This window comes from Ptychodera flava, chromosome 21 (genome assembly GCF_041260155.1).
Source record: "Ptychodera flava strain L36383 chromosome 21, AS_Pfla_20210202, whole genome shotgun sequence".
Taxonomy (NCBI): domain Eukaryota; kingdom Metazoa; phylum Hemichordata; class Enteropneusta; family Ptychoderidae; genus Ptychodera; species Ptychodera flava.
In genome coordinates this window covers 2,239,146-2,311,234 of record NC_091948.1, presented here as the reverse complement: position 1 = coordinate 2,311,234, position 72,089 = coordinate 2,239,146, and the positions used below count along the sequence as shown (strand labels likewise).

The 72,089-nt window shown below is 36.9% G+C and overlaps 4 protein-coding genes across 4 annotated transcripts in view; all 4 read right to left on the bottom strand.

Moving 5' to 3' along the window:
* Window positions 1-1,338, bottom strand: part of LOC139121083 (neuronal membrane glycoprotein M6-b-like) — an 8,753-nt gene extending 7,415 nt beyond the window's left edge. The window contains exon 1 of the mRNA XM_070685706.1: window positions 1,062-1,338. Within this exon, the coding sequence (XP_070541807.1) occupies window positions 1,062-1,098 (37 nt within the window). The 5' untranslated portion in view covers window positions 1,099-1,338. The remainder of the gene's footprint in view (window positions 1-1,061) is intronic.
* Window positions 1,339-2,550: 1,212 nt separating this feature from the next.
* On the bottom strand, window positions 2,551-9,263 carry LOC139121081 (alpha-N-acetylgalactosaminidase-like). The gene is made up of 6 exons (XM_070685705.1): window positions 8,993-9,263; window positions 7,674-7,848; window positions 6,367-6,636; window positions 6,093-6,254; window positions 3,726-3,923; window positions 2,551-3,344 (listed from the first exon to the last, which is right to left on the bottom strand). Exons 1-6 carry the CDS (start codon window positions 9,145-9,147, stop codon window positions 3,072-3,074), a joined length of 1,233 nt encoding a protein of 410 aa, XP_070541806.1. The 5' UTR covers window positions 9,148-9,263; the 3' UTR covers window positions 2,551-3,071.
* A 519-nt stretch (window positions 9,264-9,782) lies between these two features.
* Window positions 9,783-14,888, bottom strand: LOC139121080 (alpha-N-acetylgalactosaminidase-like). The gene is made up of 6 exons (XM_070685704.1): window positions 14,665-14,888; window positions 13,715-13,889; window positions 13,132-13,401; window positions 12,365-12,526; window positions 11,225-11,422; window positions 9,783-10,400 (listed from the first exon to the last, which is right to left on the bottom strand). Exons 1-6 carry the CDS (start codon window positions 14,838-14,840, stop codon window positions 10,128-10,130), a joined length of 1,254 nt encoding a protein of 417 aa, XP_070541805.1. The 5' UTR covers window positions 14,841-14,888; the 3' UTR covers window positions 9,783-10,127.
* Window positions 14,889-20,082: 5,194 nt separating this feature from the next.
* On the bottom strand, window positions 20,083-71,773 carry LOC139121079 (OTU domain-containing protein 7B-like). Its single transcript, XM_070685703.1, has 9 exons — window positions 71,618-71,773; window positions 52,265-52,435; window positions 35,262-35,546; window positions 33,838-34,056; window positions 32,971-33,069; window positions 30,771-30,898; window positions 30,074-30,183; window positions 28,567-28,907; window positions 20,083-27,394 (listed from the first exon to the last, which is right to left on the bottom strand). Exons 2-9 carry the CDS (start codon window positions 52,353-52,355, stop codon window positions 26,037-26,039), a joined length of 2,631 nt encoding a protein of 876 aa, XP_070541804.1. The 5' UTR covers window positions 52,356-52,435; window positions 71,618-71,773; the 3' UTR covers window positions 20,083-26,036.
* Window positions 71,774-72,089: the final 316 nt, after the last annotated feature.

The following is a 72,089-nucleotide window of genomic DNA, read 5'->3' as shown; positions in this document are numbered from 1 at the left end:
ACGGCTTAAATTGACAAGAGCTGCCTGACCCTTCGGTGACCTGTTACGAAGCGTCGTGCTTTTTGAATCGATGTACATGTGGACATATTGAAATAAGTCATTTTTGTCGTTATAGCAACCGACGATTTAAAATGTTGAAGTTTCGGTGTTTTCATCTGGTATTGGTGCACCAAAAATATCATTAAGGGAGCGAATTATTGAAAGATCGATACTAATGTGGGAAATATTCCCCAACAGAAAACTAAGAAAGCGGATATATTTCTCAGTTAACGCCATCATACTTCTTTGCTTATTTAAATTAAGGCTTCATGTATGTTGTTCCTTTTCTTTATCTCAAAGGCCGTATAAAGGTGTTCAACTTATTACAAATAGAAAAGTAAACGTGTCAAGGAAGTGCTTCCTGTATGGAGCTGTTCGCATTCTAAATTACCACGAATGAACGGGATGTGACGTCATGATAATGATGACTGCCATGGTCAAGAATTCTCCGTGTCATCAATTTAGCTGAATATGATTATTCAAGATTTTGTGTTTCTTGATAAAAGAAATGAAAATTCTTCCGTGTTCAAAGTATCAACAGGTGAACTGAGCTCAGAGTTGACTCGTTTGTGACCGATGACATGTTTACAACTCTCATAGTTTGCTGTCGTAAATTAAAGCCATCTCGATCGTTATAAGAGCGACCCTTGTGAAACACCAACTGAACGTTAAGGCTTTAGGTTCGTTTTTCCTAACGATAGAATTAACAAAAGCGTCAAAAGTACGAGCGCTGTGTCTCCGAAGACTTGTTTTGTTGACCTCAAATAAGCCGAATAATGGCTTATCATAAGCATATCCTTGTAATTTAAGTCTCCGGGCTTATGATTATCATGAAGGGTTCGTGTGAAATAGTATAACGTCATATACTGTTCATAATTCCATATTCTTAGGCATTAACTGTTGACATCTCTATCGAAAGCATTGATGGTTATGGATCTATGTGGTATGCCTAAAATTATTCCTGATACACAGCACCAGTACTATGTACAATCTTGCGTAAATATCACAGTATTCAGACTTACTTCTCCTCTGGTCGTAGTAGGAATGCGGCGACGACATCTTCTCTTTTTCCCTTTCGCTAAAAGTGTTTTCCTCGTGTCTGTCCTGTATCCAAAATGTGAAAAAGCACTGAGTCTGAGAGTGACTCTGATATTCAGTGTGTATTTACCAACGGACTGGTTCAAAAATAATCATAGGTGGACGCTGATTTTTCCCCGGTGAGTGAGTCACGGAGATCATATGGCAAAACGATAATAATGGCCGTGTCGACATATATATAGTCAACATGCGAATTGTTTTCTATGTACACAATGAAGTGTTGGTTAATATATAACTAGCCAGTGCGGGAGGAAGGGGCGTGTCGCTCTTTACACTAAATAGCAGTGAAGTCTTACCTTTGGTAGGGCACACAGAGGAGGAAAGCGTCATTTGGCTTTTCAAACAATATACTTTCCCCCTAACGATTGCACGAGAACGACAAAAATGGATATTGTATATATATATATATATATATATATATATATATATATATATATATATATATATATATATATATATATATGTATATATATATATATATATATATATATATATATATATATATATATATATATATATATATATATATATATAAGTATACAGATGTCCTCGTGGGAAATAACAGTGATCCATGCTAAGCAGAGCGTTATAAATAAACAAATTATTTCAAGTACAAAGTAATGAAATAAATCTATTAAGTTTCATGCATCCTGCAATCCTCAGATAGAAGTAATAGATTTCATTTCATTACTATGTACTTGAAGTAATTTGTTTATATATATATATATATATATATATATATATATATATATATATATATATATATATATATATATATATATATATATATATATATCGAAGTATATTGATGTTCTCGTGGGAAAAGCAAAGCGTTATAATTAATATATTAATATGTTATATCATACCAGTATATTGATGGCGAAAATGCAGCGACCTACCTGATTGGTCGAGACGCGAAAAGAACCGTGGTTTATTCGCAATATACCACGGCTGGCACACCCTCGAGCTCTTAGCAAGAGCAAAAAATCCTTTCCTGACCTTCCATGCCAGAATTTCAATATACTGTTTTGATATAATAGCAATAAATCACAACCGGCGACGGCATACCACTCGATTTTGACTAGTTCACTTCATATATACACTCGCTATCGCTCGTGCATATATGTCGTGAACTGGTCAAAATCTCGTGGTATAACGTCGTTGGGTGTGTTTTATTGCGTAAATATATAATAATATATATAACAATATATATATATATATATATATATATATATATATATATATATATATATATATTAATACACTATTTAATACACTGTTGTACTATACACTATGTAGAAAGTATTATTCCCTATTACTTGAAGAAGTTTTATTACACACGCGCGCACACACTTGTACGTGTGTTAAATATTTTACACATTCAGTCGCAAACACATCCACGAGTCACACTAATTGCATTGTGAGTTTCTTTATTGCACATTTCGTAGACACTCAAGATTTTCGCCCTGTTCCCATGAAATGTTCTTGTTCTGAGCTTCTGTGATGATTCCTCTGTCGATTTACTCGAAAATAGCCTGCCTTAATCACTTTGAGGTACTTGTTAACTTTTCATATATCGTAGCGCTGTCCTCTTGGTTCTTGACAAAGTTTGGGTTACATACAATTGTTTCACGTTTACTATCTAAAACTTAAGCCTTACTTGTCTGTGAACATGTTATTTTGGCACAGTTGTTAAATAGTTTTGTCGCTCTGCACTTATATTTTTCGATATATATCAACATATATATGAGCCCAGCAATTTTCTTTTAAAAGTTTCATGCAATTTACAGTATATCAAACGTTGTCAAGTTCATAGATTTTGTCTTTTAGATGTTTAATCCCTCCTTCAATTATAAAACATACTGTTCATTACATTTAGCAATAGACGAACGCTTTCCATAAACTCCACTCTGCGGGTCGTAACACCAGGGGTTTCATTTACGTATTCCCGGTGCCGGCGAGGCTCTGACCATCACAACACCTGTGGGATTCACCAGGAAGTGAAGAGCTTCATCCAACAAAAACACGCCGACGTCTTGGTGCAGGAACACGTCCCTGAGGAAGTAGGTCTTGAAGGTGTCGCCAACTCCCATGGCTCGTAGAGTCGTTGTAAAGTTATATGGCATCCCGTCTGTCCGCCTGTTCAACACGACACTGGCGTAGTTGTTGTCACTGAGCGGCCTGGTCCACACTTCTATTGAATCTCTCTGTGGAATGATGACGGTTGTAAAATACAGGGATTTTAATATAGAAAGGGGTTGCACTCCATGCCTTAACTCTGCAGTAGCTGTACAATAATTGAGCCACACAGAAATACAATGCTACTGATCAAAAAATACGGACATACACGATACATACAGTTGATTTCTTTTAAGTGGGTGATTGAATTAAGTGAGGGCGATGAAAACACTGCCGACCGACAGATGACTACTAAAGAACTGATATTATCCCTTCCCAATCAAACAGACAATCAAACGGGAAAATAGAAATTCAAGAAATACTCAAGAAACCTGATATGTATATATTCTTTTGTCATTTTTCTTAACGACGCATATTTTGCGTGAATATTTTACGACCATATGACTCACCTTTATCACCTGCCTTCCCATCTTACCAAGAGGATCTTGGTCTATGGCGATGACTTCCTTATTGAGGAGAATGTCCCTAGCCTGCGGACTGATAGTCCTCAGATCGTTTGACATCATCAAGGGAGCAGCGAATATGGACCACATGGCCATCTGTACTTTGGACTGGTCATAGCTGAGACCGAAATCGCCGACCAGAAGCTGAAGTTTGATGGAGGAAAATAGTGCATTATTTCAGTTATCGACAAGTGAAATACACGGCACATAGCAATAACACTGCAGAGATATCAGCTTTCAGTTCAAAGAGGTAAACTGCATCTCAGTTTCGTAATACTCGATTCTGATGAGTCACTTTGACTGATGGATTGCAAGCCAGTCTATTTTCTGTCAACTATTCATTCACCAGTCGGAGGACAATGGTGTGCCAGTGACTGTGTATCAGTATAAGATGAGATATTGGGACCATGTAGTTGCTCCTATTTTTTGTCTCAAAGTACAAAGTTGGGGGGATATATTACAACTTCAAAAGTAGAAAGGGCTTTACATTTAATAATTTGAAACGATATACTTTACACTTTAACACGATTGGAACTAATTTGGCACAATTGGACGGTGAAGTAATGTCGATTTAATCTACAAATGTAATCTCATCTGCTGTTCTTTTCACATTACACACTTGTTTTTATGAGTAATTTGCTATATTGCAACATTCAGCCATACGGCACCTAACACTTTTAGAAATTTGAAAACTATGAAAATCCAATTATCCCAAATTAGTTCCAATCATGTTCTTTTTACTTTTATTTTCTGATAGTTAAAAAATGCAAGTGAAGACAGATAGACTAGGGTGGCTACAAGTGCATGTGTGCGTGATTTTGGAATTTCACCGAAATGTTGATTCACTATATCTATGAGGAAACTTGAATTATTTTTGTCCAATGCAAACGAGCTAAATCCATGCTTTAATAAGCTCAAATGTTTGACAATTGATATCAATGAATGTGATGAGAATGGGAATGGTGTTTGTGATGAGAATTGGGTTTTGAAAGAGCAGATGTGAACAACAAATATGATATTGGAATTTCAACCAAGTGATTATTTGTGAAGGTTAAAAAGTATTCTCTGAGAGTTCAAAGGTTTAAATGTGAAATCATAAGTAAATTAAGGAATTATTGATATGGACTGTGACACGCAGGGGAAGGGCCACAGTTTTTTGCGCCTGAAAATTGGGAGGGTCACTCTTTTTCTTGCCAACAGTTTTTGAAGTCATTTTTTTCACCCCAGGGCCTTAGGGTGCAAACGGTTAATCAATCAAATCAGATGAAAAGGGGGGGGGGTCACATTTTACAACTGATGAATTGGGGGGGGGGTCAAATTTTAGAAATTTAACTTGGAGGGGGAGTCGCTTTTTACAATTAATTTCTAGCTTAAGTTCCAACGACCCCCTCCCTCCCCGTAAAAGACAAATGCTCCCTTAGAAATGAAGTCTAGTCAAGATTTAAATATTCAGCTGGCAACAATAACCTGGGACACAGCGTTTCAAGTTCATCACTGGAGATTTTGACATGATTTTAGGAGTAGAAGCAGTATTTTATGTATGGAACAAAATACTGGACAGTACACGTAAATAAAAGTATACTTTGATTTACAGCGCTTACAGGCAAGCCTTGCCACTTCGATGCCTGGTATGCATGTTTTTTACACACACTAAATGTTTTCATATCATTAACAGGAAGGAACCTAATGACTGGATTGTTTGTACAGGATAAACAACAGAAAACCGACACCGAAATATATCTGACCTGTAAGCCTTGAGACAGATTACTATCACCAGTCTGGGGTGCAAATTAATGTCTTTACGACCAGATGGCTATTGACTAACACAAATTAAAGTCACCCACACTATTACAAACAATCCAGTCATTAGCTTCCTTCCTGTTAATGATATGAAATGTTTAGTATGTGTAAAAAAAACATGCTTACCAGGCATCGAAGTGGCAAGGCTTGCCTGTAAGCGCTGTATATAAGTCATTGTGATTCGTTGCATTTACGAATCCTGACATTCAAATAATATAATGTTGCAAGTGCAAGATTTTAGTGTCGAATTTAAACTGGCTCTGATACCCATTACACACCGTATTTGATCATTTAGAGAGAAGACAGTTTATCGTTTTCATGTGTTCTATCTGTAGGCCTATAGGTGAGTGGAAACTTTCCTTTGTCTGCAAAGCTTTTAAAATCGTGTGTCAAGGTTCTGTTCATGAATAGTTGACTTTTGATATAATTGCAATCTCGACAAAACTATAGACACCAGAAGACAGTTATTTTTACAAAATTTGACAACTGACTACAGAATCAACTTTATTTTACCATATCTGGGTCATTCCATCTGCCTGGCCCCGATGCAGCAATGAGAGTGTCTTGTTCTCTAGCATAGTAATCAATGACGCTGAGCACACTTTCCCATGAATCTTGAATATCGTTGAAATTTCGCCATAAATTACAATCTTCGCCGATCAGGGTATAATTTGGCTAGAAGATAAGAGAATAATTAAATCTTAGAGATCTGCGTTTCAAACCGGTCTGTATGCTGACGCTTTTGGAAAAAAAATGTCTGAGGCATTATACGGCAAATGTTGCAAACCTTGATGAGTACTTCACTCTGATACCACGGCCATTCACACGAAAACACGATGGGTCTTCCGGTTTTGTTCAGCGCCCTCGTCATCTCTGGATAATCATGATCCATTCTCCATGGCAACGAGAAACAGCCATCGAATTTGAGGTAGTCGATACCCCAGTCGGCAAATGTCTGAGCGTCCGTCTGCATGTGGCCAAGGCTCCCGGGGTAGCCGGCACACGTCAGAGCACCAACGTCTTCATAGATGCCGAGTTTGACTCCTTTGGAATTAGCCTGCAAATTTAGCAGCACAGATATTTGGTTATTCTAAATGCCAGTATGGCTCACTAGAAAACACAATATATAGCTATACATAGTTCAATATCGAACACCAAACGAGGCGTATGCTGATTTTGGACAGACGAAATGTATCGAAAGGACAGATTTAGATGATAAATTATGGGAGTTCATCTAACAAATGTTCGCCAACCCTGGATATAACAGCGAAGCAATGCCTTTGTTTTTGTATAGGTAAAACTATGAATGGAGGGCGTATTTATACATATTAACAAAAACGAAGCACGACAAACGGCCCATTTAAGCTCAAAACAACAGTGTCGAGAGTATGCAAATAAATTTAGGTTAAACCTGCAGGACCACAGATGTCAAGAGTCTAATGATGTTACGAAAGAGGAAGAATTATAATGCATCGTTTGAACTTCTCTTTTTTTTGCCGATGTGTATCGCATCAAGAATTATTGCACTTTCAAAGCGTCACGTTCACACCACTCCACTTTTAAAGGAATCACACTGGTTACCTATACGTCAATAATTTATACGATTTTAATCATCACATTGAAATGCCTTCATGGTTCAGATCCTCCCTATCTCTATGCAACCAGTAAATTGGCCAGTCTCCACGTACGTCCCGAGGCGTAGTCTACGGCCAGTTGACCATAGATGTAACGCCTCCATCGCAAGGACCAAATAGCATATAGGGAGGGCTTGTTGTGCAGCTGCTTCCTTGGTTTAGTGGAATGCCTTCCTATTGCGATAATTTCATTATTTCTAAACGTTTGCTGAAAACACATGCTTTAAACATTGCTTGTAGATCTGTAATTTGCTTGCTGTAATCACCTCGTTTCAGCATTGTCTTTTTAAAGTCTTAGATCAGACTGGACTTTGTTTTCTACTTTTATGCTTGTATTGTATTTTCAGCGGCTTTGATCACTGTCTCTGTGGAATTTAGTATCTATATTAAAAAGTAGTCGTAGTAGTAGTTTTACTATTGTTATTGTACAATCGGCACAAGAACATTTACGATATCTTACATGTTGGACCAAAGCTTTGATGCCATTAGGGAACCTCGTCTCATTTGCATACAGCCGACCAGACGCATCTCTTTCGTGTGACATCCAACAGTCGTCCAAGTTTACGTACTGGTAGCCTGCATCTCTGTACCCGTCACTCGCTATCCGGTCGATGGTGTCTTTGAACAGTCTTTCGCTATGTTAAAGTATGGTAATGAAAATCACGGAATAAAGAAACTGGAAAATCGTGTGATTCGCAGGTGGATTTTTTTCTACAAACGAACATTCAACTGGTCGAGAGAAGTTTAACCGTATTTGTTGTCACATAATTATTGTAAGAGTATGTTTTGTGCTCTAACACAAAACCAGAGACTCAAGGAAGCTTAATTCTGTTCTATCTTCATTACGTCACTGTCCCTCCACAAAAACGTTTGTGGAGGGACCGTGATTTAGTTATGTAAACGGCATTTAAAAGCAAATTGTCGTCGGAACTGCGGCTGTGCGAGTTTCTTGTTTACAAACAATGTATTTCGTGCACGATATCTAGATGCACCTCATCATCATAGCTGCAACATTGAAAATATACGATGTAGATTATGACAGACATGTTTTAACTTTCATCAATCACCATCGTACCTTGGATATAGTGTTAGCATTGATCGTATGGGTCCCATACGACTTTGAGCGCAGTTCCGACGACTGTATCCCTTTAACTGTGTTTTCAACCATCAGTGAACATCTACACTGTGTGTTCACGATGAACATGCTGGAGTTGAGCGGTCGTAGCTCTTTCCATACCAACCACCTGTTGAAGTGCATGGTGCATATTCGAGGGAAAAATCAATGTTGGTCATCAAGTTTACCTTTGAAACCAATATCCTATATTGAAAGTAATATTAAAACTTATGAACAGGTTTAAAATGACCTTTAACCTGGCCTGGCTAGGATCGGTATGTCGTCGGTATGGCACTGATCAAAGTGCCAGTACTCATTCTTCTGTGCACATCAAACTGATCCAATGTGATAACCTACTAGCGTGTACTCTGATCTCTGAACCTATGGGGATTTTGTCAAGACATCGATACATACTTCAGAAACACTTTGGCGAGTCGACAAAATGGAGACAAAAGAACGGCAAATCAATATAATGTATCTGCTGAGAGAGGGGCAGAGAGATAGGCAGACACAAACCTTTCAAATAGAAAATGTAAGTATAACAAGCTCACTGTTGGTCATCAAACTTTATCTCCACAAGTAGTTTTCTGCGTGAGTTCATGGCGTGAAATACAGATACACAGAGTTTCAATATACAGCTACGTACATTACTATTCTACACCGACCTTATGCAATTGTCAGGGTCCTCCACACAGTCGACGTTGCACCGAAACCTCTCCCAAACAATCCAACCCATAGGTGGGGTCAGCGCAACACCATTGTCTAAACTTTGAACTTCAACAAAAGAATACGCAATCAGGAAGAGTACTGCCGATTTCATGACGCAGAATTTGCCCAGTGCTGCTCTACAAACCTCTCAAAAGTACTTACTGGACAGTGTAGGCTAGGCTGCAGCGCAGCGGGGCAGTGGTCAGCTGAACCCTGTACTCGATTGCTAACTCTGACCCAAGCGAGCAAGGCTCATTTAAGGGATGGACCATTAAATTTTAGGAGGGTGGGCGGGACGATGCCACGTATTTTTTCGTCCAAAATTTTGAAAAATTACCCTTTTAGATTTTGCTCGGCACACATACTATTGTGTCCAAAAATGGACAATTTTTGGACCGGCCTTCATGTAAATATTTCTTTTCAAAAATATTGCTCTGCAAATTATTTATTTCCTCTTTGACAATCCTCTCTAAAAGTCTAATGGTACATCCATAACAAACAAGATAGTTTTGAAAGTTTTGCAGACAGTTTTTAATACTTAGTTATACATTGGTTTCTTCGTTGTCCAAAACCAAGATGTTTACGAACAAGCCTGCCGCACACGAGAGAAATGCCGTCAAAATAAATGACAAAAAAGAGGAAAATGACTTTCTCCGGCGCACACGGTGAGGAATTTGCCTCGCGAGGCACACGATATCAAACAGGTTGGATATTTTGCTCAACGCCTCGCGAGGACAAAAACTCACGAAAAATCGACCGCACACGAGAGTAAACTAGCTGAGCAAACAGCCTCGAATGAAATTTTGCTCAGCTAATTTCTCTCGTGTGCGGCAGGCTTTTAATTATGGAGGAAAGTTGAATCGCCTTATCGCTCTCTACTTGTTTATTTCGATACTTAATCAATACATATGAGTCCAGCAATTTTCTTTGAAACGTGTCATGCAATTAACATAATATTAAAGTCAAGTTCGAAGACTTTTGTCTTTTAAATGTCTGATCATCCTCTTGGCCCACAACTCTTCATTAAATTTTGCCATCTGGCTATGATACTGAATTCCATAAATTCCAACATGAGGACCCGTAACCAAAGTGTTATCCATGTGCTTTCGGTGCCGGCGAGGCTCTGACCATCACAACACCTGTGGGATTCACCAGGAAGTGAAGAGCTTCATCCAACAAAAACACGCCGACGTCTTGGTGCAGGAACAAGTCCCTGAGGGCGTACGCCTTGAACTTGTCGCCCACTCCCATGGCTCGTAGAGTTGTTCTCAAGCTATAGGGCCTCCCATCTGTCCGCCTGCTGAGCATTACGCTTGCGTAGTTGTTATCCGTCAGCGGTCTGGTCCACACTTCTATTCCGTATCTCTATGGGATAAATGATAGTGGTAGTAAAATCACTGGAATTAAGGGACCGTCATAGATTGTCGCATCGGTTCAAAAGGCTAAATTCATTCGTTTACGGGGGGAGGGGGTTTGACCTCCATTCAATTAGTGAACTTCACTTTCGTACTTTGATTTCGTGATTACAAGTTCTCTTCACATTGTGTGTAAAAATAAACAAAAACTGCTCACTCTTACCAACAAATTTTGCTGTAACTGTTTCCAACTCGTATGTGTCATGTTATGGTTAGTACTCAAATTTGATCGATTACTTGACCATATAACGTGGTTAGGGGATACATATTCTTCAGAAGTGATATCAAAATGCTACATTATACTCTAAGGCAGACATCAACATTTCGCACTTTTGAATTTTAGTTTAGGGGAAGGGGAGGGGGTTTTGATGTAAACGAAGGATTTCGTTTCTTGAACTTATGCGGCAATCTGAGACGGTCCCTAAGTAAAGCAAGGTGTGAAAGTGACGCCCGAACTCTGCATTAATTATTCTATGTATGAGTCACATAAAGTTATGTTGAGTTTATAAATGAAAAAACCAGGAACAGCAAAAAAAACCAGGAAGTATACTTGATTAATTGAGACGGGTTGCTTGCAGATGAATTATTGAATAAACACGTGGTGATGCAACCAAACGTTGCCGGAAGAGGTGGCTATCATAAAACCGACAACTTCCAAACCAAACAGAAACACAAGAACCGAAAAAAATATACGACAAATAGTATAGGCCCCTAAAACGTTCACATATATTGTTTCTTTTCCGTGTCATTAGAGTTTTCAGTCGCACTGCTCACCGTAATAACTTGCCGTCCCATCTTACCAAGAGGATCTTGGTCTATGGCGATGACTTCCTTATTGAGGAGAATGTCCCTAGCCTGCGGACTGATAGTCCTCAGATCGTTTGACATCATCAAGGGAGCAGCGAATATTGACCACATGGCCATCTGTGCTTTGGACTGGTCATAGCTGAGACCGAAATCGCCGACTAGAAGCTGAAGTTTGATGGAGGAAAATTGCATTATTTCAGTTATCGACGAGTGAAATACACGGCGCAGAAATGTCGTAGCAATTGTCAAAAATTTGATAATGGTTTCACTGTTTTCGAGAAGACAAGTACATCTCTTCTTCTCAAGTATGTCAAATTACAAATATCAGTCTTGGCAACACAACGAAGTGTACATCGTATGCAAAATGATTCTTGGGTCAGATTGAAATTGGGTCAGCTAGCAGTAATAACCTTGGACAGCGGATTGACATGCTCATCACTGGAGTTTTTGGCATGATTTCGGGAGAAGAAAAAGAAACTATATTCTGTGGACGGGAAAAACAATACTAAAGCTGAACGTTGGGATACTATATCGTAAAAGAAGTCTTTGTCTTCTGACATTTATTCTAATCATAAAACTTTGGATATTAGGTGCTATATAAATATGATAGATAGATAGATAGATAGATAGATAGATAGATAGATAGATAGATAGATAGATAGATAGATAGATAGATAGATAGATAGATAGATAGATAGATAGATAGATAGATAGATTGGGATAATATAGCTTGATCGATTGTTCTTGTTGATGCAACAAATATTTAGGTTTCGAATGAAACCTCGCTACACACTACATAACATATGCTTTAATCTGATCTTGTATTTCCTGGTAAACGCGGTTAACTTTATTACGGCATAAAATTTCTTATTTCTATCAGGAAAAACATAATCGTAAAATTACAGCATATTGTTTCCATCTTTTCTATCTGTAGACGGGAAGTTTCTTCTGACGACAATCTTGAACTATCTTTCAACTTTCTGAGCATGCATATGTGCATGCATATCTATGATTACTGTCTAGAAGTAAACCTCTAGACAGTTATTTGTACCAAATTGAAAAAAAGTGCAAAAAGACATAAAACGACTCGACTCAACATCATTTTACCATATCAGGGTCATTCCATCTGCCTGGCCCCGATGCAGCAATGAGAGTGTCTTGTTCTTTAGCATAGTAATCAATGACGCTAAGCACACTCTCCCATGAATCTTGAATATCGTCGAAATTTCGCCATAAATTACAACTTTCACCGATCAGTGTATAATTTGGCTGAAAGGTAAGAGAATAATCATTTTAATAATGAAATACGTGTGAGAGCAGTGGGTGGGCTGGCGCTGTGTGGTTAGTATCTGGCAGGAATATGTGGTTAGTGTCTGGCAGGAATATATGGTTAGTATCTGGCAGGAATATATGGTTAGTATCTGGCAGGAATATGTGGTTAGTATCTGGCAGGAATATGTGGTTAGTGTCTGGCAGGAATATATGGTTAGTATCTGGCAGGAATATGTGGTTAGTATCTGGCAGGAATATGTGGTTAGTGTCTGGCAGGAATATGAGCAGTTTGTTCATTGTATTAGCCTAGCAGCATAGGTGTGTGAAGTTAGTTCCAAGCTCCTAGTTCCTTGTTCCTTATTCCATCGAATGTGAATAAGGAACTAGGAGCTAGTTCCCAGTTCCTTATTTGAACTCGTCACTCTGTTCATAAAAACATAGTGCCGAGCCCATCTCCCGACTCAACGTGAGTTGAGTACAAGAAAGCAATACTTTTATTTGTGTTGCTCCACACTTTTGATATTTTCATTCTTCTGACCTGCCGACGATAACAAAATGATCAACAGGGAAAAGGTCACAGGTACGGGACAATTGTTGCAAACCTTGATGAGTACTTCACTCTGATACAACGGCCATTCACAAGAAAACACTATCGGTCTTCCAGTTTTGTTAAGCGCCCTCGTCATCTCTGGATAATCATGATCCATTCTCCATGGCAACGAGAAACAGCCATCGAATTTTAGGTAGTCGATACCCCAGTCGGCAAATGTCTGAGCGTCCGTCTCAATATGGCCTAAGCTCCCGGGGTAAAAAGCACACGTGAGAGGACCGACGTCTTCATAGATGCCGAGTTTGACTCCTTTGGAATTAGCCTGCAAATTTAGCAGCACAGATATTTGGTTATCAGAAAGCCCGTGAGGCTTGATAGGACATGCAATACATATACATCCCTATCCTTTTCCGCGCACACTCGGCATGCATGCAGATTTTTCACTAATGAAAATTAATGAAAAATATATTGTATCAAGACACGATAAACCATTGCAATTCATTTTACAAACTATCGGCAACTTCAGGTTGATCTGTCAAGCAATAAATATGTATTAACGTCTCTGTAAACCAATGGCACAAATTCATTTGCCCATTTTATATATCAAACGGCACATAAAATTTACGATATCTTACATATTCGACCAAAGCTTTGATGCCATTTGGGAACCTCGTCTCATTTGCATACAGCCGACCAGCCACATCTCTTTCATGTGACATCCAACAGTCGTCCAAGTTTACGTACTGGTAGCCTGCATCCCTGTATCCGTCACTAGCTATTCGATCGATGGTGTCTTTGAACAGTTTTTCGCTATGTTTGGAATTTAATGAAGGAAACAAGAGTGAAACTAGGAATGGGGAAACCATGCGCTTTGCGAGGTTTCAGAACAGTTCAGCTATTAATCGAGATACGTTTTACCGTACTTGTTGTTCCGTAATTTTGTGAGTGATTTTTTTACCGTACGACAAATTCATAGATCTCTGGGAGCAACAGAAATAGGATTCTAAGGTCTGTGATATTAAGTTACGAATGAAAGATTTAATAGCATTAGCGTATTAACTCTAAAACCAACAGCTAAAAACACTGTGATGTAATGATAGTGATTGAATTTAATTGAGGAAGAACTGTTGCCACTGTGTCGTAACATTCTGCAGGAATGTAGGAGGCATATTTTAGAAAATCAAACATTTTGAGTCGATAGTCAGGTTTACCTTTGAAAAAATAATTTCAAAATTATTTATTGGCAGGTTAAAACGTTAATCGCCTGTCTTCGCTTTGCTGAAACCTGGCCGAGAGAACCTGGCGATGTATACCATGACCTCTGAACGAATGGGGACTTAGACGGAAAAACATCGACACAAAATTCAGAAACATTTTGACAAGCGCGACAACCATGTATATAATGTCCAATCCATGCCAAAATTATTACTTTATATTTTACTGTTCTGAATTCAATTTTACAGCTCAACATTCTATTTTTAATTCACTATACATCTCAACATTTTATTTTGAATTTTACAACTCCACATTCTCTTCTGAATTCAATTTTACATCATGTACATCTACTTGACTATTCGATACTAACCTTATGCAATTGTCAGGGTCCTCCACACAGTCCACGTTGCACCGAAACCTCTCCCACACAATCCACCCCATGGGAGGGGTCAGCGCAACTCCATTGTCTAAACTTTGAACTTCCACAAAAAACCACGCAGTTGAGAAAACAAGTGCTAATCTCATGTCGTAGAATTTACCAAACATGGGTAAAGAGGACTAAATACTGAACCTGTGATCCTACTTAAAGGTGAAGGTATAGTGCTGTTATGAGAGCAGAAGTATTAAAGTCAATCGTTATGTATTCCGCTGCCTTATCGATGAGGAGTCATGGTTTTTTTTATTAATCGAAACTAAAATATTTGATGATGATATCTTACGTGTTGGACTGAAGCACAGCACTGGAAATATCCCATAATTCATTATGATTTGTGCCCTCAGAGATTATCCAGAGAAGACTTGCATGTCTCCAATATGTAGACATTTTTAGAATAGTTTTATAAATCATAGACCCTAGGGTTTATGTATAAATTTACGTTAGAATGATGTGAAAAAATATATTTGATTGAGAGAAGATAACATTTTGTGTACTTTTCCGACCATCTTTCCATCAGCCATACAAAATAGTGTACTGAAAAATCGGGAGACTACGGTAGTTGCACCTGTCTTGTCAAACAAAATTTAATTCTTCCTCAATGGATATGACAAAAGAAATTTACATCTTAGCTTTTTCTTAGAAAATGACCACTTCGGTCGCTCATAATTTTGTAGTATTTGTAGCATTTGTAGGTACAATGTCTACCATCATTTGTGGTTGTTTGATTTTGAAACTTTCGTGTAGATATCTAAACGTGCTTATGTTAGAAATCATTAATTATTGAGATGTTACACATATGCTGAACAGAAAACGTTATTACACAGGCAACTTTCATGGGTAGAAATTAATGAGAGTTATGGATAATTTTACTGGTAACCATTTTGTCAACTGGTGTTTCGCTATGTTTAAAGCAAAGTAAGGAAAAACGAATATTGAAAGACCACGCCAGGAAAATTGTCTGAATTTTTATATTTGAATCGCCGGCTTTACGGTTTGTTTGCTTTTGATTTTGGGTTTTTTCGTGAAAGAACAGCCAGCTGGTCGAGAAAATTTCTATTTTCATATAATAAGTTCTTGGAGTAAGTTTCATGCTTTACCACAAGGCAGCAACGAGACAAAAGGAATCGGATTCTAATTATTGTGTAAAGTTTTTCCCATTCGGCAATATTTCAATGTAGTTACGAATAAACTATTATAAAGCGTATTAACCCATTTCATCGACAGGGATAAAGAAATGTGATCGGTGGAAAGAGCAAAATTGACGCTGCTTTCATAACAGCTTGTTGCATTGCGTGATGCATGTTTGAGAAAATCAAACATTTTTCGGGTCGTCAAGTTTATCTTTGAATCGAAGAAAACCATCCTATTGTGTTGAAGTAATATAATAACACTAACATGTTAGAGAGCCGGCACAATAGAAATACGGTGTTTCTTGTATTATATGATCATAAGGTTATTTTCCGCGACCCCAAACATCACAGTGGCTCTATTTGATTATTTCCAGTATGTAACGACGCTTCAAGCGTGGATTGTTTTCTCTGAAAAAGCAAATTGTTGGTCTGATTCTAAAATAGGATACCAAATACATTCCAAGCGACATAATATAAAAAATCATGGTTATGAATTTTTAATATTATTATTAATAAAATCATTTTGATATTTCCCGGGGTTATTTCATGGACTAACTTTCTGCGCTGCAATGCTTGGAAAACCACTGAAAGGGGACGGACTGCTCTTGACACAGCCGTCGACGGCGTGCCGGAAATAGTGTACGTCACAGTCCCTCTGCGGACTGTGTTTATGCGTACTTAGGGAGCCGTCATTATTTACAGCCCGGGGGGGAGGGTCCGGAGGAATGTGGGCGGGAGGGGGGCACTAAAAAATTTAAAAGCTACAAGAGGGTTGCTCAAAACGTGGAGAGAAAAATGGGGGTTACTCAATTTTTGGTGCGAAATAATTATTGAAACACTTCTCTGATTGCACCATTGCACACATCAATTTTTCAAAATTTTCGGGAATAACTCCTCTCGCGCTCTCCCATTAATTGTTAGAACAGTTTTACTAGTAAAAAAACAAATAAAAAAGGTCTCAGATTGCTCCAGACTGCACCATTGCACACATCAATTTCTCAAAATTTCCCATGAAAGAAAGGACACACTCCCCTCTGACACTTTCCCCTCAGCCTCTCGCGTGTTCTCCCCCTGTACTTTCAAATTCTGCCCAGTCAGATATCCTATTGAAATCCCTGTCATGATACCCATCCAAATTAAACAATAATATAGCAGGATACAGCAGGATTTGAAAGGTCTTTACTATTGCTGTATTTTTTGTAAATTTCACAAGTAACTGTATTGATATTTAACTTTTCTAGGTGGGAGGGGAGGTTACTCGAAATTTTGGAGTTTTCCGATGAAATTACTCCGACCCCCAGGTCGTAAATAATGACGGCTCCCTTATTACATACGCCCTAAACGACTGCCAAGTGTGATCCATACCCACACAGTGATTTTCCAACTATTGCAGAACCCCTGATGAAATATGCTTTTAGTACATTTTTTCATAATTACGATAATAATATAATTTGTTGCAGACCAGGTTTCTTAAAGTGTATGTCCCGCATAAATTCAAAGTTAATTTTGCTTAAAATGAGCCATGCTATATGATTTTGCCATTCCCACTTTATCAAATAAATGCATCACCCCAAGGAAACGACGCGGTGAAATATTATTAAAATGCAATATGTTGTGCGACTTTGAAGTTAGCTGCCATTCGGGTCGTTTCGGAATTCGCGGGCATTGCCACCGGAAATGACGTAACTAATAGAATGTACGAGTGAGTGTGTTCACCTCGGCCATAGCGAATGCTTACCGCTGTGGCTTCAACATGGTGAGAAGTTACGCCTTTGATGGCTGAAGTAACTGCAGCCATTGTCAGTTTATTGCAATTTAGGATGATGTATTAGCCGCATTTGACAAAATTACAAGAAAGGGTCGGAAAAGAGGCATTCAGACAAGCGTTTTCTGCGGTGCACATTTTCGAGTGCCGTGACTTCGAATAAACACGGTTCGGAAGCCAGATGTACGGTAAGATAGACTTTACAATTCCTGGAGTTACTACATCGATTATGTAATCGCAATGCCATACCAGTACGACCATTGTCACCAGAAAGCTTCGCGTGTATCATCATCAACTGTGGACAAGAGCGAGAACAGCAGCAAGACTGCGACAGGTTGCCCAAAAACATGTCAAGGATGCGGGGGCCGCGGAGAAGTATGGCCGTGTTACATCCCCCAAGATTGATCGCCGATTCAGATGCTCTACGAAAGTGATTGTAAATAAATAAATGAATACAAGTACTAGATCTCAAGCATGTGTGACTCTATAATTAGTAACGTTAGGAGATATCTAATTTTATATTCCTAAAAAGTTTACGTAGTGATTGACTGACTCTTTGCGATACTGAACGATAGGTTCTGTATAATAAAGCACGGCGCTGCCAGTAACAGTGACACAACGTGTAGCAAAGAAGCTTATACTGTTGACGAAGCAGTCGCGTTGTCGTCATCTGTTCCCTTCTGCTCGACTAAGTCTCCCCTAAAATATTTTAGCTTCTTTGAGAATTTCGCAGTCATGAAACAATGAACACTGTGCTTTATATCGCTGACACTTAATCAAGAAAAAAAACTGCGGAAGCGTAGCTGATCACTCCGTCACAGAAATGGCCGGCTGAGCCGCCCGGCCTCGGGTGCCAGTGTGCCCGATATTTACATCATGTCAATTTTAATGTATCTCTTCCCGAGAATTTGGCTAGATGTCTTTACGGTCACATATTTTTAAAAGTGCCAATGTTCATGTGAGGTTTTATAACGCCAAACTGAAGATTTTGCGGCGAGAATACTACCTTCAGTGTTTATGCTAACATGACCCTCAGCCTGTTCCACTTCCAGCTGTTGAATGATAGGAAAGATGTGTGTTTAAACGGTGGACAATTTTCAACTTGATCTCTACTACGTTTATCTACAAGCGTCATGGTGTCATTCAAATTTTTATATACAGATTTTGAACGAGGCAATTTGTGTTGAGAAGTAATAATAAGGTTGGATGGCAACTCCAGACATATTTATATTTTGTTAGCTTGCGGTTTTGTGTACGGTGTAGTGCACTGGTGTGTTTGACTGTGGTCACGGTGGGCTTGTCACTGACGCGACGGTCAACAAGAGTTCCGCTTTTGTTCTCGTTTAAGTTAAGGTTCCGACTGTTAAAAATTTGCAGGCCTGTAAATTCTGAACAGCTTTGTCATATCTTCTGTGACGATGATATTCTCAGTTGCACTGCTTTCACTCATGAAATTATCACTATCTCCATAGTCAATGCACGAAGTCACCATCACCCATTCTATTAGTGACGTCACAGCTACTTACGCCAAAACGGGGCGAGCTCGGCAATTTCCGGAAAATGTCGCCATGATGGAAATCGAAAAGTGCAACTTTTCCCGTGTTTTCGTCGAAATAACATAATACAACCGTCTAAAAATCGCTCAAATAAGCTTCAGTTTGTGTGTAAATGTTTGTTTTATTAATACCAATTTCATTGACAACCAGAACTATAGTATATGCCCCAAGTCAAACGAAAAAGTCTCAAAATGTGGCAGGACTCGCCCTTTAAGATAGTAATTTGACTTTGACTGTATAGGTTTTACATTTTGACGAACCACACATGCATTTCATATAGGCCTACTGAGTTGTAAGTCCACCACCATGAGAGCCCATGATGTCAATTTCTTTATCGGAAAACTAAAAACCGAAAAATATGTTTTGTCAGCGAATTGTTGTACACTCTGTCAGGCAATGCTATTCCATGTTCCCATCACACAAGTGAAAAACAGTGGTGTTTCTGAGATGTGAGGGCTCACGATTGATAGCGATATTAGAGTGCAGCGTCCGCTGATGAAGACTGCGCCCTCTGTGTCAGTGCATCGAAAGTCAGGCAGGTAGGGACTGTGGTCGCCTTCGCAGTCGTGTTAGTTTACAAACTGTTGAGTTTTCCTGATTCTGAGAGTTAATTCAGTACACTCTCGAAATTTCCCTGAATCGGTCAGTTATCAATACATGTACTGTGTAAAATATTTCTATGGTATGTAAGTCAACAAGTCATAGAGAAAACTACAGTGGAACATAAAACAGAGAGAGAGAGAGAGAGAGAGAGAGAGAGGAGAGAGAGAGAGAGGAGCTATGATTAAGGCAAAGAGAAAACTCGTTGAGTGTCACACTGTTATATGGGAGAGGGAGAGGGGCTTGTTGTACAATTGCGTGAACAGTCAAGCCGGATATTAACACCTATAACACCATATCATAATTTGCATACCAATTTTAATAAGTCCCCAGTTTAATAAATAGTGTACATCTCACTCCACACTACAGTGTATTGTTGGAGTGGAACGTTTCCATGGCAAACACAACAGCTTTCAGAAACCTACACCTAGAGTATGGTGTAATACCTCTCTGTACAATGCTAGTATTTACATGTTTTTAAAAAACCCAAGATACTAACTTTTCTCTACATAAATTTAAAAGTGTTGTGTTAAAGCATGTGACAAATGGAACGAGTTGTTGACTTTTACTGGTCATGCTATGGATACAGTTACTTGACTCTATTTACAAATAATCAAAATCAGTACAGTGAGGTGGGTTTCATTCTGGGTATCGTTCTTCATTTGCATGTGAAAAAAGGAGCATTCTGATTGGTTGAATGTGATCATAGTCCGAGGGAAGCTTAGCATGCATGTCAAGAGAGAAAAATTAGTTGGCAGGACAAAAATGTATGAGAACAACATTTACCAGTTGACCTGATGTAGCTAAGAGTCAATGTCTTTCTGAAGGGATGAAAGGCAAGTTCATGAGCGAATCACATGCTCATCCCGCTTCAAAGTACATCAAACACAGATAAGAGAGAAATCACAGCAGCTGAAGTTACACTTTAGAACATCCAATGCCATTCAGAATATTTACATTGGGCTGAGTCAGCACCTCTCATCCACATTTGTGTTGTTCTTGTTATGCTAGGTTAAACAAAGCTATGTTATTTTGCTTTGCTGAGCAGCCACTTGATGTAGCTGGCAATACATGTAGTAGTAAAAACTGCTCATTCACATGAGGAAGGTGGTGGGTTTACAAGGAATGCTATCACCCCTACTTTCATATATTATGTCCCACAACATCAATGAAAAATAATGGGTCCTACTAAAACTTGACGGAAAACAGGGTGAATTGAGGTATACTTTATGGTTAAAAAAATTTTTTGTACCCATATCCAAGATGTAACGTGACACTTTCACTACAATGGGTTTGTCTGATCCTATTGTTTTCAATAGTAAAACTGGACCTCTATACTGCAACATGGGGGTGAAAGGGTTGATCAGTGTCAAGAATCATTATACATATGATGAAAGGTAATGTAAATGTCAATATAATAGACTTTGTATTATCACCCTGCACAATCAATGCATTTGGATAAACCCCATTTTTCTCTGGTCTGGTTTGACTGTTATCAAGGAAAATTTTACAGAATTGAAAAGGTTTGTAACAACTGCAATAATCGGATTCAAGTCATGAAAAGATGAAAATGTTATTTGATAAACAGGTAGCCCATGGAAAGTGGTAAAATTATCCACATATGACTCATTTCAATGACAGTGTGTTTGATACGACATACATGGCTATCTTATCAACACTGACCAGAACTCCATGCAAACCAACGGTTATTTCACCAAACCGTATATTTTCATATGACATATATGCACAAAATGCCTCATTATTAACTTTGTCCATGTGGAGTCTGAGGAGTAACAGACATAGATACTGCACTGTCACAATCTAATTTAGTTTACCTTTCTAAATTTCTTTTGAGCAAGGTGAACCTATACTGTCCAAACTTTCTTTGCCCTACTACTCGGATAAGACTGACTAGACAGCTTTTCCATGAGTTGCATGCTTGTCCTGTTCAATGCTACTGTATGTCAACTTTACCTCAAATAAATCACTTACAAAATTCTTGTTTCTGTCTTCTTTCCTCCTTACACTTACAAATATCTTGTCCATTGGTGACTCTGCCCATGCTGACAAAACAACATAATCTTTTGCATCATGGCAGGGAAACAGGACTAGAGTTTGTAAGATTGACAGGACAGTAACTTGACACTGAATGTACACATAACACTGAAAAGACACAGCAAAAGATGTAAAAAGGTGAGCCCTATTGTACAGATGTTTTTTTTTGTAAAAAAAGGTTAACAATGCTTCAAGGAATATTGGCAATGTTGAACAGTGGCACAAATCTGTTGTTTATCATCACTGTGGAAATGTGTCTATGAAAACACTTAAACTGAACATCATCATCAAATGAAATTTTCTGTTTCATCAGTAATTTTACAGTGGATACAACAATAAAACAAAAAGCCTTTAGAAATATTACAAAATGCTCGTTTGGCTTTCAAAAAATTACAAGACTAACACTTTCACCATTGTTATGAACAGAAGAGGTAACAACACACATTAAGTTTTCTGCTTTGGTGGGAAATGATTTCCTGTGCACAGATTCCATAATTTGAGAAATGGATATGGTACGCAAAACGGTGAGTTGTTGTGGTTTTTGTTATGAGTATGAGTTGGTGGATTAAAGAACCACATACAGATTCAAACCTCATAGATTTTGATCCAGTGGGAATAACCAACAGTAGGAGAATACATCATGAACCTACAATAAAATAGCCGGTGAAGGGACCAAATGGAAATTTAAAAATCTTTTCATGATGTCAGCTATCTGCTGCCATTTGTTAGTTACATTTTCTAGTTTTAGTGTGTTATGCACTGATCCAAATTATTTACAGATAACAATTACCATTTGCAAAATAAAAAAACACAAAAGGTTTACAAACAACAATTAATTTGTATTGTAAAAAGCAAACCATTGTGAGACAAAATACTGATGGAATGATAGCCTTGATTACAATGACGTTTTCTCATTAATATGCAAAAATAAAATATTTGATCACCGTTTGTTATACAAGACTTGAAAATCTGACATATAGGAATAGTGTGCCACACTGAAGCTGTAGACATGGAAGCCGAGCAGTAAAATGTCCTGGTTTCTGTTGCCCGGAGCGTATGTTGTATCTGTGATGCTATATTTAGCATTGATGTTAGATTCATCACCAGGGCTTTTCTACAAATCAAACCTACAAAGTCTCCATTCACACACTCTGCCCACATCTCATAAATGTCAATGCCACTTTAGAAGTGACAGGTGTACCGGTACACACACACATTGAGTACTGATATTTTAGAAACCAAATAAGGTTTTGACATTCAGATGAACAGTTTTGTATGGTAATACATGACAGTTTATCCTCATGTAAATTCTAAAAAAATCATTAACCCCCTTGACTACCTTGGATGCGGAAATCTCTGGCACCATAATAAATTACTGTATATTATTTCAAGTGCTGGAAAATTGCAGTGAGATGTTGTATGCTCAGTGTGTGTGGTACAGTAATTTTATAACATTTTAGGAAGGGGCCAAGTCCACGCTTTTGAGTGCTGCAAAGCAATGGCTGTTAAGATATTTAACCAAAATAGTCCCTAGCTATCAACAAACAATATAGAGACAGAAAATGATTTCAGTGTCCAAATTTTCCCCACTGTGTGAATTTTTAGCAAAGCAAGAAAAAGCACTGCAAAATATATGCTCTGTGTGATAGCATCACACTTCAAGAAAGTCTTTTCAGAAAATTTAACATTCCAAATAGTTCACTATTGATACAGTAAATGCATTTTACAAACTCTTTTACAGCTATCAGCACTATAATGTACGCACTGTGTAAGATGCAAAATTTTGTAAAAACAAAGCAACTTTTAAACAAATGATGAAAAGCATAACCTGCAGTTATGTTGATAGCTATGATCTCTTTTTTGACTTTTTAAAATCGTGTTCATTTTGCCGGAATAGAATTTGTAGCGAATAAAGTACTAATTGACATTCATATGAGTAGGATTGTTTGTTTCATTCTGATATAATACTTCTGTATGATTTATTTGTTGAGTTTCACAATGCATGTACCCGTACACATACCTCAAAGAATATTTTGTAGACTGTTGATGAAGTGTCGTGTTCCCCGGCTCCCTGGTGTAACTGGCAACAGACCTGTTGCTTTACAGGTGACAGATTATATCAATAATGCACTGGACCATGTGCAATTTTGTAAAATGGCAACTGATTGGTTGACCTTAGATGTGTTCATGGATGTTTTGTTCTGTTATTGTCAGGCCAAGCTAAATGCACACATGAAACCTGGGTGTGACACAAGGGGAGTTGTTGAAACACATGAAATCATACGCAGTAAAGCGATGTAAGCGATGTTGTTTTCCATTTTAGCACCAGACCCATACAAATCTAAATATGAAACCATGGCATGTGTGTAGAGAGTTGTTGTAATACAATCAAACCACAGGAAATAAAGTAATATCATACGTCAGACAAAGGTTCATTGAGTAGTAGTAAAACAGATAAATTAACAAAAAATTCTTAAATAAACCCTTGCCAAAACTTATCACATACAGGTGTTTCCCTTCCTTACTTTCCAAAAATAATTTAACCACACTGTACATAAAACAAATAAACTTGAAATCTTGAGAGATATTTTTATGATAACCATACATGTACCTTTAACAACCACATAATGCATGTTCCACACACTGCCTGTTGTGCTTTACAAATGTGACTTTTTTCCGATTTTGTAACTTTTGAACTTTTGAACCATATTTTACATGTGTGGCTTTAACTCTTTCACACCCCGTTTCCCTCTCTAGAGTTCCAAATTTACCATAGAAAACAATGGAATTGGATCAAACCACGGTGGTGAAAAGGTTAAAGCATTCAACGTTTTCCCACAATTTGAATAGATATCATCAGCAGAGTTCACACTCAGTGTGGCTTTTTCCTCAGTGTTCCCTGCAAGCTGATTTCATCATTCAGTAATTATTTGTTCAATTTTCACCTCCTGTTTTGTTTTTCCACAACTTAATCTTGACGAACTCAACCAGCTTTGATATGGACAGGCAAGCCATTGTAAACCCAGAGTCTGATTATAGCTTTGATATGGACAGTGAGCCATTGTTAACCATAAGTCTGATCATAGCTTTTAGCTGTTAAAAGTCAACTGTGTCATGGCAGTAAGTTGATGTTAACTTTGCGATTGACAAGGAATTATGATCGATATACTAGCTGTTACCATGGCACAAAAATAAGTGCCACCATAACTGTGTCCTTTTCAAAAACAGTTTGTACATTTCTGTCTTCACACTTATAGTACCTACACATGCATTTTTAGTGCCTTTCATGTTACGTATACTTGGAGATAATTCACTTCTACATGTATGTCTGCTTGATTTGGTATACACACCTCTGACTCTGTCTTTCCTATCTCTGATAATTTATGTACGCTTTACCGAAACCTTGATACAGCATTGCAGAAGAAAATTAAGAAAAGAGGATACTTTCACATCATCGAGCCTTTCAGGCCTAAAGCCGTACATTTACATATAGCAGCAGCTCTGGTAAGTTACTAGAACGTCAGGCCTGAAAGGGTTGATGGGAAAAACCGCTTACTTTAATAGAAACTGCACTTGAAATTGTACAATCTTAAAAATGCGGGTGTTAATGAGTCTAAGATTCTATGTGAAGAGTACAGCAGTTACTAATTCAAAATGCAAAGCACAGATGCTTGCCCCTGTTTTGAAATTGATCTCGTTGACATGTTACTAAATGTTCTGATCACGTAAAATTACAAAGTCAAACAGAGTGATTTTTTGTTTTTTCCTCATTACTGGAATTAGTTTGTTGAAGGACAAAAATATTGGCTGTTTAGTTCACTGGTAGTATTAAGTAGAAATCTGAAATTTCATCGATTGCAGTAATGATTTATAGATAATTACTTATGATCTGAAGTATTATTTTGCTCCTCGTCAGATATTATACAATTTTGTCATATTGCAGACGGAGATGTACCTATGTGAAATGGAAAATAGAAGAGACAATGTGTGTGACAAATGTAAGTCATCCCGTAAAAATTTGTCATAGAGAAAACCAACAGATGCTGAAATTCAGTGTGAGAAAGTACATCATGAGTATACTAGAAAGAGACACTGACAAACATGACTGTAACCTTGCACTGTCTTGTGCAATATTCATCTGTCAAATTGTCAGGATCTCTGGTGCAAAAAAATAACATAATACCAAGTCGGCAACAAAGTTTAGGATTTATAACTGAACATCATGGCTCGAGTTCTTTTCCTCTCTCTGAAGCAAGCAGAGCAATAGAAGTCTGTTTCTTCAGTTCCATAGAACTGACATGATGGTGCCTTGCAGGGTTTTGGCACTGACCGCATGGTGATTTTGGACGTAGTCACTCCTTTGTACGCAGGATTGCCGGTCAGGTTTCCCGTGTCCCTAGCATAGGAAGCCTGGGGCTGGCTGCGAAACTGCACCTGGTCCATCACAGCTGGGTTGAGATCATCCTCATCATTAAGTACCTCTATCTCATCCATTTCTGGCATGTTTGACTTCCTGGTATGTACTGCCGGATTCCTGTGAGGTATGGGTCCGCCCTGTACATCCGTGACTGCATTGGATCCGTTGCTTTTAGTCCCTGCTGGAAGCGTTGATATATAGTTGTCCACGGGTGACCTCTGTGAGTTAATTTCACCGGACACCACATTGCTAGGGGCACTGAATCTTTTCTCAAGTGGTTTTTGGACATCTAGATTTGTTCCTGAAGTTCCTTTTGTTCCCTCGTATGGTGGGTTGTATGAGTTTGACCTTCCAGGTGTAGTATATTCCGCTGCCCTTTTATGTTTTGCGTAACAGCTTGAACACAAATAGTTTGTATCTGCTGTTGCATACATGTCACATTTTGGAGAGATACATTTCGTGGGTTTTGCGTTCCCCAGTCTCCGTTGTCCGTTGCCCTGCTGGCGTCGTGCTTCTTGCTCCCTGTGATGTCGCTCCTCGGCTGTTTTCAGGTAGTTTTCCACCATCTCTTGCTGGATGTGTTGCCTCTTATTGCTCAGTTTTGCCGCAACAATAAAGTTCTCATTCCTCAGGTCATCACAACTCTGCAGTTTGCGGTCCTTGGGTTTGTCGGTCACAGTTCCAGACACACTGCTCTGACCACTACTTGAGCCATCGTCGCTTGAGTCAGAGTTTTTCTTCCTGGGATTTTTCTTCTTGCCACCAAATAGTTTTGTTTTCATGGTGGCAAAGGCTCCTGCCTTCTGCTTTGCTCCTTTACCGGTTGTTCCTTTATTTGTTTTATCCAGTGAGTCATACGACCCATTTGTTGACTTGTTCTCATCTGATTTATTGCTCCCGGTCTCCATTTTCTCCGATGTCTCCTTTTTCAAAGAGTTCACATGATCAGGAAAGGTCACAGGGACAAGAATCACGTCAAGATAGCGATTAAGCAGATCGATTTTCTGGTCCTCAGAGAGTTTCAGGCGTTTCAGTTTGTCCTGATTCTCTCCATCTTTCTGCCAGTTCCACTGAGGACCGGGGTCTACTGCGAAATGGATCGGCAACAGCTTGCGTTCGGCATCTGTCAGCGGTATCACAACTGAAAATAGAAAGACAAAGACATGTCATATAAATATAAAACGATACCAAACAGAAGCATAGAATATAATTAATTGGCTGTATCAAAACCATCTGTTTGTGCTTTTACAATGTAAATACTACATTACGCTAATTTATCAATCTGCCACAAATGTTCATCAATGCTCACAAATTCATAAAAGTAGCGAAGTATCATGTTGGATATACCAGTAGATAGTGTACAATTTCAGGACAATAAATATTCAAAATTGAAACTGAGCTATCATCATTTAATTTATATACTCAATCAATGCTGATGAACCCAAAGTGAACAAATGAATACATTTATTTTGGAAATCTAGCATTAGATTATGTGGGCATTGAACAATTACTAGCTTTTGTTTCTGATCTATAGAGGTCAAAGATTATGGGTTTTGTATTTTTGTGACTTTAATGCTGATACCATCAGTCTCCTTCTTCCGTTCCCTTTTTCCCGTTTCCAATATATTTCTTCAAAACTTTTTATTTCACCAACCTTGACCTTGTGAATCGACAAAACCTATTTATGACTTTGGTGATAAGCAACATATAATGTAAATGTACTATTACTGTTGATGAACGGTATGTTTAAGGAAATATTGAAGAGAATAGTCATAACTATGACATTGCAATTGGTTAAAATCTTGACTGTTCTTTTAAGAAAAAATAAAGGCCAAATATACATGACAAATTATCTGTGACATTAAAATTATAATTTCAATGATCGTGATGATGGCTACATATACACGTACACATGAAACAGTAGCAATATACAGTTATGCTGGTATTAATTAAACTTCAGAGAGAAAGCATTGATTGTGAACGGCTTCATTGTCTGTCCAGTATTCCCTGAATTATCAAATCAAACCTCCAAGGAAAATGAAATATTACTTTCTGAAATGCAAACCGAAGAAAAAAAAATGGAACCATGAAAGCTATCTCTATTACTATGAGAAGCAAATGATATAGAATTTAAAAATCTGTAGCAACACAAGACAATGATAATACATGATTCAAGATATCCAAGGTTCAATTCAAGCAGTACCATTGTTAATGATATTAGTCATGAAAAATTGCTAAGACAAATTTGATGGAAAATTTTTGAACAATGCTTTTGTATATACATGAAGGGTTTGAGATTTGTAGAAACGCTACCTCTTGGCCTTTTTGTTTCATCCTCATCTGGAGCAGTGGTGTCACTCTCCATGGCAACCAGGGCAGAGAAATGAGCAGCGTCGTAAGTGAGCACGAGTGGTGACCTCTGACACTCTGTCTCCTTACACTCCAATGGTAGGTAAATTCCACCAAATGGAATCGGAGCGAAGGCTTCACCATTGGAATCCCGGAGTACCGTGTCCGCTACGACGATGATGGGTCGGCGAAGGACATGAGCAAGGACAAAGACATGGAATTCTTCAAGACTTTCGTAGGTGCAGTTTTCATCCTCTGGTTCTTCTGTCTTGGCATTGGGATCCTCAGAGACTGAAGATAAAGAACTGCACAAAGACAAATAAAATGTCCAATAAAAACAAGAACTTCATAGCTGACACTACAATGACTGTAAATTTTGATCACATTTCCATTGTTTATTCATTACTTCATCTGTGGTCTTCAGCCTGCGGTCTCTATTGGATTCTCTGTATGGTGTGTTGGAATGTATGCTTTTTTAGTTTGAAATCTAGGCTTGTATGCCATATTGCTATTTTTTGAAAATAAGAATGCTAGTCCTGACTTAATAAGTTCACTTAGTTTAAACTATACAATATTTCCATATTTTGTAATGCAGCAATGACCTAAATGGCAATAAAATCCTACAAATGCAATAAAACATTATCAAAAGTATGGCTACCATCAAGGGAAAGAAATCATCTTATCTGCAATCACAAAGGACATGAGCTTAATTTTAAATGTTGTATGATCCTGTACATACCAGTACCCATACTCAAGGAGGTGCATTCAACAACTTACTAGTCAACTAATTTACATTCATTTTGACAAAGACCTATTAAAGCCCCAATATCTGCGAGTTTTATGCATTATTTTCTTGATTTTATTTTCAAACCAAAGTTGGTTCGTGTAAATGTACTAACTGAAGGACGTGTATAGAAGTATTATTCCTTGCTGATTTGGACCATACCTACACATTTTAACAGGCTGAATAATAAACGGATGCCGCACTCATAAAATGGCGCCCCCACCGAAAAGTACAAAAACACAGTATTTCCTGCTCATACACCTCGTGATCATAACAGGCACAATGCCATTTGCTTGAATGCACAACACATGGTGCCCAACATTTTGTTGTTGAATCTTTATTTTCTGTGTCAAATGATTAGTTTTTGAAAATGGCGGGAAATCTAAAATGATGTGAAAACTTTTGAATTTGCATGCCACTTTCGACACTTATGACAGTGTTATACACTTTTTCAGTCTTAAATGGGTCTTATTCAAAGAAAACTCTTGGAAAACTGAGGATATTTCGACATCGGTTTAATACAATTTTGCAACTATTGGGGCTTTAACTGGTGAAAAGTGGTGGTTAGGACTAACTTTTATTTGATTAAAACATGTGAATTACAATATAAAGGAATATTTGCAAATAAAATGACATGAAGTAAGCTAACTATCCCTGTGTCTGTGATTGGTCGATAGCAACACTCACCTTGACATCTGTAACGTACTCTTCCTCCGTGATCTAGGATTGATACTGGCAAGTTTCAGCAAGTTATCCCACTCTTGTTCCCACTCACTCTCACTGTACATCAAGCCAGACTGTCAGGCAAGGCAGAGATGGAGAATGATTGAAATCAATGGTGGGAAAAAATGATGGGCACAGACATGGAGTTCTTTCAATATCAGCTCAAATTGAATCATGATGTCCATAGAAACATTACTGATGAGTCTAATCACAAGTCTTACTTACATACTTTGTTTCCATGCCAATTGAAATTGCCTCAATATTGCCAGTAGCAACAGACTCTCCACAACAAAAACACATGTGCCAACAAAGTTGCGAAAAATACATACAAAATGTTGATTTCAGTTATGAGATATTTATATATCTCATCATCATATTTGCACTGAATTACTGGCTGTGAATTTCAAGGCAGCATGAGGTTCCTGCAGCAAGAGAGAATTTCTACCCTAGACTGAACGAAAATAGAAACATGTATGTAATCATTGTGATTCATTAGAGTACAAGTTGTTGATAACACCTGCTGCAACAGCGTCAATTGACAGGTCCCAGTGAAGTCAGAGTGAGTGAATTATCTCGCCATGTCAAACAAAAGTGAATTTAACAGGTAGTTATGTGTTCCCTCGATGGGATTGTCTGATCAGCTGATTCCAACCATGATTACCTCTTTATTGAGCTGAGTCTGGTAATGCCTCCATCTGCGTTTGAAAGCTGCCACTTTGAGTCCGGCAGACATCATGGAAAACAACACTTTCCGCAGGGTAAGTAGCCTATCATGGAAGCCCCACATACCTGGATACAAGTAGCAGGGAGGCAAAGAAATAAAACGCAACCTGTTAATAATTGTATGTCTGTGTTCGCGCTGCCCATTCGCCAAGTTCGCAAATGCGAATTGAAATCAGCAGTGGCGAAGAAAAATCGATCCTAATTCGCCACAGTGGCGAAGGTGATTTTTGTTGAAAAAATTCCGCAAAATAAGCAAAAACGTTGGGTTTTTTAGTCTTTGTTGATCTGCGCTTCTCTTTCGGCGATTCGCGAAAAACTATATCCACTTCCATATTGTTCTCTCCGACGTACGCGCAATCGAGCCAAGTCTCGCGAGAGATTTGACGTCAATTGTATAGTGTACAGCATGCACATAAATGACTATCGCGAGAATTGAAAATGCAGGCAGACGCAATAGTCTCGCGATAAATTTGACGTCATTTTGTCTAGTGTACAGCAAGCAAAGCGAACACTCGCGAGAATTGAAACTTTTGCTACAGCAGACACACGCATTTTAATCGTGGTCACAAAGTTCGGTGTTGAAATTTATTTGCATCGTGGTCTAGACGTTCCGTGTTGCGCATTTTAATCGAGGTCTTATTTTAATGGTGGTCGATTTGCATCGCGGTCCTCATGGTCCCCTATTGATGTTAATTAAAACACGAGGGACCGTGATTAAAATCGCCATCCCAGCGACGCATTCCGTGTTGTTGTCGATTTGCATCGCGGTCTCGACGTTCCGTTCCGTTCTCGACGTTCCGCGTATCCATGCTCAGTTGTGATTTTTTTGGTTGATTTTGCCGTATTGTTTTTTCAGAAACATACGAAATTCGTCTAAGTTTTAAGAAACAATTAATTTCTCTAGGCGAGGACTATTCAAGCTCGTTGTACCCTCGCATTAAATTTACCGATTTTCTGTAATACAGTTATTTATGTGGTTTACGGAAATTTTTGTGACAGCTTCAGGTAAAAAGGTGAATTGGACAACATTTCATTTCTGTCAGGAAATCATAGCGTACGTCTTGTGCAGGTGAACTCTACGGAATTTTCTGATATCAAAGATGTTTGCTAATTTACAATTATACTCATACTAGTACTTAACGAGATTTCCTGTCTAAATTCCCGCAAATCACCAAGAAAATCTAAAAATTACTACTGTACACGTAATTAAGACTACATGTGGAAGTGTCGTTTGATGACGTTCCGAACGTCTGTGCCACATTTACGCGACGTCTTGTATGACGTGACAAAGACGCTACGTGTACTGATGGAACGTAATTACGTGTAACCAAACTTCTATTTTAATCGCAGTCCGAACGTTCAGTGTTGCTGTCATGCTGTTGATTTGCATCGCGGTCCCAACCTTCCGTGTTGCAGTTCATTTTAATCGTGGTCTCAACGTTGCGTGCTGCTGTCGATTTGCATCGGAGTCTAGCCCTGCGTACGATGCTGTGTGTTCCGCTACAGCTAATAGCCCCGCTCACTCGCTTTGTGGTGAGCGGGGCGATTAGCTGTAGCGGAACACACAGCATCGTACGCAGGGCTACATCGGGGTCCAGAATCAAGCAATTTCCAGTGTTAAAATGAAGACAATTGGATACAAGGTTGATGTGTTGATAGTTTATTCTTGTGCATGCAACCGACATTGGAGATTATAGCATTATAGAAAGCTTTGTTTTCGTAAAAAATGTGTGGCTAATAAAATTTGTCTGTGGCTAATAAAATTTGAAACTATTCGCCACAGTGGCTAACAGCTTTCCAAACCCAGCGCTAACACAGTATGTGATGTTCAATCTCTCACATTCTCTCAAAATGACTATGAATAAACATTAATATTTTCATCATAAAAAATAAAAGAAACAGTGGTAGCTACCTGTAGATCGGAAAATAAAATGAATCTTAAACACAATTTAATATCCTACAGGTTGGAAAAGACAGGCCAGCACAAAACCAGATCAACTGCACCTTTATTCACCTACATTTTGTAACCCAGAGGCTTTACAAATATATCACATCAGCTTTGCAATTCTTGCAGCTACATATCACCTTTGGGGAAATTATACGACTCACCTTTTGAATAGAAAAAACATATACTTTACCTAATGATGCTGCATGAAGGAGACAATTTCCATCTCCAGTAGTTGCCATCGGCCAAAGTCTATCACAGGTACCAGTCTGTGCCCACCAATTGAGACGCCCTGTCAAGATAAGTCAATTCTCTTACTTTCACGCCTGAGAAGCATCTTGATATCTGTTGCTGTAGTTACATACGCCTTGCAGATCTCAGATCTTCATCAGTGACATTTCAAGGAACTTTAACCTTTCAATGCTATCAACCTTCTGCCTGCGACTCATCATTTTTGTTTTCCCAATATCAAAGTTCTGCTTGAAGTTGCCCATAGCACAATTAAAATCCACTGACTAAGCATTGGCAGATACAACATCCAATTTCACATGGAAAATTAAAACACTGATAATAATTTAACGGTCTGGACTGCTGTCTAACGATAGGTGGTGGATTGGCCTGGAGAACTGAAAAGCTTTGAAGTTTTTGATTAATCATTCCACAACATGTTTTGCCTAAAATTGTTAAATTATTATCAGAAATATAGTGTTGAATTAATACTGAAAATTAAAATTTAGGGAGGTCTCATTTATTATCTCTCCTTTGCATAGAGTAGAAGGGGAGGGCTAAAGAGTCACACATTTTTATTAAGTCTCGATGATAAATAAATGAAAAACATTTCGACAAAGAGGCAGCACAGTGTTTGCCTGGTCAGACAAAAAGCAACTGAATCTCTCAAAGTTGATAGTAAATTTGATACCGCTTTTTTGACCCATTAACCACCATGGTTTGGCCCAAGACTCATTGATATCAATAGTGAGTGTGGACCTATCCACACATAATTGGGGGGTGGGGGTTTAAGAGGTAAAACACTGAGAGAAGACACAATACTGTACAGTACCTGCTTGTTCAAGAGTAACCAGCATGGCCATCTCAATCAGATCTTTCTCAAGGAAAGCCCTGAAGTCATCATCATAGATGGATAAGTCTGGCAGTACAAAGGTATAGACAGGTGTATCTATGAGTTGTGTTTGATTGTCTTCATCAACCTTCACCTGTGTTCGTGCCATGTCTATCAACGGCGCATTGGCCCTTGATATACCTCGAGTCAGGCGTTTCTCTGTGGTAGAAAGAAATCACAGACATGTTGAATCCAAGGAACCAAATCTACATGACTGCTCTTGTGTTTCCAAACATGTAAATATTATAGTGAAAACACTTTCAAATGTTGAATGGTCTGATTGATATCTCTATCAATATGTTTTGACATCATTAAAGTGACCTACATGTATCATATTCTGCTACTTGGCCCAACGCAGAAGAAATATGGTCAAAAAGCTCTCGTTAGTACCGGTATATGCACTTTTGAAAACCATTAATATAAATCGAACTAATGGATTGTAGAATTCTGTTTACCTGAATAATCAGAAAGGCAAACTTGTATCATAATGTAGTTGATGACTTCAGAATAAAAATACCGCAATTATACGGTGTCGCTCAAATTTGATCAGAATTGGTATATACCAGTATGGGTTACCAATGATCAACAATAAATGTTGTTTCTATCTGTTCAGTGGAGGAAAATTCTACGTTGATGATATGACAATGATTTCTGCACAGTACAACCAGAAAAACAACAAGAAATATTTAAACCAGAAAAACAAGAATAACAAAAGTAATTAAGGTCTGAAACTTTAGGTACTGGACTGAGGTCAACTTTAGCAACATGCATAGCAGAAACAAGCCCCTCTTAGTTCAAGAGCATAGACGGTCTTCCCCCCACCCCCCCTTCTACTGTCTATTGGTTTGAGCAGGTCTGTTAATATGTAACAGTTCATAAACAATGACAGGAAATGACTCAAGATCAGTGGAGTTGGCCTGTTTCTTACTGGCATGCCATCACTCCAGCACATTTGCAGGATTTCACTTTTTCTTACCTCATTTGCACATTTTTTGACACTGATGAGTTCATTTGAACAACGTCACATCTCAACCCCTGCATCTACCTGTACATCAAATACTGAGATGGTAGCTCTGTGTGTGTGACGGACATACATCCGCACATACATACCCACAAACATACAGATGCCACCGACTCATCATATAAGCTCTTTTTGGTATTTAGATACAAAACCAAATATGAGCTAAAAATGCATTAATGTGAAGTCTGAAATGAGTGATGTGAGATCCTGAAATATTTCTACAGAGACGAAATACTAGATGTGTCTACGGTAGTTTTAGATCTGACTGATACAATGACTGCAGTTTGTAAGAATCACCTATCCACATATATTTGTGTGGATTGGATTCCTAAGAAATATTTACCTCTTGGTGACTCAGGCATTGCAACTTCGTCCACAGCCACAGACCGCTCAAGCACTGCTTTGCGGCCACCAGGAATACTCTGTCCAATGCTGACTTCACTTGTCGAGAGCGGCACGGGACGCCGTGTCACGACACCTGCTGTTGTGCCTTTATCCATGCCACCGGAGGACACGAGTGAGGTAGGTTTGGAGGAGGGTGCCACCCTAGTCTTTGGTGGGGTCTGTCTTTTGCTCCAGCTGAGTTTGTTGAAGTCTGCCAGGGCCTTCTCACGATTCCAATGGTTTGCTGCAAGAGTTAGACATTAAGAATTTAGTAATACATTGTACTACTTCTTGTCTACAGTAAAGGATCCTGTACATTGAAGAGAAAATGAACTGCCCCAACTTTTTGCATGTGTCATATGATGATGGTCATGAGAAGTATGGTGCACATGCAAATCTTCTTTTAAACTAATATTTACAATGCCATATGATGATACATGTATGAATGGAGTAAAATTGTTTGTATCAAGGTAAAGTGATATTGAAGCTTGATGACTGGAGGGATGAAAAAATTCTACGGAGTGCTGAAAAAAAGTTAATGAATTGATGCATCAATTCAGGCAATAAGTTTCACAGATTACAGGTAGTAATGAAATCCAAATGAAACCATTGAAACTGCAGAATACCGGTACATGTGTGTGAATCACAAAGTGATCCCTCAATCAGTAGTCACTGTTTTACAACAAATATGTCCCCGCTATCCCCAATTGACACTTGCTTGGAGAGCATTTTCATTGTATCCAATGCAACTCTCTGCTTTCAAACAAACTTTTACTAGCAAACCCTGATAACACAATGCTTCCATGCAATACAGTGACTCATTGTAAAATAAAGTCTAAAGACGGTTAACATTTTGCTGACTCTAAACTTGTTTTACTTTTTTTGAGCCAATATCACCTTGATTATTAGTATGAATACCTAACAGTTTTTATGATCCAGTTTTGTGACTAAACTCCTAAAATACAGCTTGCAGAAAACAGGCATGTGTCTCAAGAATATTATAATGTAGTGAATTATTCATGCATTTAACGATGGATATATCATAGTGAATTATACATGTAGTTAATGATGCATAACATTCTGTGATAATCACTGTCTTCCTCTATTGATCGATATTGCCTTCAACACTGAATAGTTATTCTTCAGAGCTATTTCATTAGCTCATCAGATTAATTATTGTAGCTGCAAAAATGGCCATGATACTAATGATATTAGTAGAATGACCTATAAACAACTCACATTCTCTGTTAGGCCATGATACTAATGATATTAGTAGAATGACCTAACAACTCACATTCTCTGTTAAATAAACGCAAACAACTTTTCAGTTCCATCTTGCTGACAGCAGAACAATAACTTGTATCTGAAATAGTTTTGATTTTTCTTGACTTCATTTTGTATGAGATTCCCAGCTTGTCTCCACAAACTTTACATCATGGCCCTCTTCTACTCAATCTCCTCATTTGGATTTGACTCAAGCATTGTGAAAAAATGGGTACTAAGAAAGCTGGTAATGTGCAGCATCTTGGAAGGCTATATCTGATTGGTGGACTGTTCTTATTCACAGTCTCTGAAACAGGGGCAAGTAGCAGATTGGCTGATTGGAAATGACTCAATAAAGACAATGACTTTCAGCAAACCAATTGGCTGAAATCTTCTGAGACACTGCAGATTAGCCCAAAAGGTGTGGCAGTAAATATTTAGAGTTAATGGCACAGCAGTTTCTGTTGTTCAGTTTATGTGTTTAATCATAAGGCTGTCAGCTCTGAAATGGACATAGGCCTGTCTAAAAACTGACATCTACAAACACTACCAGTATAAAGGAAATTTTACTAGTTGCTTGGTTGGTATAAAAAATTGAGATATAAGTGTATAAACAGCAACGTCCTTTCATGAAAAACAGACCAAGTACAAATTATACCTATGATATGTAAAGCCTTTGGGAATTATATCTGGAGCTTCCTGAAAAGTAACATATTTCAATCTAAAATTTGAGGAACAGCAAAATGAAAATGAATATTTTCAGTTTCATTTATAGTTTATGATTATGGAAAAACCATGTCTCTCTGAAGAAGTTGTCTTTTCCTATTTAGAGAACTAATTTCTGGAAAAGAGAAAGGAAGCTTTCCTTGGAGAACTGAAGCACACAAAGTGAAGACACAGCTGACAAACACTGCAATTAATAATGTGAGATGGAAAGTGACTTCACTTATGTGTTAGTTAATAACAAATTCTGTCACCTATCAGAACACTGTGTTATATCCCTATGGTAGATCATCTTTATCAAACCTTGAATGATATTAATAAGTCTGAAACCCTAATGGTTTTGGCAAATAATCTCTTCAATGTCTTCAAATTATTGTAAACATTCACTTAATTAATCTCAGAACATCTCTAGAAAGCGTTGATAATCCTTGCATCTACTGATAGCTCTAGTAATTTCTGAAGTGTTAGTCATTCAGTTCCTTGGGAATTTCTGTCAGTTTTTGGTACATCAAAACAGAAGCCCACCGCCATGTCATATTTCATTACCGGTAGAAGTGTAGACCGAAAGATTTGGGAGCTTTTTCCTCATGCCCTTCTGGTAAGAAGATAACCTGGATGTGAATTATTAGTATCTCCTCTGATTTGATAGGGAACACAACAGAGAAATCACGAAATTCTGATATATCAAGGTGCTTTGCTTTGAATGAAAAGAACAATGATGCTGTAACCCTATTAAATGTCTGTGTTTTATAAGAAAGTATCTCAAATACCAGTACATGTAGGAAATTTTTAACTTTTGAAGGAATCATTATCTTCATCTCATCAACAAGAATTTCCAAAAAAAAATTGACAGAGAACCACAGATGTACCTAACTAAACTAATTAATGAAAAAAAACCATGCAAAAGTACCATTCTGTATTTACAAAAAACTCTTTTTTTTTCCTTTCTTTCAATCTTTTAAATTTCCCAAAAGGATGACAGTAACTGCCAGTATGATTTTTTACAGACTAAGCATAAATGAAGTTCTTAAGACATATCAATTATCAAGTAAACAGTAGGATATTCATGCTTGTGGCCATTACATGTATATTGTTCCATGGCATATTGGCGTTCCTTTCGCAGCATACTGAACAAAAACTGTATAACTGGGAAGTAGTTTTCCAATGTCATACAAAAGAATCAAAAGGGTAAGAAATAAAAACATCCCTGTCGACAGTACATTGTGAACTGCACAACATAATTTTAATTATCTAGTGTGTATAGAACTGTACACTGGGAAGATTGCATTTAATTTTAGCGACACAAAAATTTTATCTTGTCTGAACCATTGATTGTGCAGGGATATTCATCGAAGTATTGCAGATATGAAGATCTTGTTATATGCAAATATCAAATTCTTTTAAAAGATTTCTGTTTAAATTAAGCCATTCATACATTGGTTTAAGCAACAATTCCACAGGGACAACTATGCTCCTTCTCTGTCTTGTCTGAAGATGGCCTGATAAACCCTGGAGGAAAATTCATGGAATTCCATCGGGCAAACTCATCTTGTCAAGTAGCTGAATTTTGAGGACAGATTCTCAAATACTGAGGATGTGAATTAGGCTTGTGAAAAGGTCAGATGAAATGAGAGGAGCATGTATACGTCTCCTGGGATCCTGAACAACTTCTTACTTGTAACCAAATGAATAATTATGAAGGGTTTGAAGTGAAAAAGTTATCTGAAGATGAACATGTGTATAGAGCAGAGGCACCTGGAGTGTTCAGTGTAGTACATGAAGCAAGGAAGGCAGGACATTGTTTTGCCCTCTAAGTCTGTGAAGCCAATAAAATTTGACGAATTTCAGTGCATACCATCAAATAAACACCGGCACCATCGATCGATAAAATACATTTGACATTTAGTATCAGAGGTTGACACAAGTTAATCCTGATTTAGTTCCATTTTGGCCAAGAAAACTCCACTGCTCTTACGTACATGCGCACACAACAGCCATGGAAAGGGTTTTCTACCGATGATATTGTGACTTACATGTAAGTTCTGGTTCACAAGCGTCAAACTTCGGCATTAAACACAAGAGGTATTCAAGTATTGAATTGTCCCTTTATGCAACCATAAACATCATACTCTACGGGGTCTGGAGGGCAAAAACATGTCATACCTTCCCTTTTTCTGCATGATATACCACATTGAGAACACCTCATACACTTGTGGGCCAGATAGGTGTATACATGTACACCAGGAGAAAAAAGGCCATTTTTTTAAAGAAGAGTAGAAAGTTGGTAGTGTTCCATTTTTCAGTGAATTTTCCTTACGGGTGCAACTGTTGTTTTCTGAGATTTCATACTTTTTGCATAATACAACCATGTTAGACATTAATAGCTATGGTTTCCTAAGGCTCCAAGCAAATTGTTACAATTATGTCATTCCACTATGAAGACTGACTGACAGTTGAAAAGAAAATTGGGAACTGACAGAGACAAAGCTACATGGAATATGTTGATTTTTCACTGGATTGTCAGATCATCATTTTCAGATCAATCCATTCTACATGATACTGAGAGACATATACATGTGAAATATCAACAAATATCTGGTACCCTGGTGCAGAGCATGTTTGTGATATGGCCTTCTGAAACTCACAATACTCTGACAAATGTGGCATTTTGTAATGGAAAGTTGATGGGTCAACCTTTGACCCAAACCTTTTCTGTCACTGTGTAATCATATAAATATAAAATTATTATATACATGTATACACCATGGACATATTTCATGTAATGTATTATTCTTTGGAACACTGCACCTGGAAGTTGAATTTACCTTTCAGCCCGCTGGCATTTGAGTATCGCCAGGAAACCGTACTGATAGCATCCATTAGAAACGTTAAATTGGCTTCATGTTGGTTTCGTAATATGCCTGTGGCCTATGACATTTCCATTGGTTGGTCTGTCTGCATATCACCACAACAAAATTATCAGAATAATAGGAAACCTGACTGCTCATTTGAGCTTTTTGTGATATGTAGTGTAATGTAATCCTTTATTAAAATCTCAACTCTTATGGGATCTGGATTTAAATTACAATGAAGATTTCAGAGAACTAGAATGACAGTAAAAACACACACAACAAAAAATAAAATGTAAACATATGCAAAAATAAATTAAATAAATAAAAAAACATAACTAAAATTGATAAATGTCAATTAATAACAAATATGTGTGTGTGTGTGTGTGTGTGTGTGTGTGTGTGTGTGTGTGTGTGTGTGTGTGATGAGCATGGACTGACTGTTGATGATATGACAGGGTCCTGAAAATCATAATATAAGTATTCTCATTGAATTCAAGGTGTCCACAATACTGTGCACACTGAAAGCAGTCTTCAACAAACTCAAACTTGAATCCTAACTGTACTGATCATTCTCTCCTACCAGTCCCGTTTGTCAGATTTTTAATACTGCACTGTAATTTTTGTATTTCATAAATATCCATACATTTCACTCCACTTATTAATTTGATGTCTGTTATCATAATACTGAACCGTCACTTTTGTTAAAGAATTGGCCTTTGGGAACATCTTTACCAACACAAATAACCAGTTCAACTAAACTGTTTTGTAATTTAGCAGAGGTAAATTTGAAACAGTGAACAAAGGGGGAATATCGATAGGTCATGTGGACATGTACAAAAAGTGGAAACACTGTTTAACTATTTTACAAATACCAGAACAGCACACAACCATGCATCTACCAGTAATTTTCCATATCCTGATTGACTATAAAGTAAACATGGTACCTTGCCTGTTCTTACTGAACACAGCTAATCTGCTGTGGAGTTTGCTTGAATACCGGTATATGCTACGGCTCATTCAACAGTTATTACGTGTCAACGATTCCTTCCAACACGATAATTCTAAAAAGCCAGGCAGGACCCTGGCAAAGGAAATGAGGATGAAATATGAAGATATCCATTTACAGTGTGTCATCTCCTGTCAGTTTGAAGAGAGGAGATGCATGGTGAGGTTGGTAGTGTTTGAAATGCCAGGCACGGCAGTGCACGACCTCACCCTGCCATGTCAAACTACAATGGACTTTAATTGCAAATGGAAATCATTCATTTGAGTGCAGCATGGATGTCTTTTATTGCCAGACGATGACTCATTGACTGGTTTCTCTTCACATCAAGTCACATGCACAATTACAGTCAAAACAATCACCATGACGATGATGGATCATGTTGGCTTTATCCAAAAAGGTAAATTTTATACTGCATAGCAGCAGTCGGAAGAATTTACTCAGTGTCTAGATTTTGCTTTTGATCATTGTATCATTATTAAACAGAACACGGTACGGCACGACTAATAAAACCATCGCAATGAATCAAATTAACTTGTTTATATCGCAATAAATTATATGAATTTTGTTCACAAAAGTGCAATGTTAATATCAGGGACCTAGAAATGAGTTGAGGACCTGAATAAAAATCCAAGTAATACCTAATCCGCAGGATAAAATTGAAGAGTGCTGGGCCTGACATGAAACTGTGTTACAAATAATAATCTCAGGGGCAAATGATTTCAAAAAGCTATGGAAGGGCTCCCTTTTAAAACTACCGGTAAATTGTTTTTGGTGAGGAACATCAGACTAACTGTTCTTAGGCATACCATTAGGGATTTTAGGTCACGTGACATTTGTGTTGAACGTACGCGTTCGATGCAGGTCTAGTCCGAACTTTCGTGTTAATTCTTAAATAGACCAAATAATCAGAGAAAATGAAACTGTTGTGTTGAAGATTATTATTTTAACTTCATTTTGGGAATTTTCACTTTTGTACTACGATAAATGGCAAAACAGCACGACTACAAACTCACGCGTACCGGCGATTTTGGCGTCCATTATGAGCGTTGTGCCGTGACCTCAAATGTCCCGCGAAGGAGATCGAACATATAGCTCTTTGATAGGCTCTCCGCATGACTTATTCTGATCGCATCACTATTTTTAGGGTGTGTACGAAAGTAGAGATCATGGGCTTCATTTTGAGGGGGCGAACGTTAAAATCGGCCGAGAAAAACTCAATCTGTGATCAAACTTTGTGTTTCGTTTGTGTTTTTTTGAAAGAAAATCTTGATTTCCTTAAACGTTCGGCCCCAAATTAATTTTATGATAAATATTAATTGTAATTCTGCAATAATTACGAGTCTGACGATGCGAAAAATGATGCTTAAGGCCCTTTTTAGCGAGTATGGTTTCACCCGAACTGTACATCCGGGCACTCCCAGGAATAACATACAAGTAATCGGCGCTTCGCCGCATGTTCTGTGTCAGGAGGTCTAAGCTGAGTTCCGACGTTCATGATTTTGCAGCTTGATTTGTCTGATTTCTTATCTAACGCAAGGATCTAGAGAAATATACTTTACCCTTTCAAACGTTATCTTGTTCGAAGTAGTTTGACTTCCGGGTGATATTTTTCGATAGACACTGAGAAGTTGTCAAGCCAGCACTGCACTGCAGTGTACAACTGTAGGCATACGCACGTGCACCACACTTTACCGATACTATACTGAAATTTTAGTTTCGATCTTTAGTTCCCGAGAAGGGGACTATTTTGGTTTTCTCTGAAGAACAAAGCCATAGATCATTAATTTGTTCTTTCCTCATTGATGGTGTCCCTGACTTTGGAAAAGTTGTATTTATACTGGTTTGTATTTCGGACCGCTGACTTCGATATGTTCGAGGGTCTATGTTATTTCGGGGGCAGCTTAACTTTACATCCAGTTAAATGCAGTTGTTCATTCTATAAATGCGTGTTGCTGTTTTACGGCATTGACAAAGGGTTGAGAACGAAGTTTTTTTGACTTTTTGGAAAAGTTCTTGTAATTGTTTTAACTTAAAATCTACATTAATCAGACATATTTCATAATCATTTAATAACAGTTGTAATCACACAAAAAAATTTTTAAAAAATTTCGAAGTTCAAATTAAAAAAAATCTAAAAGAATTTTTTGTTAAATTCAAATCAAGTTCTAAAATGTCACAGGTATCATTTGATTGTTTACAGGTATTGTTGTTTATTTGTTTACCTTGTAAATATAAATCTAAATAACTGCTTTCATATATGCAAAGTAAATATGATGGAATATGATTATCATATTTCTGTTGATGTTCACAATACATAATGCATACAGCGATCAATGTCACAGGTATCATTTGATTTTTTACAGGTATTGTTTATTTGTTTACCTTGTAAACAGCATTCTAAATAACCTTTTTCATTTATAAAAATTAAAAACCATTGAACATTTCGTCAGCAATATCCACAAAAAATTTCATCAATTTTCAATAAGAAATGCTTGAGTTATTGCAAAAAGCACAAGAAATTGCAGTTCTAGTTTTCTCAAACAATGTTCAAAATGGGGTCACCTGGTGGTTATGATAACTACAGGTGTCTACCATGGCATAATTTCTAAATGGGAAGAAGTTTTTTATCAAATTCAACAGGACATATCTCTGCATGTACTGAACCGATTTTCATCAAACAAAATGCAATCAATTGGTCTTGAAGAGAGCTTTCTTTTGATATATAATTTATTATTATTGTAGCTGTCTATCAATTTCATGTAAAATCCCTAATACCATTCAGAAATACATCAATCAACTGGTACTTGTTCAGAAGTGTGGGAAACCCTCATCAAATGTTAGGAACTCTGGTAAAATTTACAGGCCAAATTGCCCTCAATAAACATATGCGAACTGCAGTGTTGCAGCCAGAGATTTTAAACCAGGGGACACTCTGTCCCCCACCATTTATTTTTGGGACATTTTGCACATTTTGAGGACAATATTCAGCAGTTGTTGATCAAATTTTCACAAAACAAAATTCAAGCTACCAGGACTGCTTCACTATGCTTGAATTTCAGGCGACTAATTGTAGCAGATAGTGTACTGTATCTGCCAATCAGAGTGCTATTAAGTCGGAGTACAAGCAAGTTATAATATCAAGTGCAGCGTTTTAATTACTCTAATCTGTGCTCCGAAAGTACGAAAAAATATGCCTCAAAATAATCATGCAAAAGAAAGGTCATCATCAGTATTACGTATCACAGTGCACAGTTGACTCACGAGTGCGCCCGAGGTGACCTGCAGTATGCGAGAATGCGGGACAATGGGTTTGATTTTGGGGACACTGTCGCAAAGGTGCGTCCTGGCTGCAACACTTGAACTGTACCTACAGGCACTGAATTTCATCAGTACCATACAACTATACGGAAATGGGCAGCAATAAAACACTTTCTAGAAACTGAATGTTTTCAATATCAACTTGTTGGACAAGAATGCAGAAAATATTCAGGAAGGGTATTCATGTTGAGACGTCAGACATTTCCATTCACATCCATTGTAATGGATGCGTCATATGGGACTGATTGTGTATTTAGACAGCGCCCAAACATTCATGAACTTATCATCACCTTCATGGATATAAATTCTTCATGTCATCTTCTCAGCATATGTTGATGGAAATAAGTTTCAAAGTCTGGATATTATAAGTCTGATCGTTTACTCCTGGCTCCACTGAGACCGACTGACCACATGTGTGACTGCGTGTGTTCCTGTTACATGCAGCTAGCCTACTGTATGTTTTTGAATACCTAAACATCAATCAGTGAGAGCATGTATCTGCATGTAGATTAGCACAGTTCAGCTGTTGTTAACTTGATGAAATTTGTACGCTTTCTGAATAATTAACAAGTCACCCAGGCCACAACTCTCTTTTGCTACCATAAATCTGAAAGTAGATTTGATGGTATTGACTGGTTCAACATTTTCTCTACTTAAAGTGATATGGTTTTTAACATATTAAATGTCATGAACAAAAACTACACATGGTTGAAAGATGAAAGAAATTTGAAACAGTGCAAATTAACACACATACGTGTAAATTGTAAATACCAATATTTCAAATAAAATATGACTGCTATTCTCAGCAGTAACTTGTAAATGTTACAATTAAAGATTCATATGAAAATGAATGAATCATGTTTTTGTTTTTTGTCTTGAAACAAAGACTCAAAAGCTGAAGTAATACCGATAAATGAAAACTATTGGATTTTGAGGACTTTCATTGGTTTTTCCAGGAAATATTTTATTTATCCTATTTTAAAACCTAGCCCAGAATTTAACTATTCAGCGATACATGTAGATCAGTTCCATGGTACACTGAAGTTGCTATTGGAATCAGAGGCATTGGAGAGAGTCAGGGATTGACTATACATATGACATACATTTACGTGTGTCATATCTTTAATAGGTATCTACTGGTATACATGTAGTATACAAAACAGAATTTACAGTAACAACTGTGCATCAAATGACCTACTTCAGACTTTAATGTTAGGGATGGAACATTAGATTTGGAAAGGAGTGGCCATAATATGGGAGAATTATGTGTATTGAAAATTGTTATCATATTTTGCACCTCACGAGACCTGATGCTTGTGCAAGATCACACAAATGCAATGTGTAATTAAATATTTTAAAATTTAAAAAAATCTCTATGTTAAAGAAATATCTCAATTTTTTGAGAGCATAAAAATATTTGAATATCCCTCAGAAGATGTAATGGTCTGACCCTATGCAGACAGTTGAGTCAACTTCATCAAGCTGACGCTGTTATTAACCTTACTGATAGGAATAATGTCACATTTTTATAAGATTTATTATGACAAAACCCATTTCAATCCAATCCGATCTTATTTTACCTAGCCTTATATTACATGATTGATTATTCGGTGGCACTGCGGTGGAAGAGAGTATAAAAAATCAAATTAGGCTCTAATATATTTATACTGCCATAAAGTTAACAATAATTGTAGTGTTACAGGACTCATGGGTCTGGGTCACTCACAGAGAACTGAAATCATGATGTATTCTGGGGCAACTTTTAGCTAGTGAGCCGATGGGTTGATTAAAATATGCAATGACTGTGTGCCAGGTAAATACTGCTTGGTGACAAGTTGATTGAAAGTTGTAATGTCTCCCTTGTTGTAATGTCTCACTTGTTGAGGTAAGGCTAACGTCTCACTCTGAGAGTTAGTAGCTGACTTTGAAACCTTCTCTCTACATCCCTCATCAATATAGCGACTCGTAACAAACCCAAATGTTTTGGTACAAGCCAAAGATATCTATGAACATACGCAAAAACAAATGGTCACACAGTTCAGGCTCCACAGTTGAAGGATTTCAACCAACATACATACATGTATACAGTACAGGTGATAGTATACATACAGTATATACATACATTTTCAAAAATAATGTTCTATACTGAAGCATTGGATATTTTATGAAGGATAGAATTATTAAATTATGATATTCTTTAGAGTAATAAAAACATTTAGGGCATCTTTTTCGCAGTCAAGTTCAGCATAAATCTTTGGAGTACATAATTATCACATCACTAATACTACATACATGTATACAGTACAATTTATGTTATCCACTTTATTTCAAAGTATACTGAAGTTGTGTCAACCACATTACCTGCCAACAACATACTCCAGAAGGCAAGAATAAACAAGTACGGTCCACATGACACAACTTATCTGGTCTGTAACCATGGCAACAGATGCACCATGTACAGATAAAGAAATTAGACAGTGCAGTTCATATGATAAACCCTGTCTGCATTTACAAAGGTAAACGGTTTTTCAGTTTGCAAAATGCTTCAATGTCACACTTATCACTGTGGTTGTTGAGGATCTGTTCCTACATGTAGAAGGTATACATGTTTTTCCCTTTGTGTGAAACTTGACTTTACAGGTAAACTTACAATGATAAAAGACCCCGCTACTACATAACGGTGACTGAATGCCACAAAAGCTTGGGTATGTAGGACCATAGACAGTAGGGTAGTAGTTGCTACTTGAGGACATCAATACAGAGCTATACTGACAATGCACCTTGTCAGTTCAGTGACCTCATCAAACAACAGTTGCCAAGTGGTAGAGTACAGTACAACCATGCCAATGAAGTATTTGATTTCCTATTGTGATATTCCAATTACCTGTGCCTTTGTTTGCACATTGCAGTATTTGACTGAATCCCTAACTGACCTACATTATCATACAATGCCAAAGTCAGGCAACGATGAACAGATTTTTAACACTTTCACCCCATGGCTTAATTCAATTGAAACTTGTTAAATTATGTCTGATATAGAAGTTCAATGAAGTTACTTTGTACACATTAATGAGAATTATATAGTAGGGCAAAGATGCTGAATAATTACAACAAAACATCTGGCATCGATTTGTGGATGAATTCATTCATTAGCCAGTCACTCAGCAGTTTCATTCAACAAACCTGATTTCACTGGACAGGAAATGCATGTCATTTATAAATTTAGATTTCATTAACTTGAGATTGGCAGAAGCCTTTCTTGTTCCACATCTCCCCCACGTCATAGAAAAGTTTCTTCGTTTGGGGAGAAACATTCAATTTTAGGGGGGCTGGAGGAAATGGGTATGGCAGCAATTTTTTTCCCGTCACTGTGGCAGCAAATTTTTTTTCTATTTATTGTCATTACTAGACATTAAGACATCAATGGATCATTTTTTCTTCTTCTTCTTCTTCACCTGCCAACAAATTTTTTTCCCTAGAAATCCTTCAGCCCCTCCCCCAAAATCAAATGGTTATCCCCTTATTCAAAAATGGTACGCATTTTGCCAATGGATGTCTAATGCTAGACCAGTATACCTCTGAGAACCAAAACAGCTGTTAACAAGCTTGTTTGGTCTCAGCAAACCCTTCAAGTCCTTGATATCGATAAGCACAATCTAAAATTAGCCTAACAATTTGTACTGCTCTACTTCACCACTATCTGAATGCTTGTTCACTGTATCTTTGACCTCTGACCTATGCAACCTTTGAACCACAAACAAATTTCAAAAATAACTCAAGAATGCTATCATTTGCCAATCTCACACCTCATGACAATATTTGCACTTCTTTATATAAAAACATAACATGTACATGTTAAAAATATATGTTATATTTGCAAATATATATATATATCTACTCTATTTCTGTGTGCATGTACATATATATACCGGTATATATATATATATATATATATATATATATATATATATATATATATATATATATATATTATATATATATATATATATATATATATTATATCTATCTCTATCTATCTATCTATCTATCTATCTATCTATCTATATATTATATATATATATATATATATATATATATATATATATATATATATATATATATATATATATATATATATATATATATATATATATATATATATATATATATATATTTCATGTACCGGTATATATGTACCTGTATATGTGTGTATGTATATGTTTTACCAACCCAAATTATTCCTTATGCATTCTACAATAAAAATAATAAATGAAACAAATACTGTAGTAGAGCAAAGCATCATGAAAATTGATAATCTTAAAAAGATGATCTCCAACCAATATAGATACCAAAGCGGCCAGTGAAGTTGTGTTTCTTGACTTGTTGATCAATATTACAGAAACATATGCAAATGAGGGGGCATAACCATAGAAAATGCTGATTCTGCTGATTCTGTATTTTTTCTGCTGAAAAAGCACAATGCTGATCAAGACTTAATAATATGTTGAAATTGAAGACAAGTACACAAACTGCTCCTGTGGGTATTAAAAGTACATGTACATACCACACTTACTGTACCATCCCCAATACCTCCAATGCTTTATTTTCTTGAACTTATATTGATTTATCTAGTTCTCCATGAGTGCACACATACACACAGCCACATAGTTGCACACACACACACCATTAATCTCCATCCTAACTCAAAATCACCATTTTTGAATGGCAGTCATTCAAATGCTATACCACCAAGAACATGAACGGATGTCAACTCAGGGGGTCTTACAATAATTATGACTTGAAATGACAGACATATTTATTGATATGAGATTGTAGAGGGCATTAATGGAAGTTTATCCTTGATGATTGCCTACTAAGGATCTTTAATTCATTCCTCAGTGGGTGTCAGCATGTCACAGGAAAAAAACCACACACAACAAGATCCATCTCAAGGACCTATGAAAAATCTTTTCAATTCCAAGCATGTCCGGAATCAATTGAATTACACCTCATCATTACAGACAAACAAGGACAAGGTAAATGTAATTATTTCTTCAAACAGGCAAGGATATTTGGCGACTTGATATTGATGACAATGTGTCCTTGAGAATAAAACAACACAGAATGAGGAGTAAATAGAAGAGAATGCGAAGTTTAATGCTTTGAAGATGACATGGTAAAAAACATTTGAAGATTTTTACAGTGAGCCAGGCAGATATCATGTGATGTTAACAAGGTATGAAAGAGAGACTCTGATAGAATTGGAAAGCTGAGACTAGCATTTTCATATTGGTACTTGTTTCCTTACAACCAACAAGCTTTTACTATCTATCATGGTGGACATGTAGGGTTTCCATGTAAGTTTGCATAACCTTGCAAGTCAGTTTAAAAATAATGACAGTTATGTAATGGATACCACAGGCAACTATTATCTTCCCTATGAAGAAAATCTTATGATAACAAGAAAAAAATTTTGTGTGAGCAGTCTTACAGTTCAAATACAGAGCCATAGAAACTGTAATTAAAGTCATAATTTTGAGCCATATTCAGAGTTTGCCTCTGATCTTCATATACTGACAAAACTGCTAGTTGGGTCTCATTGCTAGCAAGTAGATCTCACACAAAGATTTTGCAAAGTCACAGTCACCATGCAATTGTCCTATCACTCATCCACACCCACTTGGGAGCTGTTATATATAGACATTTCATCTATATACAGAATTCTTAGTTCAAATTCAATACAATGAGTATAATGTTAATTTAAAAGTCTAGCATGAGAATATTGTCCCAACTGTGAATTTCCATAATCACCTCTGATTGCATGGTTGAGGTTGAAGCATTAGTTTTACTGGGTAAACTTGAACCTGAGACAGGCTATGCAATGAGCATTCATATGAAATGACATTGGTACTTTAACCAAAAAACTACTTCTGATCAAGCAACAGTAAATTGCCGTGCTTGGTTGGTAAACTACACTATCATAACACGATGGCTGGAGAAATGACTGGAAAGGAAGACATTCAAACATTTGATTTCTTAAAATATACATGTGGCTTACCAACTCATTTGATATTATTTGCTCAGAGTGCCTCACCACCAAATTTTTTCAATCACAGTCTCTCTCTAGTCTTGAAATACATCAATATCTTGTAACGTAGATGTAAAGTCAGCTACCAATTAGTCCACAACTGCTGGTATAATTTTAGCACCCCTGACTCTAATCTCGTTCAGTGGTTTACAAATTAACCATATGTGATATCAGGTTTTGTCACATTGCTAGTTTACACATATCTTGTGTAGTGATCAAAGTGTTGGTATTCCATTTTTTCATGACATCGCTCAAGGAATGAGACAATATGTGTGAATGTGTGGGCGTATATCTCATATCTCATCTCCATGTCTCATAATTGACAAGATATTAAATATCTTTATGAATGCAATACATTTTTTATTAGACTCTGAAGAAACAATTAAATGAAAAGGTCAACAGCTGTACCTTTCAATGACATTTTCAGAATATATTATTTCTGGAAACTGCAAGACTTGTCTGTCGTCTGGCTATAACATGTGACATAAAATTAATATGCCATATATGTGTCTGTGTATAGTATGATAGTTTTTTCATGGCTTTCAGACCAGACAAGATGACCATGAATGTGTACCGTACAATCATGATCTTCTGCATAGAAAACCAATGATCAAGAATCTTACACTCCACCTACATTTATAGATGAGATGTATATACGGTACATGTATACATCTTACTTACTCAAAAATGCAAGTTTTATTCTATGATTCTGGTTTGTGTTTAAAAAGTATTGAAACTGCTTTAAATGTTGCAGCATTTGTATCGTAATGAGCTAGGGGACAGATATTCAGATGGTCAATGTTATTCTGGTTTACCACTTATGGGCGCTCAGTTTAAAGTTCTTGGAGTAACTAGTAAAAAAAATTCATTGTCTTAATTTTTTGAAAATAGAATATTGTCTTTTTCTTCATAGAGTTAACACAGGGATAGTGGCTATTTTTAATTTCAAATATCGGCAAATGTTAGGTAATTTGTTCCTCTAGTATCAAATGCACAGTGACCCCTGATTTTTGTTCTCCATTTGGTAACATACATGTAATGGTTGGAAGAGACCTTGAAGAAAGTTTGAGCAGAGGTTTAAGTCTTTCCTTTTCAACGCGCATATTAACTTAGTATTTTGATTCTGTGGCTGGAATATGACTTGATGCAACTACAACAAAGTCATTGATCTAAATAAATAATCACATGTATTATTTAAATACATAATAATATTATTAAATTATCATTATTATTTATTATATTATAGCTTTGTCAATATATTGTGGCCTCAGATGTTTTCTACATCTACAAATAACTGGTATTGGCAAAGCTATAAAATCATAGCAACAATGTACCCATCACGTCCACCCCGTAATGGACTCAAGCAAACTTTGCACTTCATATTGTTCTCAACTTTGCCTCATACATGTAAATTCATGAGTCGTGCAAAATTTGCTTTCTTCAATTATCGTCCTGCTGGGGGTACATTGCTTAACTAATCTTTAGTATCAAACATCTTATGTATTTCATATAATATGATGAGATTAGCTACAAGTATTGTGTTAGATCTCACTTTTTATAAATAGAATGATGATACTATTAATATGTAAAATGTATTCCAAAAGTTACAGATATATAAACAAGTACTTCTGCTTTAATTTTAAAAGAAAACAATTCAATGCAAATGAAGAATGAAACACACTGTCATGAAGGCAAGTTCAAGTTCAACCCACCTTCCAGTAGATCCCTGGCCAGTCCTGGATCCGCCTGGGTTTCATTGACAAAGTCCGAGAAGATGTCATCTTCTTGTGATCTGTGGGCCATAGCTCTAGGGTCTATGGTCACTGGTCAAGTAACAGATGACTTGAATCACACAAACTGGCCCCACATCACTGTAAGTCAGTCTGGAAAAAAAAGAAATACTGCCATCAGAATGGTGTGCATGATAGAACAAGGATGTCTGATATTGCTCCGTTGATTTTATTTATAGCGGTAAAATTCAGTCAACGGGAAATTCAGAACGCTGGTATCAGTAGGGCCATTTCTGTGTCAAGATTTAAGTGAACTATACATAGGTGAATTTACATCACAGACTGGACCACTTCATGGACCTGCAAAAACTAAATGAACATTGGACATTTTTAAAACACAGTGTGATAGAGGTAAAGATTTCCTCCAACATTCATGATGTACTTCGGATACACTCTTGGCAACTGTGGATCAATATGCTTAAAAGCACACTTAGTGTTTTAGCCTGAACAAAACATTAAAACAAAATCAATATGTCGCAGAGATGATATGTCTGTGCCATTCACTGTCCAGAATAACAAAAATCCTAATTGCTCATACACTGGTGAACAATTGGAATGTACCTTGAGTTTAAGCTATCCTTCAATGTGAAATTTTTTATGCAGTAACAGAGAAAAAAAAACACAGCATGGTGTTTAGAAATCAATAAAAGCTGAACAAACAATGCAGCATAGTTGTACTTGCATTGGGGAAATAATTCAATTTTGTGCTCAATTTAACACTTGGGAAATGCCAATTATTACACGAAGTTTGTATTAAAAACGCTGCCTTGTTACAGGTATGCCCGCTATTCTTAGTACATGTATCTCTTCAGGGCAAATCAAAATAACAGAAAGCATCCATAGGTATGTTATTTTGAGATAAGAAATTCAAACATATCTGTATCCCCAGATCTATCAATTGGTACAGAATGGAAAAAAGTTACATCATATTTTTTCAAGAGAAACTGAACAAAATCAAACAAAACAGAGAATAGAATGTCATGAATAAGACATTTGAAAAGTGATAGCTGTTTGGGTAGACTGCAGGAAATTGACAAGTAAACCTACTATGTTTGATTTGTTTCAGTTTCTACATTAATACCAGATGTACTGTGGTAAATTATACATAAATCATACAAACTGAAAGGAAAATCCTGATTGCAAAGAAAAAACAAATTCTGAAGATCAATATTTGATCACAATCATCAGCTGAAGGCCAATACAACCACAAGGCAGATCACTTAATCCGTGGAACTGAAAGTAATGATTTGAGAAACGGCTTGTACAATCAAACTCTGAAAGCAATCAAAGATGAGTCAAAGGAAATGTATTTTTATCTTGAATTTGACCTTGTGAGTTAAGCCATGGCTGTGAATATCATGTCCACTTTCACAAAAAAATTCAATAATTCTATTTCACCCACTGCACTAAATTACAAAGTACAGCATATTACTTTTATCTTTCAGAGAAATTTGAATATTGTGAAAAAACCTTAGGACTAAGAGTCTAAATTCCATGTTAACAAACATCCACACATTCCCATGACAATGTAGACAATACACTACCCATACAGTCACTGTCTGAACCAAATGCAATGTAGCGACCTCCAAGTAGCCATTTTTGATCTGAAAAAATTTGACACAGTTTTAAAACATCAATATAACTTTGTTCAGAAAATACACTGTCACAGCAATGTTGTTATAAAAATCTTGTCATTAAAATTATTGTGAAGATAATGCATGACAAGTATTGAAGAAAAATACTGTATTCAATGCATTTTAAGCCATGTCTTTTGATATCAAGCTTTAGCATTGTCCATTGCACAAACAGCTTTAATTACACTGGTATTAGCACAACAGATCTGGAATAATTGGTACCAACTGTATCTGTCTGCTGCTATGTATACCGGTAGCTTTGAACTTTTGATCACCGTATTATTTTTTAAATTTCATTTGCATATTTCTTACAGAACCATTTTCATCAGAGAAGAAGTCCACCGTCAGCTCATGATAAATCTATGAAATCACATATTGGGGCATTGGGATTTGAAGTTTTGATGCAAATAGACGTTACACAAATTTATCAGCTGTGCAATGTAGACACAGATGCAAGGTTGTACAAAGAAACCTCCTATGAAAGCTGAAGTGGTTAAAAAACTCCTTTGAGTAGAATCACAATTCTCATGGGATGACATCATGTATCATTATATTGTTAAAACAATCACCAATGCTAAACTTCGTATAGGCTAATCGGGAATTTTTCCTTTCAATTTTAGTTCAATCCCATCCGCGACTAAAAACTGCAGCATCAAAATCACTTTGGAGAATTGTGCTTCACAGCTAATATCGGAATAACTATATGTATTATCACTGAAAATCTATCCAAAGTTACAACTGCTGCAGTCTGTAGGTATCGATCAATACCACTGACAATTCACTATGCTGTCTTTTCTCATTTTGCCATTTCCTTAGACAGGGAATTCTGTGTGGACAGTCTTCTCAAATTTATTTTAAGTAGCTGATCATTAGACTACCGGTATATTGAAAATAAAATATAGGTTTACAGTGTTATAACAAAATCCGTAAAATGTCACTCAATATAAATTTACCATATTACTGTTTTCTGTGGTACATTAACTTAACTACATGAAATGTCATGTCCATATGGATATTAAAAAGCCATTAAAAAGTGATGGTAAAAGTTTTGTAGTAAATTATGATGAAATTTCTCTGTCTTTAAACCATCCTCTTGATGTTATGAATTTATTCACCACACGTTTGTATCCGAAATTACAGCCTTTGCATGTTATGCATCTAATTGGACCTGGTTTTGACCTTGACCTACCTTTGAACTGAAAGACATAATCGTAAATTCTACCCAACACTAAGCCCAGCTGTCTCTGCAGAATCAAACCTGGCATTCCTATAATCTCATCTGCCATGCTGTTTCCATCTGACAGAGAGAGTAAATTTCCATAGAAAGAGTAGAATTCCATGTTATTCAATAGTATGTTTATCATCTTTGATTTTTAAAAAAATGTTAATGAGAATATTCACCAATAATGATACAACAATGATTTTAAAATGCCAACTTGGATACTAAGACTTAAAAAGTCAAACATTTCACCAAAAAGGTGAAATCCTGTTCTGTTTGTTAAATTTTCTATATTATTGAACATAAATATTGAATGTTATTACAAAATTATGTACAATAAATGATTATTGTCCTCTAGTTTAATATTGAAGAGATTAAACTAATACATTTATGTTAGTGTATACATTGTATTATTCATTTTCTGTGGTTTGCCATTAAGAAAAGCATTAATAGCAAGCGTCAAATGAATTTCAGGTTATTATCTGTGACGTACCAGTACACATGTAGACGTTTGTAAAAAGTGAAAGAGAAGCCAGATGATGCAAACACTTTTAAAAAGGCTAATATTTATACTAGCTTTACAAACTAACATATACATGTACTATCAGAAATTGGAAACAGTTAACTTGAGTGACATTGTATTAGAGCACGATTTTCTTTGAATTTTATTTAAGCTAATATCAGCTGTGTAATTATAGCAGTGTACACTCTCAGCCAAATTCATGTGCCAATGGTTCAAAAAAGTTTTCTTTGATGCACGAAAATTTAACAATGTCATATAGCATGTACTGTGAGGAGTTGATCACAGTCCCTCCATCACAACGGAGGGATTGTAGAATTGGTCACATTCCATCCATCACAATGGAGGGACTGTAGAGTTGATCACTGTCCCTCCTTCATTACCAAGGGATTGTAGAGTTGATCACTGTCCCTCCTTCATTACCAAGGGATTGTAGAGTTGATCACAGTCCCTCCATCACAACGGAGGGATTGTAGAGTTGATCACTGTCCCTTCTTCACTACCAAGGGATTGCAGAGTTGATCACTGTCCCTCCTTCATTACCAAGGGATTGTAGAGTTGATCACTGTCCCTCCTTCATTACCAAGGGATTGTAGAGTTGATCACAGTCCCTCCATCACAACGGAGGGATTGTAGAGTTGATCACTGTCCCTTCTTCACTACCAAGGGATTGCAGAGTTGATCACTGTCCCTCTTCACTACCAAGGGATTGTAGAGTTGATCACAGTCCCTCCATCACAACGGAGGGATTGCTGAGTTGATTACTGTCCCTTCTTCACTACCAAGGGATTGCAGAGTTGATCACTGTCCCTTCTTCACTACCAAGGGATTGTAGAGTTGATCACAGTCCCTCCATCACAACGGAGGGATTGCTGAGTTGATCACTGTCCCTTCTTCACTACCAAGGGATTGTAGAGTTGATCACTGTCCCTCCTTCATTACCAAGGGATTGTAGAGTTGATCACAGTCCCTCCATCACAACGGAGGGATTGTAGAGTTGATCACTGTCCCTTCTTCACTACCAAGGGATTGCAGAGTTGATCACTGTCCCTCCTTCATTACCAAGGGATTGTAGAGTTGATCACTGTCCCTCCTTCATTACCAAGGGATTGTAGAGTTGATCACAGTCCCTCCATCACAACGGAGGGATTGTAGAGTTGATCACTGTCCCTTCTTCACTACCAAGGGATTGCAGAGTTGATCACTGTCCCTTCTTCACTACCAAGGGATTGCTGAGTTGATCACTGTCCCTTCTTCACTACCAAGGGATTGTAGAGTTGATCACTGTCCCTCCATCAAAACGGAGGAATTGTAGAGTTGATCACAGTCCCTCCATCACAACGGAGGGACTGTGAGGAGTTGATCACAGTCCCTCCATCACAACGGAGGGATTGTAGAATTGGTCACATTCCATCCATCACAATGGAGGGACTATGAGGAGTTGATCACTGTCCCTCCCTCACAACGGAGGGATTGTAGAATTGGTCACATTCCATCCATCACAACGGAGGGACTGTGAGGAGTTGATCACTGTCCCTCCTTCACTACCAAGGGATTGTAGAGTTGATCACAGGCCCTCCCACACAACGGAGTGACTATGGAGTTGATCACAGTCCCTCCTTCACAACGGAGGGACTATGGAGTTGATCACAGTCCCTCCTTCACAACGGAGGGACTGTGAGGAGTTGATCACAGTCCCTCCATCACAACGGAGGGACTGTGGGCTGATGCAAAGAAATTTTCAGAAACTCCTACGTTGACTCAGAGTTCAGGGATGTCATCAGCTAGAGGACACACTGCCGAGGAGTTTGTGTTTTAATTTGTCTGTTAGAAACTATCCCCAGGTTCACATCCTTCATTAAAGGTATATCTCACTGGTATACATGTAGAGGCTGATGCATGCCAAAGGAAGAGAATGCAACAAGCTAATAGAGATAATGATACACTTCAGTATTGAGTACGCTGTCTGTAACAGGGTCATCAAAGGCAATGCATACAGACTTCTGGCAATATTGTATGGTACGCCATACTACAGGTTGTAATTGCAGGGTACAGACTCTCCTGGATGTTCTTATAATTGAGTACAAATTGCTCAGAGCATGAGTGCAGCTTTAATAATGTTAGTTTTGCAGTTCCATTGGTGACTGTCGTAGCAGTGGTGACACTGATAGTGATAATGACCATGATCAAAATACATAACACAGCGTTTTTTGTTCAAAATCAATTTTTTCAAAGACTCATTTAATTTTCATTACTTGATTATCCCAAAGTTAAAATATTGGTCGGGTTCATCCTTCAGTAAAAATCGAAGGTTGACTGAGAAGTAAGAATAAATTCATACAAATACCGGTATATGCAAATCACCCAATTTCGTAGCTTCTATTTCTCCTGTGTTAACACTTCACGAAAAATTGAACGTCACTCTGGCTGGATTTAAGTTTTTAAAATTTTCACATCATGTTCTTTAAGTACAGTAACTATATTGTTTGGCAATAAAGTTTTTACAGTTTGGAAGAGAGTCATTAAAATGTTTCTTACCATGATTTTAAGCACATTTTTGAATGTCAGTCTTTCAATCTCTTCAATTGAAGAATGAGAAAAGAAAATGTAAAACAAAATTGTCATTTTTTTCTATATACCCTAGTTTCACATGACATATTAAATTTCATCGAGAAGTATCAAGTTTTTTACTTAAATTAAATTTTATCATTAATATGAAAATTGAGGTTTTCTACCCCAAATGTGTATCCCCTTCATCCTTTCAGTAAACTGTTGCTACCATACAAAACTTTAGATTCTCAGCTTTTTGAAAATATATAATATTTACATCCTTTGTGTTTGCTAATGTGTCATATCAAACTCAGATTAGTCATGTACATATCAGTCCTGCGATGTGTTACAGGATGGGTCCAATAAAATGTTCATATCATGCATATCATCTTCAATAATATCTTATCTTCTAATATCTAACATCTAAGTGTCCCCTTGATACTTCTAAACCCTATACAGATATAGCGTTATAACTTTTATATGGGTTGCTTTCTGGTATATTGCCATGTGCATTAGGGCTCTACAAACGACATATCAGACAAAACACAAGCGAGTCCATAAACCATTGCTTCATTCACATAATTTGTAAATGGCAATATTTTGCCCATTATTGAACACCTTCCAAGGTTAACTGTTTATCCAGTATCATCCCCAGATACTCTAAAGACACTTTTCAAATTTAAATAACCACAATGAACCTACAGACTGAAAGATTCTTCAGTGTGCAGTTATTTCAGCACTCTGTGACCTAGGGTTGGAGGTCGAAGAGCACCGGAATGCCAGCAGACGGATGAATCTTTCAGTCTGAAGTGAACTGGTGGTTCAAGCAAACACTGAAATTTGCAGTAAAGTGATAAATTTTTACACTTTGCTAACGACGGAAAACTAGATTTTACACTCTCCTACATTGAGCACGCTAGGAAACACGGGCAAACACTGCACACCTAATTTGCATATCTTTCGGGACGGGGCACACTGGTTACAATTCAGAATGTTGGGTGACCAAACCTTGTTACAGAAATATATATATATAAAATGTGTGTGTCACTTTATTTTTCATGCAAGCATACCGGTATTATCCATTGAAAAGTTAAAGCAATTCACATTAACCAAACCTGCTATTTTTCAAAAGTTAAGTTTCAAATTGTGGTTACAACCATAACAAATATTTCCAAAAAAATATATTTTTAAAAAGTCAAATTTGGAATCATAGTTACAATCATAACAAACAGTTGGGACAGGTCTCCATACCAGCTATTCTATCTACTTTTGCTAATGAAGTATGGCTGACCAGGCTGTACATGTGTATGCCCATTTGAGAAAGTACTGTCCATTCTGACTATCATGTATTCTGTATATTCAATTCACAATGGCATACAGTGAAGGGAACATCATGCCATAACATCACTGTACACAGTTAGCATGTATCCCATTGGACATCAAAGTCAGGCTATGTGGGTGAAACATGCATATACTCGTACAGTGTGTACTCCAAGGAGTCACATGATGATCCAGTTGAACTGCATCTTTGAAGCTGGGTAACTCTGATTCATAGTGTCTGTCAAGTAGCATTGTCAGATGCACTGATGTGTGAAGTGAATTTGTGTTCTGCAATTACCAATAATGTCATAGCATATGTAGCGTGGTGTCCAATCAAAGACCTCCGGTACTTTCATCAAGTAATTCATGCGAAACCTTCATTCTTCCTTGACCTTGCAATCTTTTAGTTTGTACCAAAGCTTGCAGAAATATTGAAACAGAGAGTACATCCTTTTAGGGATTGCTCTTTAGGGTGTTTTGTATTCACTCTGGCATCAGTGATTTCTGGCACACTTTTCAGATCCCTTCAGTCATTGTATACCCTACAGAAGTATATATATATATTAAATTTTAATTTATTTATTTATTTTCAACATAAACTGAAAAAAGACGTGGAGAAAGTATACCTCCTTGTCTCACACCATTACATGTTTTAAACTGTTTAGATAAAACTGAACCCCATCTTACAGCAAATTCTTGATGCCTATACCAATAAACCAACATACGAACTATAAAATTCGGAATACCTCTATCAATCAATTTGCGAAAAAGTGTCCAATGGTTCACTTTATCGAAAAAAAGTGTCCAATGGTTCACTTTATATATAAATATATATATATATATATATATATATATATATATATATATATATATATATATATATATATATATATATATATATATATATATATGACAGTGTACAGCCCCTCTGATGGACATATCACAGAAGATGTGTTGATTTGAACAGGCATGTGAACACTGTACTTGGATATTGTACAAAAAGGTTACTTACAGGCAAATGGATGGTACATTTTAAATTCAAGACACACTGCCGTCAGATGATTATGATCCTCATTTGAAAGTGAGTGTCTACTCAATGATTGCTTTGGCTGAAATTCAGTCTATCAGGCCTTCCTCATGGGAATGCCAAACACAGTCACAGTGGGCCATGTGCCAGGACAAAAAGGGAAGAAAATATCCACAACACAGACAACAGGAAGAGGAAATATTCAATGACAGACAGACTACATCTGTGTCTGCAAACATGTTGATAGATGGACATTTTATATATGATATTAAAAAGTGAAAGAGAAACAAGGCTTTCATTATTCAAATATGCCAACCTTCAACAAATGTTTTTCATTTTCTCTACAGCCTTATCGTAAGGCTCCATAAAGCCAGGAATTAGGTGTAAATGACATTTTTTCACATCCAGTAAATATTCAACCGATATTTCATGTATTCTTGCGACAGGTGCCACATGAATTTTGTTGCTTCAAAATTGCCTTGGAATGAAAATGATGAATTCTGCTGCCAAAGCACAAACACACCAGGTCAGGACATTCCAGTATTGGATATTATCACCAACCCCCGAGTGGTTCTGTTGAATCCCTGCATTACAAGACACTCACATGGGAATAAACCTGTGTCTGTAATCAGATCAAACATCATTCAACTTCCATGGTGCCTGAAGTTCAAATAAAAAAGAATATTATATTTTACAAACTGACACAGACTGAGAAAATGGATTTTTATCACATCAATATGGTGCTCATTTTTTTCTGGAAATTATTATGAATGATGCTGATGGTTGTGTATTTATCGCAAGCATCCTGTTAGTTTACAGTTTCCTTATCAAGAATTTTATTTTTTCCCTTTTTACACTTGGCGAAAATGGTTTGTTTTCACAAGATGACTTGCTTTTGAGAGCATTATAAAGCAGATTCACTTTTTATTTCTTCCAACAGGATAGCAGTAAGAGCTGCAATGGTTACTTAGAAGCAGATGCTCTGGTCAGTCTACTCTGCTTAACTGTGGATTAAAGCTGGGCACTACCGCACAGCAATGTGAATACACCTTTCAAAATGTTAGGTCATTGAACTTGATTTTGAGAAAAACCTGTCAATATATTTTTCCGTGAGTATTATGCCCAGTGTATTATTATGAAAATGTTTACTTGCTTCACTGTGTCTCTGTTTAAAATGTTGTTCTGTTACGGTCTTTTTCAATTAACATTGTGTGAGTCTGAGGGATTTTTTCAAGTGCACACTATATAAACTCAAGGAATAAATTTCAGGAAACTCTGTCACCTCGATGGTTAAGTGATCACCAAGGGCAACTCACTTCCATGTGGGCCAGAGAATGAGAAACGTGAAAGGAAACGTTTGATATTGATAAAAAAAACGATTTTTATGAAAAAGAGTTGCAAATTCGAATTCTATTCATGATCTCTATTGAAACTTTTAAAATTTTGATGACACTTCTGAAATGAATAAAAAAAATAATATTAAAGGGAAGTGATTAGGCATTTCCCAAGAGAATTGTTCAACACATGCTATACCAGAGGTTAATCTATAAAATAGACCTGGTACCAATGTAAAACCAATGGTTTTAGTGAAAAGTTAGTGCTGGATGTTAGTGTGTTTCCTTTCTTGAAACTGAAGTATTCCTTGAAAATAAACTATGGAAACTCAGTTATCATATGGTATTTTTCAAAAAATTTTAAAGAATAATTAAAAATTCTTGTAGGTGCATGAGCTGTATTGTCTGATCTAAACAATCAGTGAATTACAATTCTCTTTCCTCTGCTTACATTCTCTGTGTTGACATTTTCAAGTACTTAGAATGATCTAACAACAAACGTGAAACCACCTGGATTGTTCCAATGTTTAGTGTGAGTTGACACATCATTGATGTGTGTTGTAACACTGGGTGTTAACAAACAGGCAAGTGTAAAAGGCATACTCTCTGTAAAACTTTATGAAAGTAGAGTAAACATTTAACCATGTATGATATGTGCGATCTGGAATATTTGTGGAAATCAATCCCTTACAACCTACCAACATACTCAGAACCCCTTCACCACCATGCAATTGGCACAACCCTATTCTACCACTATGCAATTGGTACAACCCTATTGTTTTCTATAGCAAAGTTGGACCTCTGAACAGGGATATGGGCAAGAAAGGTTTAATGTGAACTGTACCACAATACAACATTTGCTTTGTTGCTCATACTTATAATAAACTCTGTGCTGGGTGACGTTATCTTTTTGACATCTGTCTGGAAATACTGGTACAAAAATATCAAGTACCGTACATGTCAGAATGTTCACGAAACGAAATCTACATGCAGTCGTCTAGAAGTACTGTACACCACCTCTGAAATACTGACTCAGGACACTGTTTAGGGTTTCTTTAAAGCTTTTCCTGCCAGACAGTATTTAGACTATTACTTCCCCATCAGCCAAGTCAGTAAAAAGCGGTATTGCGCCAAAACATGACGTATTTTCACCCACTTGGCTTGGTATGTTATAGCATCTTTAGTCCAAAAAAATCAAGTTTACAGTATTTATGTTTTCAACAGCCTTCAAATGTACAGTATTATGTTAAAATACACCATATGGAATATGTTGTGTTTCATTAATTTTAACCATCTTGACCTGGTGGTGGAATATGGACTGGCAGGAAAAGGGTTAAAGCTGTATCTTGTGTTTTATTTTGTGAAAATGGGCAAAATCACATGTAAACCTAAAAACAATGACGGGTTTAGAAATAGAAGAGAGTCATCAATGTTTAATAAATGCAAGAATTTTGGGATTTTCACAGTTCATATTACACTCATATGTACAGACACAGTGAATTTAGCAATTGATGGGAATCAATGGCAAATGTCCACTGGTTCTTCAGATTCAGGGATCAGCAACTTGAATCCCACTCAGTCCAAATCAAACACAACAATCAAATGGGGTCTGAGACGTCACATCACTCGATTTGCTCATCACAATACCCTCTGGGTAAAATTCATGCACCACTGATGCCAAAATGTTCTCTTTGAATCAGATGAAATCAAGTGAAATTGCACAGATTGGCTAAAACAAATTTCACAAACCTAAAAGTAAATCAAAGATGTTGTAGGCTGGAGGGCACAATTTATTTGTGTCATCCAATAAAAGAATACAAGAGAAACAAGCTGAACTGGCAAATGTTGATGCAGAGCTCCAATAAAAGTGCTTGCTTGTAAAAATCAAAATAAAATTTCCTTTTCATGCAAAGTTTATCATTGTAAAGTGTTGTATCTCATGATTAGATAGGGTTATTAGCAAGACACAATACGGTACATTTGACAGCCATACACCAGTCTCTAATAACCAACACCATAATAATCAAACATGATCACCTGCTACTGACAATTACACCATACTTCTACTATAGGTATTCTCTTGCAATTATGCACAATATCTGGGACATAAATATTGACATGATGGGATTTTAATCTAATTTGACCATGTTGTAATAAATCATAATTGCACACAATCTTGGTAATGATATTATATGAGGTTTAACTTTCCAATTAATCCGGAAACTCAGCTAGATGAGTAATGTAACAGAATCCATCTACAAATGTAACACAGAATTACAGCTTCCTCAGATCAGAGTATGATTCACCTCAGGGCAAGTACGCTACTTTCAGAGGCATAGAAACTACATTCTAACGCACAGCAATGCAAAGAGACAATGCAGACTTCAATATTTCTATTTTAAAATGTACAAAATATGATTGATAGATCCACATTTGCAAGTTGTTTGAAGAGATACTGTGTGTCATACCAACATGTCTAGGACGCTACATGGAAAGGGTATCAATAGATATGACATCATTTATAACATGCCAGAGGTGCTATGGCACCAGACTACCGGTACATGATGTACTGCTTGTATTTCACTTGTCAGGCAGCTTCCAATAAATAAATATCTGCATATATCGGCAGATCTGGGTTTCACACAGCTTGTTAGCAATTGTTTCCATGTTACAGTATGGTGGATTATGTTTATAAAAGTATTCTAATTTGTATAACTGAAAAAAATGTGAGGAATGTCAAAATGGCAGTATATGAATCTAGTGACGATGCAGAATTTATGTATAGAAGACAGAAAAATACAGAAAAATTCATCAAGGAGGTCTGTTACGGCTTCTGGAGGAAATCCTATAATTTGATCTGTGACATCTTAGACTTCCCTTGGACGCCAGACAGATGGTTAATAATGAAAAAGAGAAAAAAGATGGTTTATATTTCAAGGTTACAAGACAGTCTGCAGATTTTTAGCATTGTCGTGATACATGTATAGATGGGTGTGTCGGCCTAGACTTGACCAAGCCTGCCAATGCAAATCAACGTCACACTCATAGCTTAAAATAGTGTTACAAGCCAATGCAAAAGGAATTCTGATATAGACAGTAGAGAAACTGCCCATTTGTCACTGATGGTACTGGTAACCGGCAAATGCAAGTTTATGTGGAACAGGAAGAACACACCACAAAACCTGGTTGCTATACTATATACAAGTCAGGTTGAATTTTATTGAGCAAGTCTTCATGTATGTCCCTCCTCAATGATTTAAATTCAAGATTAAACAACATTGCTCCATAAGATATATCAACAAGCCTATTATTACTTGGCATTTGGTGGCCTACAATACATGTAATTGCAGTGTCCAAGTTTGATAGATACCAGATGATTAAACCACATGGAAGTAAGCAAGGAAGTTGAGGGTTAAAAGACTTAGTATAAAGTTATGGAATTTATTCAGCAAGGAATGAACTGCTATCACCTTTGAGGGAAAAATGTCAACATATTATACACAATCTTTTGAAACTTTTCACAGATTTTTCCCACATGAGGACTCTATCACTAGATACCTGGATTATTTTGCCCCAGGAAGTATTGCCCTATACCTAAAGCTTCAAAACTTGCTGTGTCATTGAATTAATTTTTTCAAATATTGAAAACTTTCAACTGATTACAAACACATTATACACGACGTGCAGAAGAGACTTCGACCATACTAATATAATGCTAGACATTGGCACCATTCTCCAATCACATAACAGACACATTTCACATTATGGTGACGTCTAATTACATTAAGTGTGTAACAGACCTGATAATTGATCATACGTACACCCATGATGATATACTGAACAAATTTCCTGATAATGTAGATTGAAAGTATAATGTGAAACAAGCAAGCACTAACATTAAATTAAATAGGTGATTTAATGCTGGTGTGCAGATGGTCTTACCCATTTATGGATTTTTTTATTCTTAAACATTCACTCAAAAATGCCCCGGATTGGCATTAACTAAGGTGTTAAGAAGATTATGAGGTGTTTCTGTCTTTTGCTCTCCTTTGCAATTGCAATTGTTAAATGAATTTAACAAATATGTTGCTAGATTTTTATATTAAGTCCAAAATGGGTGTAAGGGACAATGTGCCTTAGGGACAAACATTCAGGCTATCAACATAAATAATATTCTTTTGGTCTACAACTTGTGGGGACTCATTTTGAAGATATTGGAGTAACTAATGTTTTCATCAGCTTATTTTGTGAAAATACAAAATTTGTTTTTTTCCCAATAGAGTTAATATGGATGGCGGCCATTTTGAATTTCAAATTACTGTAATTTGTTTCTCTGGTACCAAATTTTGCTTGGTGACCCTTGATTTTTATTCTTGATTTTGAAAGGGAATAATTTAGTCTGCTCGAGGAAAATTTGAACTTAAGTTTAAGTCTGCAATTTCAAGGTATGAACTACCTTAACACAAGAATGTATTGCAGTGAGTCATACAACAAAGTTCCACTGTTTGTACATTTGAAGTTGTATGAATGTACACTTCTTAGATATGCTTATGTGGCTCTTTTAGTCATTTGATAGAAGGCTGGTTTACCTATTTATAGTAATGAATATATAATCATAATCAAAAACAAAACACTTATTCAGTTGAAATATTATTTGTAGTAAGTTCAATCATACTGGTTTTGGGGTTGAGGCAATACTAAATGCTAATTAGGGACTACATCAGAGATATTTTAAGTCTGTGCCAGACTTACCGTATAATGAATGATAATATGAAGATATGACTTTGGTGTTCAAAAACCTATCGTATTACACATCATTTGTGTTGAAATTCCTAGACTGGGGGAAAAGCTAAATATCTCTGGCTTTCCTATCTATTACAGTAAAGTTTACTGTACTGTATAAACCAGAAAATTACACAGACCCATAATACACAACAGGTGTGCACTGAGTTGAAGGTTGAGTTTTTAATCCAGAGGAACTTCATACTCATTATGATCTGGTTTGATAATGTTATACATTTGAAGGTGATGTCAATCTACTACAATAGTAAACTTTTGTATTTTGAATTGCACAGCTAGAAAGACATTCCCAGAATGTAGACCTGCAAGGTGAACAATAATGTGAATTAGCCTACATGTCTGTACGTATTGAATGATTGAGGACCTAGCCGGTGAATTTTTTGACAAATTCAGCCTCTGACAGAAGCTGCTAATGATTTTGGCCGGTAGGTGAAATAAAATGAGACCGCACGGACAATAGAAAGTATGGACAAACAGGACCATCATAATGCCTGTGTCAAAGACGTATGATGTAACACACACAATGTGAATACAGGAAAATAGTGTTCACCACTTACTTCTGGGTACAGGCACTGTACACATTCTGAATTGCATTTTCAGTTACTCAATGATGTCATATGTTTCAATGAAAAATTCAAGGAATGAAAGCATTACTACAGTTATCATACATTTACATGGTGTGGACTTTGATGTTTACACAATCATCAATGTCCAAATATACATCCTCATCAATTGTCATTTTTTCCTTGAAGTTCCTCATTTGTGACAAAAATAGAATTGCCCCAGGTTTTCTGGACAACTCTCAGGTGTAAAAAAATTAACTGATCCTATAGGATCCTAGGTTTTGCACCCAAATCCATGTGATATCTCCTTATTGGCAAAATTGAATGAATAATAAGGCTAATCTTTATATTTATCAGAAAGCTTAGGCATATCCAGTCTTCCCCTTTTCCCATATTACAAAAGTCTATATACAGGTGGTTACAATGTCAAAATAGCAAGGCTGGAGAGCAGACTTGTTTGTCAACGCTATCATCGAAAACACACTTTCACCTTTCAACAAAGCTACGACTTCCAGTGTTACTGTGAGTGTGCAGTTTGTATTAAAAAGCCAACATAAGGCACCTTCATTCTCTGAGAAAATCTTACCATTGATCAACTTTGAAAAGTAATCTACCTGATTTTACAAAGCATTTTTAGTACATATATCCACATCAATTTTATTTTTTTCTGTACAGGTCCTGTATTCAGAAAATTGCGATTTGTGTCTCAAATGCGAATCTTCAAAGCATTTGCTTTCACGTACAAAACTTGTTTTGAATTTCATTCATGACTATCATAAATGTCACAAAAAGGTCTTGACATGAAAATCTATGTGACGACACAGCACGTATCTAAAAGCATAGTGAGAAACCCTATCCCTGTAAAACACCTACTTCACAACAGGAACATTTTTAATATGAGATATCATGTTACAATGACCTCACATTACCTTCAGGCAATAGCAATGGAAACCTGCTATGTAAATACCAGACACACATATTCTAATTTCATTTCGAGCATAATCTGAAATGACAGGTTTAACTTCATATTTCTCTGAGATTAATCTGGAGGGATTTTAGCGTTCAACTCTTCACATATTAAATGTTTCCCGTTTCATGTCAAATTCTGTGGCATTTTTTACATACATTTAAGTATTACAAAAATCTGCCTATCAAGGGGAAATACATGTTACCAGATGTGTTCATAGTAGTATTTTACATAAAAAACCCGCAGGCCCTGAGAAGATTTTGAGACAACTTCTTTCATTTGCTCTCAACATGACATCTTTCTACACAGTACCCAGCAGCTCTCCTGTCTTCTACAATGTTTTTTCCATCACAGCCTATACATTTTTCAATTTCACTCATTCTGATCATCTGAATTCCTGCTACATGTACGTGCTGAGCAAAAGCCAGACATCCCAAGCACCGATGGCTCTATCAGACATTTCCAACCAAACCTAAATGTTGACTAGTGAGATGATAAAATCAGACATGACATAGATAACAGAGACCCTTTCATTATGCATGTCTACTCCAGTCTCTAGGCTATGTTAGCTGTGTAATGATGGTATGACATCATCTATAACCTAAATGATATCATTCTGTAACGGCAGATGGCCAAAACTAAACTCACAGCTGCTGAGGTGATAAACCTCTTAATTACATCTTTGTCTGTATTTTTTTGCTCCCCTAAACAGTCGCAATAACATTTTCCTGGCTTTATTGATAATCAAAAAGGATTTAAAACCATTTTTTTTTTCAATCTTAAATTAAAGTTTCAAAAATACGCTTACAACTCATTTAACTGCCATTCAATGATTTCTGAATTGCAGCTGTTCAATCAATCAATCAATCAATACTTTATTCATCCTAACACTGGGCAATTAAAATGGTGACTGAAGAAAATTTACACGCACGAACGAGAAATCTACAAAAGAGAAATAAATAAAAACAAACAACAGACAGACACTGGATTAAAAGGCTTGACATCATTTCTTTTCATAAAAAAAGCCGCACTGTGGTTTGAATAAAAGAATGTCTGTGCCTATTTGACCTGCAAGCAAGGGACTGAAAACGCGGACCGGAAGGAAGTAAAACAAACACTCTGAAGAGAAAACGTGGGTTTTACATGTTAATTGTCTACTAAAGTCACAAAAGACTGTATCTGAGACTATAAACTGTGTAATATTTGCTACAAGTTTCCAGTTTTTGTTCCTTGTTCTTCCATGCAGCTTTCATTTGAAACCAAACAATGACTGGAGTGTTTCACAGGCAAGTACAATGCAAACATAACAATAAAGCAGCTCTAGCATGGTTGAAAACTTGACACTGGTGGTAAGAAAACTCTAATAAAGTACTGTTCCACAAAACAAGTTTTTCAAAGACCCTTGAATAAAATTCTTTCTTTGCTTCCATCAAATTTTCCTCAAACCTACCCTCCTGCCAGGTAAAAAAACAAACACAGAAATAAAACACCATGTAAATATCATAATAATATGTTCACTATTTTTTTATGTATTTCTAAAAGGGGGGACTTGACAGTTCCACAAGAAATATCATAATCAGATACATCAAAAGAGATGTTTGTTTCTCATCATTTTGCGTGAAACCCTGACCAACCACCTACATCAAACAACAGATTTTCTAAAAGATGCCTAAAGTAACATACAGGAGATAAATTATTATTTGTTTTATCACGCTTTATTGCTATAAACATATTTAATCTTCCTTATTGGCTTCCTGAATTTCACAGTTATGTCATACACACAAGAGCACACACTAAATCATATTTGCACAAGTTCCAATTGATGATACTTACAAAGATTGACAGTGCATAATTTCTCAAAATACAGTTAAATTAATGTTACATTCCTCAAGATTAACTCAATTTTCAAACTTTATTCACGATTAAATCCACCTATTTTTCACGAGTTTTGGTGTTTTTGTTTTCAACATCTTAAGTTTCACATCAGACACTCATTAATTGGTACTTTCTTCTGACAGATTTCCTTTGTAAGAGTATCTTGTCTTTGCTGATCGAGTTTCAATACTGTGTGCTCTGTCTTAACTTAATAAGTTACAGTTGTGCGATATCATTACAACATATAGTTCATTACGCAGAGATGCAGAACTGGAATTTACATAATCCAGTGTAACTTGATCATTCGATTAAATTACAGGGACAAAACACTGTACTTTCTCATTCTTTGGCAGCACCATAACTTTATCCTGTGGGATTAAAATCACTAAAAGTAAAGAAATATGTCTCCCTAGTATTTTGCTTAAGTCAGAATTTTGGATTCAACTTATGCATGTAGATCAAATTACCAGTTGCTCAAAAAATAAGTGAATGATTTATAACATTAAATTTGAAATTATACCTGAATTGAGTGATATAATCAGGGTTATTGACAAAAACGACAGTAACCCTAATATTATGTAGAAAATCACTTGTGAGTGAGGTAGGTAGGTAGGTACGTAGATAACATACCAACGTACCCCACACAGGGGGCGGGGTACCCACCGGTATTGTACATAATAACCCATGGTCATACTCTTATGATGAAGCGAAAGTACATAACTTGGACTGTTGTGACACTGACAACGTCGCAAAAGTTACACGTAAATGACTAAATCAGCTGAAAATCACATAAGCCTGGAACAACGGCATTTCCATGCCCATCCTCTAGCAACGAATAATCGAGATTGGTAAAATACTCATTCGGAAACTCGGACGGAAGGTAGTTTTCAGAAAAAGTTTGGTCAGAAAGTCAGTTTTGCAGCTTGCTGCAGTTCATGGTTTTGGTGACAGAATGTCATCTTTTATTTTCACTCAGAGTTACAAAAAGGGCGAGACCGAAAAGAATCGGTAACATTATAACTTTGGTAAGAGACAGTGAAAAAGTGAGTGTTACAGTCTTGGATATCTGATATCTCCGCAACTACCTCAATAGGTAATATCTCTACCTCAATGTTTTGAATAACCGTGACGGTAGGAAGGGAACCGTTCCACTGAATGTGCCAGCTGCACGCACAGGCAAAATTTAGCAACACTGGACGTTGGCGATGGCATGGCGCTCTCCTACGTCAGAAGAGATTATTACAATTTCGACGAGAGTGTGATATCGCAAAATTCGACTCATGATAGGGGCTAAGGTTTGTGTAACTTTGCAATAAAAAACATTAATGCCGTAGTAATGGAACTGCGATCGTTACAATATTTACATCATGCGGGAATGAACCCGAAACACAGAAGGATAGACTAACTTCGATCACTGTACAACGAACGTATGGATACCGGCAATTTCACTTTAAAGACTTACTTACCGTAATATGGCAATATTTATCCAATCCTTCCGACATTGAAATATAGAGATAGACAGCAACACGCGACAGTTATTAGGAAGTGACTGGACACTGCACTATACCGACCTCGATACGTACGAAACCTGTCGGTTCAAAATGGATTTCTACACTTTGAGCATGCGCACTGCATACGATGACGTCACCCGGGATCGCCCTCAAACACCAATGCCACAAGGTGGGCGAAAGAATGTAAACAAAAAGCTTTATGAACGTGAGTGGGTGACTGGCACGGCTGGGCGGGCACTTACTCATCTACCACACGTAGTTGATACTAGTTGAAATACCTAAGAACAATAAAGACAGACTGAATACAGCTTACCAATTGACCATTTTTGGAAATGTATCATTTTATAAATATTTTTCCGTATGATTTTATTTGATTGCAGAACCGTGACCGATTCCCAGTAGTGTTTACTCACATTGCTTTGTTTTT

Excerpts from the sequence above, each read along its gene's own strand:
- LOC139121081 (XM_070685705.1), bottom strand. The coding sequence starts at position 9,147 with ATGAAATCGGCAGTACTCTTCCTGATTGCGTATTCTTTTGTTGAAGTT. Across the intron at positions 7,849-8,992 it reads GACCCTGACAATTGCATAAG|CGAAAGACTGTTCAAAGACA; the intron begins GTCGGTGTAGAA and ends ACTTTAACATAG. Across the intron at positions 6,255-6,366 it reads AGAGTGAAGTACTCATCAAG|CCAAATTATACCCTGATCGG; the intron begins GTTTGCAACATT and ends CTTATCTTCTAG.
- LOC139121080 (XM_070685704.1), bottom strand. The coding sequence starts at position 14,840 with ATGTTTGGTAAATTCTACGACATGAGATTAGCACTTGTTTTCTCAACT. Across the intron at positions 11,423-12,364 it reads GATGGAATGACCCTGATATG|CTTCTAGTCGGCGATTTCGG; the intron begins GTAAAATGATGT and ends ATCAAACTTCAG. Across the intron at positions 10,401-11,224 it reads TGGGACGGCAAGTTATTACG|AGATACGGAATAGAAGTGTG; the intron begins GTGAGCAGTGCG and ends TTTATCCCATAG.
- LOC139121079 (XM_070685703.1), bottom strand. The coding sequence starts at position 52,355 with ATGGCCCACAGATCACAAGAAGATGACATCTTCTCGGACTTTGTCAAT. Across the intron at positions 33,070-33,837 it reads GGTTACTCTTGAACAAGCAG|GGCGTCTCAATTGGTGGGCA; the intron begins GTACTGTACAGT and ends TTATCTTGACAG. Across the intron at positions 27,395-28,566 it reads TGAAACAAAAAGGCCAAGAG|TTGTGATACCGCTGACAGAT; the intron begins GTAGCGTTTCTA and ends TTCTATTTTCAG.